General features: G+C 45.1%; 1 protein-coding gene across 2 annotated transcripts; it reads left to right on the plus strand.

The window, feature by feature from the left end:
- Positions 1–31125: 31125 nt before the first annotated feature.
- On the plus strand, positions 31126–52233 carry pcdh10b (protocadherin 10b). 2 transcript variants are annotated; one of them, XM_056439843.1, is made up of 5 exons: positions 31126–34069; positions 34689–34747; positions 34905–35011; positions 46748–47137; positions 50223–52233. In XM_056439843.1, the coding sequence occupies exons 1-5, from the start codon at positions 31556–31558 to the stop codon at positions 50240–50242; spliced, it is 3090 nt and encodes a 1029-aa protein (XP_056295818.1). In that variant the 5' UTR covers positions 31126–31555; the 3' UTR covers positions 50243–52233. The 2 variants fall into 2 exon arrangements, with proteins under 2 accessions (XP_056295818.1, XP_056295819.1); XM_056439844.1 differs by having other exon boundaries at positions 46748–46905.
- The last annotated feature ends 19856 nt before the right edge of the window (positions 52234–72089 follow it).

The following is a 72089-nucleotide window of genomic DNA, read 5'->3' on the forward strand; positions in this document are numbered from 1 at the left end:
TATATATTTGGATATAAATAATATAAAGGACTTATTTGGATAGAGCATTTGTTTCCAATTAAGACATGTGGGATATATTGTTTGGCTTTTAGAAGCATTCTTTTCACATCTACGTAGCACATTCAGAGAATACGTGTCTCGATTGTGTTATGGCAGTTAGCGATACGCGGCCTCTCGCCATTTTCTCAGTAGAGCTGCATGCCCAAGAGAACACACCTACTTTTAAACATTATGAAAGACTTGGATATCAGCAGACTTTTGGTCATGGGGCATTTCACATTGTTTGGATTGAGCACGGGTATGTTCATAAATTAATCATTGTCATTAGCCATGTAAATAGCTTTGTAGGAAAATTGTATTTTGCAGGTTTAAGGGCAGAACTACACATCTTGTGTGACTATGACACGCACAAATGAAAGCATGATTGAAGTCATTTTTCATTTTGGATTGAAATAATATGAAACCAAAGACTGCCTGGGAGCTAGGAACTAAAGCTGTGCATGAAGAATGCTGCCTGTTATATATTTGAACCAACCAACTGCATGTTCAAGGACATTGACTAGCTCTATGCTTCTTCACAAATCCATCAGCTCAGCTCTATAACAATGTCAGTTACTACAACTGAGATGTCTAAAAAGTAAAACTCCAATATCTCCTTCCATTTAAAGTGTGTTGAGCCCAGAGAGTGTTATGAAAGTTGGTGGTTCTCTACCAGTCTTAATGAAAATTCTAGGTCACTCGGTTTGATCGACAGGGATCCTTCCAGTCAAAAAATGGCTGAACCGCACACCATGAAGGTCCTAGTCAAATACCATTCAAATCAGCGGTGATGGAGCCAGGTCTGTGGCCTTTGTGTGGCTGCCATTTGGCTGGGGAATTTGCAGCTGGTGCCAGGGGACTGTCTGTGGTTTCAAACTGAGTTATGAGTTTATTTCATGTGGACCTTTACAGTCCACAGAGAAGGGAATAAAGCTCTTGCATAGAGTAGTAGCTCCGAGCCACAATGTTCCACTCAAAGAAGTGGTAAAATAGCAGTTATGCAGGTACAGGTCTTGTTATTTGTGGAAGTTTATTTCTACTAATGCACCGGAGCACATGATGAAGGGAAAGGGAGTGAGGATATGTGTTGAACCTTTAAATCATCAGTAAATGTGCAATTAGAGCAAAATCAAAGAAGGGAGATAAAAAGAAGGTGGCTTTTCTTGTAGTGTGCACTTCCTGTAGCCCTCCGTCTGAGCTCCTTGAAGCTACTAATCATTGATGCATGATAGCAATCCCCTAGCTGCTACTGACAGAATTAAATGTATGACCCGGGAAGGGCAGGGGCACAACCAAACCCATTCTTCACTCTAATATAGCCAAAGTCCTTCCTCTTTGGGTTTCACCGTAAAACTGACTCTACAGTTCCAGCACTTCCAGACTCTTTAAGACAGTTCGGGTGTAGTTTACTCAGAGCTATTGGTTGTTTCATGTCAGCAAATGAACAGTGAACGATGCTACTTGTCATGATATTCACACTACAAGTAATAGCGTCTCTTGAAACAGTAAACGTTGTCATATATAGCGTGTTAGGCGTATTCATATCGCCCAAACTCTATATAGAAGACAATACACATTGGTGTCAGGTTTACCAGACTGTTTGGATGTCACGGATGCAGCCTCCCATCACTGGCTGTACACTGTTCAACGGGTATAATATGTGACTGTACTACTGTGCGTGTCGGTTTATCCTGAGTGTAGATCGGCCCTTCGTGTTCTGATTTAGCAACAGCTGAAAAATATCCGACAGGTATAGCTCTGTCAGAGAGGTGATGTCTGGGATGTAGCCCCTACGCTGTGTACGGCATCCTGGCTGTATAGGAGCAGGACCCAACAGGATGAAGCAGGGAACGAAATCCTCAATCTCACTGAACACAGAAACTTAAAACCCTCCCAGATAATGTCGTGATCCTAAAGGTTTAACACTGTCAGAGAGTTGTGGTCTCGGACCAAACAGAGAAAAGGCAGACAGAGGGCAGCTTGGACTGGAAGCTAAAAGGTTTGGCTCAAAATCCCCTGCTGCTCCCTCCCCCACCATCCCAAAGCTCTCATTCTCCCCTGTCCCCACAGCTTCCTCCCATAACACAGCACACACCTTGCCCAGCCCGCTCTCATTCTCACCAATTACAGACGTGTTGTAGGGCTCTCGCCATTCGACGCAACGGCACAAGGCAGCGAACTCCATTGTGAACCCATCTGAGGCCATTTGAGTGGCAACTGCTCCAGAAGTCAGGTGACAAAGTCTCGACACAAGTTGTATAGCCGAAGAGGGATTATGACTAAACATCTATGGCTGACAAATTGGCAGCCAGGAACTCAATGAATTAAGGTTTTATTCCAACCAAATTGTGGAAAGAGACTCACCAAGATGGTTTTGTTGAAGCAATCACACTTCCATGACGGACGGACTCATTCAATAATGCTTGTCCATCCGTTTTTGTGTGTGCTCCTTATCAGTATGCATTTGTCTTCCTGCCAGGATTAATAAAGTACTTTAACCTTCACCCGCCATTAGCTATGAATGTGACAGAATTCTAAGTAATTGGAGGCTCCTTGCTAAGATTGCGTCTTGGAAATCTCTTTTCAGTTTTTATGTAAACATGCTTGTACCCGACTTTTTATCAAAGAAGATTATTTCTAACACGGTCGTTCATCTTGTGCAGTGATCAAATGATCAGATGATCTCGAGCTCCAACTGAGAGTCACGTCATTTCACTTATGGGAAAAAAATGGAACGGAGCTTCCACCTCCGGAAACCAAGTGGGATGGAAAACCTCAAGCCCCGTGCAGAATATTTGTCGTAGAGAAACTCGTGAGTATCATCCAAACACAAGTGACACGGCCAAGGAATGGCGGAACAGAGCAGGACTCTGGGAACAATTGATGCTGGATATAAAATCCCACCCTCCCCTGATGGAAAGCCACTGCGATCTTCAGTGGTGAACGTGCACTTTCATCCTCTCTCATGGAGCGTGTCCAGAGAAAAGGGAGAATCAATTAAGTGCCGTATTGATCAGACACTTCCGCGTCTTTTAAAGCTTCCAGATGAACGCCGTGGACTTTTGAATTGAAACGTTTGCCGTGAGTTGAACGCAGGTCCGTGTGGCAACTGCTGTATAGAGCCCGCTTTGCATTTCCTCCCTGCGTATTGACGTTGTGTCACCCCCACAGCGGCAGGTTGAATGCTAAGAGGATTAAGATGTTGCAGGAGGAGACAGAGGAGAGGAGAGGCACACTGTCTGCACTCCTCCTGTGTCACCTGGCTGTGCTTATAGGCTGCGCATCAGCTTACAGCTGTGATTAGACACGTCTACAGTAGAGGGTTGAATGAAGGGGTGCTAAGCCACCGGCTTGATCCGCATTCAAGTCCTGGAGGGAAGCTTTTATCCGTATTACCAGTCGGGCGGTTAATCGATAGGGCTGGCCGCTCGTCACAGAGATGACATACACTACCGTTCAAAAGTTTGGGGTCATCCAGACAATTTTGTGTCTTCCATGAAAACTCACTTTTATTTATCAAATGAATTGAAAATTGAATAGAAAATATAGTCAAGACATTGACAAGGTTAGAAATAATGATTAATATTTGAAGTATTAATTTTGTTCTTCAAACTTCAAGCTCAAAGGAAGGCCAGTTGTATAGCTTATATCACCAGCATAACTGTTTTCAGCTGTGCTAACATAATTGCACAAGGGTTTTCTAATCAGATATTAGTCTTCTAAGGCGATTAGCAAACACAATGTACCATTAGAACACTGGAGTGATAGTTGATGGAAATGGGCCTCTATACACATGGAGATATTTCATTAGAAACCAGACGTTTCCACCTAGAATAGTCATTTACCACATTAACAATGTATAGTGTGTATTTTTGATTAATGTTATCTCTATTGAAAAAACAGTGCTTTTCTTTGAAAAATAAAGACATTTGTAAGTGACCCCAAACTTTTGAACGGTAGTGTATTTCATACTATAGAAAAGAGCTAGCTAAAATGAGCTTGTCCATAGTTCACAATTCTGACTTTTTTTTTAAACTGGTTGAATATTATATATTTCTTTGGTCTCAAAAACCTTCCCAGATGAAAGCTAAGTGAGTCCAAGGGAAAAGCTGGAATGAACTCAAGTTACCCCCCTCCCTACACACTCACACCTGCTCACCACTCGCTGGTCAAATTGGAGACATTGGAGGGTGGGGATGGAAAGGAACGCCAGCCGATGTCTCTGTTCCTTTGATTGCACTCGTCGGGCCGGCACACCGGGTGCCGTACATCCTCTGAATGTGCATGCAAGCCCCATTAACTCATACGAGAAAAGCGTCGCTCAATCGTATTAGTTGCTAACGGATACGTTATGCGCTACTTAAGCGTGTTCATGCATAACACTGGTGCTGTGCTTGTCTTACACCATTGTAATGGACAACAATGTATCCAATGACACGATGAAAGCTCACGGCTCAAAGCGATGAACCTCCAGAGAACTCTCCGATAAATCTGCAGCTCTCCTCGGTTTCACGGAGTTTTGTAATGACTGTGCTTGTTCACTGTCTATGTCATTTACAGCAGGCAGCTGTTGAAAAAAGCTCTACAAAGCCACTGGACACACAGTTAGAGACGAGCTGGTGGATATAATGGAGCATTTAGCACCTGAAGAGACAGGTATTTGTCCCAGGAGTTGGTGGAGACCAACACACAGAGCCAAAAGAGTGAGAAATGGAACACAAACACATTGTTGGACAAGTCAACCTCAAAAAAGCTGAGACCATGACAGTGTTGTGTTCACTACTGGTTGCTGCTGCCTCCAGGGATCAACATACTATTACTTGTCAGGTTTGAGACACTAAACCAGCGGTCACTAACAGGCGGACCGTGGTCCGGACCCAGAAGTCTCTGGACCGAAAACCGATAGATAATTGCAAATTATGACATTGTCACCGCTTCTATTAAACTGGCGCAGCTTATCTAGCCTTTTACAGCTCTTGCTCAGCGGTCCAGGAAACACATCGACCAATTACACGCGCTGTAAATCCTCTCACGTGATGCTACGCGACCAATCACATATATGTATTCCGTTCAGCCCCACCCTCGACTCAAGTGCCATATTCACACACAGGGGAGCGACAGGAGAGACCCGATAGATGGAAAAAGTACGGGAGTAAGAGAATTTCACCCGATGCTCCAAAAAGAGAAATGTGTCAGCTTAACCAGAGCCTCAAATGTACAGACTGTTATATGTTTATTATTCCCACAACCAGATCCAAAGCAGTTTGTCTCACGTTCAGCGATGTTAAAAGCGGCGATGTGAAGCTCCACTACGAGAAAAAGCTCAGATCTTTTGAGCAAACGTACCGACTGACATCTGAAAGGAAGGCACTGAACAATAAACCTAAGAGCCCAATATGATCAGAACTCTGACACATGAATCACTGCTCAACAATGATGTTAACAGAGATGAGAAATGAGCTGAAAGAAATGGTGTAATAACCACAGATAAAGTCCCTGCAGACACATATATTTTTTAAGAGGACAAGTAAGATAATATCTTGGCTCTTTTGATTGATATCGTCTGAAGCCCGAATGAGCAGCAGGACAATTCAGATACATCTTTTTTTTCTAAAATGAAGTCCTTAATTTTAAGTTCCAATTTTTGAAAGCTTTCTGTTTTAAATCCAGCCTTTATTTGATTTGAAATAAGAGATGATAATGAATTCATTATTAGAGTATGTATTATTTATAATTCGTCAAGTTATTTGAAATCTGTAAAATAAATATTGTTAAGATGTTATTCAATTGAATTGTATTTATTTAATTTGACCGTCAGTTGTTGACAATACAGATATACACACGTTGATTCAACTGTTGGCTACTTCAATACATGTGGCACAAAATCATAAGGCACAACATGTTACATTATTGTGATGTTCTCGACCTTTGGATAACGAAATCCTCTCTAAGTGGACCTCGCTGAATTTTAGTTGAATACCCCAGACCTAGATGGTTTATTTCCCTTTCAAAGCTGTGGAACAGGGATTTCGATAATTTACTACAGTAAAAAGAACAACAGCACAATGTAATAACCTTGTTCCTGTTTTAAATGCTAGTGTGTCCAGGCTTTATGATGAACTTGAGCTGTGTCGTTTATTGTTAGTTAATCCAACGTTCATCCAGGTGTTGTAAACACTCACATACAAGTGTTTCCATCTGAACCTCTTAAAGACTAATAACTACATACAAAGATACATACATACATACAGACATACAAAAATACATCGATCTACACATAGATACACAAAGATAAATCTGTCCTTCTGGTCACATGACATCTATTGCACCTGTCCATCCTGGAGAGGGATCCTCCTCTGTTGCTCTCCTGAAGGTTTCTTCCTTTTTTTCCCCCTGAAGGGTTATTTGGGAGTTTTTCCTGATCCGATGTGAGGTTTTGGGGCAGGGATGTCTATGTGTACAGATTGTAAAGCACTCCGAGACAAATTTGTAATTTGTGAAATTGGGCTATACAAATAAACTGAAATGAATTGAATTGATACAGATATCCACACATACATACAGTATATAACTACATACACACCCACACCACACATACATAAAAATATCTATACATGAATACACACATGCACATATACTGTACATACACACATACATATTACACACATCTCTACATATATACATCCATGAACACATACATACATTGACACCTTCACACATATATACAAACATACAGACATACATAAATAAATGCACTGATTCATATACACACATAATCATAAATACATGCATACTTTAAATCAAGTTGTTAGGGACTTATATATTTCAGAGTTCTAAACAGATGACTTATGTATTTTTTTTTTTTATTATGGAAATGAATTCAAACCAATGGACATTAATCAATATGAAAGGAATCTTCTAAAGTGTGAAATGATGTCTCTTTTTTCGTTGAATTTTCCAACTTAGGTTTTCCCCATTCGTTTTTAGGGTTAATCGGACAGCCTGAGCCTAGATGGAAAGTATACATGTACATATTGTCCACATACTATTAAATCATTTTGCTGTGGACCTCAGGAGGCCCGAGAGCAAAGAATTCAATAATGTGTGCACTGAAAAAGCTTCATTTCTAATGCAGGTGAGGCTTCCTGGTTACAAAGTAGGTGCAGTAGAGGTGTTAGTAACTTCTGACCCTATTAAATTAATTAAGCCCCAGCTTATGATAATGGTGGGATGGAGTGAGAAAAAATGAGTCTATTGGAGTCTGGTAGTAGTCCCTGTGAAAGCCTCTCGCTGATGAGGCTGGAGTAGGCACACCGCACAAATGCATAACTTATTAAATTAGTGTCGGTCTCCACGGGATGCACAATAATTGCACTCCATGTCATTAAATTCAGCCTGCTTTTGGCTGTGCTTCACAGGCTCTTTCAGCCAGCAGTGTAGAAGGGTCCGCAGCCACTGATATCTGCATGCACTGGCCTTGTGTGTCTCTGTGTGTGTGTGTATATCTATCTATCTATATACATATATATATAAAAAATAATAATATATATATATATATACATATATATATATATTGTGGCAGCTGTGTCTGATTTGGCCTCGGCTGCTGGTGATTGGCAATCACTCAGCAGCCGAGGCCACCCTTATAAAAGCTCCCACTCGAGAGTGGAGAGGGGGAGGTGAGCAGAGGCGCATGTTTTGCGGTCTGCTCGGTGTTGTGTTTTGTGAAATAAAAGCATGTCTTTCAACCAAACCTCTTGGTGCCTGGCGGATCCTTGGTGCTGGTGGGGGAAACCCACGGGTAGCGGCAGCAGGCCTGCTACACTGGAGCCCAACGTGGGGCCCCTGAGGACCCAGTGCCTGAAAGGGAGGGAGCCAGACCAGGAGGAAGAGCTGATGAGCAGCTTGGGCCAGATACTGGCCCGGATAGAGGAGATGGGGCGGGCACAGGCGGAGGAGAGCCGCCTGTTCCTCGGAACCCTCCTAAACCCGCCGGCGCTGTGGCAGACTCCCGTTCCCCGTGACCCGTCGCCGCAGCCGACCCCCGAGGTCCGGGCCCCGTCGGAGCTGCCGACTCCAGAGCCCCAGGACCCGTCGGAGCTGCCGAACCCCGAGGTCCAGGACCCATCGGAGCTGCCGACCCCAGAGCCCCAGGACCCGTCGGAGCTGCCGAACCCCGAGTTCCAGGACCCATCGGAGCTGCCGAACCCCGAGGTCCAGGACCCATCGGAGCTGCCGACCCCAGAGCCCCAGGACCCGTCGGAGCTGCCGAACCCCGAGGTCCAGGACCCATCGGAGCTGCCGACTCCAGAGCCCCAGGACCCGTCGGAGCTGCCGAACCCCGAGGTCCAGAACTCGTCGGAGCTGCCGAACCCCAAGGTCCAGAACTCGTCGGAGCTGCCGATAACCGAGGTCCAGGAGCCGTCGGAGCTGCCGGACCCAGAGCCCCAGGACACGTCGGCGCTGCCGACCCCAGAGCCCCAGGACCCGTCGGAGCTGCCGAACCCCGAGGTCCAGAACTCGTCGGAGCTGCCGACAACCGAGGTCCAGGAGCCGTCGGAGCTGCCGACCCCAGAGCCCCAGGACCCGTCGGAGCTGCCGACCCCCGAGGTCCAGGAGCCATCGGAGCTGCCGGACCCAGAGCCCCAGGACTCGTCGGAGCTGCAGAACCCCGAGGTCCAGGACCCGTCGGAGCTGCCGACCTCCGAGCCCCAGGACCCGTCGGAGCTGCCGAACCCCGAGGTCCAGAACTCGTCGGAGCTGCCGACCGCTGAGGTCCAGGACCTGTCGGAGCTGCCGACCCCCGAGCCGACCCGTCGGTGGAGGGCCGACTCCGGATCCCCGGGCCCTGTCGGAGGTACCAGCTACCGCTGCTCCGGCTCCATCCCGGCCGGTCCCGGCTCCCCGTTCCCCGGCCCGGCGGGCGTCAGCTCCCCATCCCGAACCCCAGAGCCCCCACATCCTAAGCAGTCGACCCCAGAGCCCCCTCCTGCCGAGCCCGGTCCCGGTCCCCCAGGGCCCCTCCTCCGCCCAAGCTCTCATGGGGAGGGGGAGAGGTTAGGCCGGAGGGAGCCCCGGCCTAAATCGAGTGGTGGGGAGTGTGGCAGCTGTGTCTGATTTGGCCTCGGCTGCTGGTGCAATCACCAGCAGCCGAGGCCAAATCAGACACAGCTGCCACATATATATATTTAAAAAAACATATATACTGTATATATATATATATATACAATCCAGACACCATACTGTGGGGCAGGTCAATCTAACCAGTTCAACAATCAGAAGGAAGGCATTGTTAAGTGTTACATAGCTAGCAGTCTTTCTCTACAATAGTGAATGATAGACATGGATGTGATGGATACCCAAGAGATACAAACAATATTTATTTTACTAATGTGTAGATACATATCTGAATTGCTCTCAGCAACTACTAGCTTCTGTATCAATTGCAAATGGTGGCGGGTGGATACGTGTCATGCTGCAAATTGGTTTAAGACACAGCAAGAAGCACAGACTATTGATCCAAATTCAATTCAACAAAAATCACAAATTACTAATGTTTTGCATCAGAGGGCTTTACAATCTGTACACGTACGACATCTCTGACCCAGGACCTCACGTATTCTGAAGACGTGATTACAGAAACAAAAGGTCTCTATCAAACTTCACAACTTGAGAGAGAGGCTGGTAACAAACAGACTCCTCTCCGGGAAAAACTCCCCAAAAATTGAAAAAAAAACATTCACAGGGAAAAAAAGGGAAGAAACCTTCAGGAGAGCAACAGAGGAGGATCCCTCTCCAGGATGGACAGAAGCAATAGATGTCATGTGTACAGATGAGCAGCGTTACAGAGTTACAACACCTTGAATGAATATGACAGACATTATGAATAATTATTAGGCATGGACCACGATCCAGATTTTCTACAATCCATGAAGCAGAAGGAGGAAGAGCGGAGGAGGGGAGGGGGGCATCAGCAGGACCATGGCAGGGGGTAGGGCCACCAGGCAGGCGGCATTGCGAAAAAAGGCCAGAATGAAAGGACCCCCTCATCAATGGATTCACCATGACAACAGTTACATTGAAGGCAGAGCCTCCATTTTTAAACCAGTGGACACAGACATATCAATGCATGGAATTTTTTCACTGTGCACACTTACCGTTAAATAAAGGTCAGAGGAAAAGTTTCTATATATTTAAAGGACTAATTTGTATTCGGTTTTCCTTTAATTCATCATGTATCAGACTGTGATAAGGTGGTGGAATCTGACTGGATTAGTATATTTTAGAAATATATATTGATCATAGACTTAACAGATATGATTGTCTACTCAGTTGTTTTGTGGTTTAATGGTGAAAATGCATTGGATTTTAAATGTCAGACATCTACCTATATATTTTATTTTAGTCTGACAGCATTATGACGCTTCATTTCAGTCATCAAATGTCATAAAGTGAAATGCAATGACTTTTATACTGTAAATCACATTCACTATATTCAGTTTCTATTCAATTCAGTGTAGTTTATATAGGCCAATATCACAAATTACAAATTTGCCTCAGAGGGCTTTAAATATGCAGCCTGTTTAAAAACGGGACTTTCAAACATTCTTCAACCTAATCACGACCCTGCTCCCTCAGAACTATTGACCTGATCTCCATTATTATAGGAATTACGCTCAATCTGGAATAGCTGACATCAGATGTGTGCATAAAGTTACAGCGGTATATATATTTATATAAAATACTCTGAGCCGAGGGGGTCTTGACTCCTCAAAGAAAATGACTGACACCACATTAAAGCAATAACTTCATATTTTTCCGAGTAACAAATTCATATCCGTTACATTCTAACAGATGACAAGCCCCTGCTAATTAATGACGGTTTTGACAGGATAATCTTTAAAAACAGATTAACGCTGATTAAAATACTTTTAGTCAAAAGAAAGACACAACAGCAATGTTGTATAACTTACTGACACACAATATACTGTATATATGCTTATGTGAAAACTTGTACTTGAGTGGATACATTTAAACTATTGTATTAGCTTGTCCATTTTGAATTTGTCAGCCTTCTTGCTGCATGTCTTGTTATTACTTGGCAATCTCTAAGAGTACTCACTATTAATTGTTTGTTATTGAAAAGAATAAATATTGTACACACATTGTATGTGTAATCTTATGTGTTTAGGTTTGTTTTATGACATCTGCCTCTCGGGACTATGATATGATATATACCTTTATTCGTCCCACAGTGGGGAAATTTCAAAAATCACAGCAGCGGTGCACATCAGAGCATTAATAAAAATAATTATAAAACACAAAACTAAATCCTAAAAAAGGGACCGTGTGACTGTGTGACTACAGATGAGAAATAGCCTCTTGGCTCTACAGTAACTGGCACATTTGAAGAAATGTTGTTATTAATGTACACGCGGTCCCTTATCAAATGAACCAAAGACAAAAAAATTCACCTGGAAGACTAAAGATGTCCATAACACTTGGCTCTCCTGGCTTTCCCCCTGTTCTTCAGTCATGATCACAGGAGAGCAGAACATTTCTACCCGACTCTTACGATGGATCACCGTTTATATTTCTCACTTGTGTGTCTCCCTCTGTTAGCCATGCTAAGCAGACTCTTTTCTCGTCATCACACCATCTCCGTGTTTGCGCTCGGTGTAGATTTATCACAACCAGGCAACCGCTGGCAATGTAGAACGGCTAAATGTCAACCGAGAGAGAGAGCGAGAGAAGAGAGGAACAAGGACACGGGGAGAGAGAGAGAGACACAACACTGCGAGATAAGGGGAAAAGGGGATGACTGATGGGAGGGAACAGAGAAGGGGAGAGGAATGATGAAGAAACTGCGGCGACCTATAAATAATGAAGAAGTTGGACAAAGACGTGGGGGGTAGGGGGGGGGGGTTGCGGTTGAAGTTCCTAACTGATGAGCAGCGTAGCGACGCGCCGGTCGGATGTTTTTCCATCCCGATAAACAAACCAAGAAAGTCTGAGAGAGAGAGAGCGAGAGAGAGAGTCGTAATGAGGACTCTCTCGTAAACAATGAAACACTTCACGAATGTGACATAGGCAGAGGGGATACAGACACATTGCCGCTAATTAGCATGACTAATTATCTGCAATGCAACAATAATTAATTTTAAAAAGTGATATTTAAATTAATTATTGATTGGATTAATTAAGTCAGAGGGGGCAAGGGGGGGTGCGGGGGTAATTAAGATAAATGTTAAATGTGTTGGTAATTAGGTTAAGGATTCTGAGAGCGAGGTGGTGGTGGTGGTGATGATGATGATGATGATGATGTAAAGACAGGATGTGCCGGTTATGAGGAGCGTGTAACAGCCATCCGCACGCAGGCTGCAAGCAGAGAGGGAGAGAGAGAGAGAGAGATGGATGGATAGGCAGGGGGAGAAAGAGAAGGGAGGGAGGGAGGGTGTCGGGGGATTATCCAGAAGCATTATTCCGAGACTCCTTGCTCATCAGCGGCAGACTGTGCGCAGTGTTCTCACTAATGAGTGCCTATTGATCGGTCCCCCCCCCCCCCCCCCTCTCGCCGGCCCCTGCTCACCTGCTCCTAATCAGAGCCCCGAATCATCGGCTATCGCCGGACTCCTGTTGGACGGAGAGCGGCGGGGGCGGCTGGTAATTACAACGAGAGCAGGCACCTCTCATTCGCCTTTCTCTCTCGACATCAAGGAAGCCAGACGTCAGGCGAGTCTCGGCGCACACTTTTGGACGATTTAAAAAAAGCCAAGGCTGGCTCGTGCCCTCGAGAGTGAGATACAAGGCAGGACCCACTTCATCGTCCTTTTTTCCCCCCCAACCTTTGGTCCATCTGAAACACAAAGCACACGTAACGCCGTGAACACGGAGGGCATTAAATAAACCAACGTGATTAAAAAGTCATGAAGCTTGAGTTCAAAACACCGGCGGGCTGCGTTGAGTTGTTTCATTTGGCCCCTTTGAAGGCAACAGAAACCAGCTGTGAATATTGTCTCATCGGCAGCTTTTAAGTTGATTGCGGTTGCTCACTGAACATCCACGGCAACTGTTGAGCAACGTGATCATTCGTTTGTTGTCTCCGCCTGATAAACACAAGTTCAATGCAGAGTGCTGCGGATGTAAGTGGTCGTTTTTTTGCACTTCCCGTTTCCTCGTCTCAAAGTCAACGCTCGTTTGAATGTGTTTTCGTTTAGATGACTGGAATATTTCCTTTTAGATAAGTTTAGTTGTTTTAAAGCTTGCTGTTGCAAATCGGACCCAAATACAATCATGTGAATGCATGCGCCGTAACCCCCTGGGGTCTTTTTCTCGATTTTACATATTTTCTTAAGTTAACTTTTTAAAAGGCACTTGCATTTGATTCAATTCAGTTCAGTTTATTTTGTATAGCCCATTCTCACAAGTTACAAATTTGCCTAAGAGGGCTTTACAATCTGTACACATACGACATCCCTGTCCCAGAACCTCACATCGCATCAGGAGAAACTCCCAAATAACCTTTTCACAGGGGAAAAAAGGGAAGAAACCTTCAGGAGAGACACAGAGGAGGATCCCTCTCCACGGATGGACACGTGAAATAGATGTTGGATTTGGCTCGAGGAGCGCGATTTTTTTCTCCTCTCCCCCTCCCATGACCCTCCCTCGCTCTCTCTCTCTCGTCGTCATGTCTCTATACTCTTGTGAGACTCTCTCTCCGGCTCTGCTCTTGAACTAAAACAAAAAACAATCAACTAAACCTTCGAACAATTGACACCCTCTTCACCATCTTCGCCGAAACCGGCCTGTCCTGCTGGGGCTGTTTTGCTGGATACTGGATATGCTGATGGATGGGCGGGCGGGCGATATGCCCGTGACCACGGTGCTCTCTCCTATCCGTATTCCAGATATCTAGATTGAATACATGAACTTTGATTGCTGGATTTTGTTTTTGGCTGGCCCTGGCTTGGCTGCCTGGCTTATCGGAAAATTAAGGAACGGGGCCACCTAAGGCGCCCCCCCATGCCGACATGATTGAGTGTTTGCACAGAGTTTGTGGCACTCAGACTTTGGTATTAAACCAGTGAGAAACACATGGCTGGATCGCTGAAGATTCGAAAAAATATTTGAAATTCGGAAATCCTTGGGATTGGAGGGAGGAAGGAAAGGAATAGTGTGTGTGAAAAAAAAACAATCCCAATCTTACTCAAACAATCCCAAATCCAGCTTCTGCCCCCTCTACTTTCTCTCTACACAACTCCCGAAGATCCAATGAAGCGAGACTCATCATCCCCATTCCTACTGAGCGAGACTCTCCTCCCTCATTCCCTTCCCCCCCCACAGACACCTCCATGTGGTTTTCTCCCATCTTCCATTCATCTCCATCACATGTGACCATCTTGTGGACTGAGAACTTTGTCTATTGTGGACTGGGGACATTCACACACCACACATTCTTACTTAAAAACCACCATACTACTACCCACTACCCCCATTGGGCCTTGCCCATCCCCAGGCCCCCAGGGGGACAGGAAGCGGTCGCGCCTCCCGGCGATGGACGTGCTGGCGGCTTGTCGGGCCTTGTTACCTTCTGGCCCCCATGACCCCCTCTTTGGATTACCTCTGATTACCCTTCCCCCCTCCTTACCGTCATGTCTCTAAGATGTATGCTGTTGTGTGGTGGTGTTTTTTTTCCCGTGCTCTGCTGTTGTTTTTGTTGCTCCTCTCGGGGGCACCCTCTTTTTTTCTCGCCTCTCTTCTCTTTTCTTTTCTGCATCCTCCATCTCCCTTTCCTAGGCTTGCTTCATCCACCCTTTTCTAGATTGGCGCGCGATCTGGCGCCTCCTTCCCAAAAATTCTCTCGTGTGTTTGTGTTTTCTTTTAAGTTTGTTTGTAGTTTACAAACATTTCTGATTCATTTTCTGATGTGTACAGAAGGAATCATTACACAGTAACAACACATTCAATGAGTATGACAGAGTGTATGAATAGTTGGTAGTGGGCATGGACCATGATCCAGACCTCCACGATCCATCAGGCAGATGGAGGCAGAGAGGAGGAGTGGGCGGGGCATCAACAGGATACATACCCATGTGTTGTACATCAAACATTGCAGAACAATCCTATCTATCTATAAAATGAAGCAACCTTGTCTTTAGGCACAGTGTAAAGAGGTTATCTGATTTATTTAAATTCTTCAAATCTCTTGTGAAAAACCTTTACTCATGTGAAAGAACTGTTTTGGTGAAAGGAAACCAAAGCCTTAGGTCTGTCACTCCAGTTTCACCAAATGTTAGAGGGACTGAGATCAAATGTGACTGAGAAATGACTTCACACTATAGATTAAGCATCATGGGATGTATGAAAATAAAAAAAGAACATTACAACTATTTTTGTTTTCAAACAAAATATTTACTTGATATTTTAGTCTGTTTTACGAGAACAATTTCCAAACAAGAACAGAATATGTCCTTGTGACGGGTTTCTGGCCGTCACCCGTGGGTTTCCCCCCAAGTCCTGTATATAAAAACAAACGTTTTACTAACTGAAAACGGCAGTGTTTTTCCGAAGTGTACGGTGGGAGGTCCTTCCACAAATTACGCTGAAGGCGGAGCTCGACACAAACGTCACACGACACGTCCAAGCTCTTGGCTCGATGTGTGAATCGCGTACGATCTCGTGAGTAGAAGGACACGGAAGTAGAACGTCTACTGCTGTCCGTGGACTCCAGCGACTCCAGAGGAGGGTTGTTGAAGAGGTTTGATGTGTGGTGCTGGTAGCTGGTCTTCATTTGTACGCTGAAAACACCCTGAAGGACATGGAAAGGGTTTTCATGAGACCATGAGTTCAAGTGAAGAAATGAGGAGAGCAGAAGGCAGCTTCACCTCTAAAGTCTGTTGTCGAGCCACATGATGGAGTGAGAGGGAGATATATATATTTATACTGTATATGGAGATGGTGAAAGAGAGAGAGAGAGAGAGAGAGGGTGATCATGCCGGCTGGGAATAGGGAATAGATATGTAAGGTAACTCAATTAAGGAGGCAATTTCCACCCTCCCCTTTTGCCCTGAAAGAACTAGAGCAAGTGAAGCCACTTACAATGGTGTCAGAGGACAAATGGAGCACCGAGGCAGACAGAAGGCATGTGTGCGTTTGAAGAAAGAGGACACAGTAGCACTTCAGGACCGAAATATTATGACAAATGAAACCATCCGGTCGAATATCAGCGATCAGAAGCAAAGCTGATGTTGTCGTTGACAGAAAATCACAATGACGACATCAAAAAGGAGTTAAAGGTAGAGAAAAGTAATTATTCAGTTATTCTTGTCCTCCAATCCCAAAAAAGTCACTCCATCCCTTGTGTAGGTGCAGACATATTTGGCCCAATTGAGGTCAAGGTCAGGGGTTGACCAAAAAGAGACCAGTAGAACTATGACGCCATTGGATGTCTCATAATAAATATGGTTATGGGGGTTTGGCTTCGTGGCCACAGGCAGAAGAGCAGACAGCGTTAACACGTTAGATATTAGGAAGGATTTGGGAAACCGGCATGCATTCCAGAGCTATTGAAAGGCGGTGTGACGGCAACCAGAGGTAAAGTCAGTTCTACAGGTAATGCCTTTGGTATACCCGACGGCTGACGTGACCTCGTCGTGTCGAGGTTATCTCCTCGTGTCGTTCTGGACAGCAACTATTTGTCAACTCTAGCAGGAGAGATGGGACTGATCCTCTGGTGGCTCAGAAAATCAAAACGTGGGGCTGAGAGGGATGAACGTCGTGTATCTTAACCCTTGTGTTGCCTTCGGGTCATTTTGACCCGATTCAATATTTACCCTCCTGTCGCCTTCGGGTCAATTTGACCCGATTCAATGTTTAATGTCGGTGTTCTTTCGGGAGTCAACAAACAAACATAAAGTACCTCACACTTAAACTTGGAAAACAATATTAATTCTAATAATTTTCTGGAGATTTTAATAGCTGGGGTCATATTGACCTCAAGGGTAAAATATGTTAGTAAATATAAAGGTAACAGGAGGGTGAAACATTGAATCGGGTCATATTGACCCGAAGGCGACAGGAGGGTGAAACATTGAATCGGGTCAAATTGACCCGAAGGCAACACAAGGGTTAAGCTTCTCTGAAGCATTGGAAGACTTTTAACATTTTCTTTGCAGCCTCACACATTGGGGAAATAAACGGAGGTGATGGAGGTGACAGGTCAGAAAATTCACTTGTGGATGACTGTAGAATGTTTTTTTTTATACGAGTCATTTACAGGAGAGGAAACAGTCTAATCAAAATTGTTTTTTTTCCTGAACTGGATAATTTTCCTCAATGACATTTATTAGTTTAGATGGTGGTATATATTCTTTTGTTTGCCCTTGTAATAGTAATTGTGGCCACAGGAGGCTGAAGTGCGTCACTTTGGATGTTTTAAACGGACCAAAAGCAGTCAGGTTTTCTTCCCGGTGAGTTTTCATATACATCTTGTGTTCGGAGAACATATGGGGAAATTAAAACTCCCGAACACACGTCAGGCTCCGGTGGCCAAAATGGAGTATTGCAACTAGAGTTGTTCTGATACCAGTATCAGAAATGCCTCCGATAAAGTCTGTAATGATTGATCGGGTATCAGCCGGCGAGTCTGTGCTCTGATTTGGTATCACGTTATCATTTATCAGATCAGATCGCAGAGTGTGATATTAAAGATGGATGAAGCTGAGGAGTGAGCCGGCAGGTGCTAGCGGAGAGTGAAGCATTAGCCAGAGCGAAGAAAATGCGAGCAATTTTGGCTATATTTAACAACGAGAAATCTGATGGCTTTAACGCAGTGGCTTCTCAGTATCGGCCGATTGGCAAGTTGAGGTTGTGGAATCTGAGTCAGGAGAGAAACTATCACATTTTAGATTATCAACAAAAAGTTATATCAGATTTATGAAATGGAGCAACAGAATTATAGTTTGTTTTACTCACCAGCTGTTGAGCACCGGAGTCATCTTATGTTACAATGACCAATGTCTGAACCTTCGGCTATTGGACAACATGAGAATATTTGGTCAAGGGTTATATTTCCACTTCCTCCTTCGTACACGGCTTATTATTTACAGTCTGTTTAGCACCTCAAGCCTAAAGAGTGGAGTTGAGAGACAGCCTGAATTGTTTTACAAGTAGCCAGTTTACAAGCTCACATAAAACCAATAAAAAGTCAATAGCTAGCGTTTTCCCAGATTGCTTTTCAGCCAATAATCTCTTTGAAATCTCCAATTCAACTAAAGTCCTGCTCCAACGTGATTGGCCAATACTGAACGGGCAGAAACCAGAATACTTTGGAACCCAACATCCAGCCCTGTTCACAATCTGAGATCAGGTGTCAATCAACTATCTAGTATACCATGTTGGCATTAGAATTAAAATAATCCCAATTCTTCAAAGGAAGTTATACTTTTTTTTTAACGAGGCGCCTCCTAAAGAACAGTTGTTGTTTTAATGCGTTGTTTTATTTGAAATGTCAATAATCTGCAGATGCTAGAAACAGGTTTCCACAGATGTGCTGGTTCATTTAAAGGAGCTCAAGTACATTTTACAATCCTTAGCCGGTGCTGGGTCCATGTCTTTATCGGTCTTATTCAATTCAATTCAATTCAGTTTATTTGTATAGCCCAATTTCACAAATTACAAATTTGTCTCGGAGTGCTTTACAATCTGTACACATAGACATCCCTGCCCCAAAACCTCACATCGGACCAGGAAAAACTCCCAAATAACCCTTCAGGGGGAAAAAAAGGGAAGAAACCTGGAGGAGAGCAACAGAGGAGGATCCCTCTCCTAGGATGGACAGATGCAATAGATGTAATGTGTACAGAAGGACAGATTTAGAGTTAAAATACATTCAATGAATATGACAGAGTGTATGAATAGTTCATAGTAGGCATATTCCACGATGGAACCTCCACGATCCATCAGGCAGATGGCGGTGGGGAGGAGGAGGGCGGAGTCTCAACAGGACAGTGGCGTAGTCATGAGCAGGAATTCCACGACCCAGACGATCCATCAGGCAGATAGATCTATGCCGTCTCATAGGGTCCGATGACCCCATGAGACGTAAAGTCAAGGACTTCGGGAGAAAGCAGAGTTAGTAACGTGTGATTGAGAGATGAAAATTCATCCTTAAGGAGAGAAAAAGAGGAGATAGGTACTCAGTGCATCCTAAAACGTCCCCGGCAGCTATAAGCCTATAGCAGCATATCAAGGGGCTGGACCAGGGCAAACCTGATTCAGCCCTAACTATAAGCTCTGTCAAGAGGAAGGTCTTAAGTCTACTCTTAAACGAGGTGACTGTGTCTGCCTCCCGGACTGAAATTGGAAGCTGGTTCCATAAAGAGGAGCTTGATAACTAAAGGCTCTGGCTCCCATTCTACTTTTTAAGACTCTAGGAACTACAAGTAGTCCCGCATTTAGTGAGCGTAGCTCTCTAGTGGGGCAATATGGTACGACAAGCTCCTTAAGATATGATGGAGCATCACCAATCAAGGCTTTGTAGGTTAAGAGAAGAATTTTAAAGTGATTCTTGATTTTACTGGGAGCCAGTGCAGAGCAGCTAGTGCAGGAGTGATGTGATCTCTTTTCTTAGTTTTAGTGAGAACACGAGCTGCAGCATTCTGGATCAACTGGAGAGACCTAAGAGATTTATTAGAGCAGCCTGCTAATAAGGAGTTGCAGTAATCCAGTCTCAAGTAACGAGAAACGTGAACCAATTTTCCTGCATCTTTTTGAGACAAGATGTGCCTGATTTTTGAAATATTACGTAGATGAAAGAATGCAGTCCTTGAGATTTGCTTTACGTGGGAGTTAAAGGACAAGTCCCGATCAAAGATAACGCCAAGATTCTTTACAGTGGTGTTGGATGCCAGGGCAATGCGTCTACAGAATCCACATCACCAGATAATTGATCTCTGAGGTGCTCAGGGCCGATTAAAATTACTTGGTTTTGTCTGAGTTTAACATCAAGAAGTTGCAGGTCATCCATGTTTTATGTCTTTAAGACATGCTTGAATTTTACAGAGTTGGTTGCTCTCCTCTGGTTTTATCGATAAATATAGTTGAGTGTCATCTGCATAACAATGAAAGTTTATGGAGTGTTTCCTGATAATATTGCCCAAAGGAAGCATGTATAAGGTAAATAAAATTGGTCCAAGCACAGAACCTTGTGGAACTCCGTGATTAACGTTGGTGGTTATCGAGCGTCATCGTTTACAAATACAAACTGAGATCGATCTGATAAATAGGATTTAAACCAAATTAGTGCCGTGCCTGAAATGCCAATCGACTGCTCCAGTCTCTGTAACAGGATGTCATGGTCAATGGTGTCGAATGCAGCACTAAGGTCTAACAAGACCAGGACAGAGAGGAGTCCTTTATCTGCTGCCATTAAGAGGTCATTTGTAATTTTCACCAGTGCCGTCTCGGTGCTGTGGTGTTTTCTAAATCCTGATTGAAATTTCTCAAATAAACTATTATGATGTAGAAAGTCGCACAACTGATTTGCGACCACTTTCTCAAGGATCTTGGAGAGGAAGGGAGGTTAGAGATCGGTCTGTAGTTAGCCAATACCTCTGGATCCAGAGTGGGCTTCTTCAGGAGAGGTTTAATAACAGCCACCTTGAAGGAGTGTGGTACGTGGCCTGTTAGCAGAGACACATTGATAATATCTAATAGAGCCGCCAATTAAAGGCAAAACGTCTTTAAGCAGCCTCGTCGGGATGGGGTCCAAGAGACAGGTAGGCGTGTTGAAGTAGAAACCGTTGAAAATAATTGGTCACGGTTGATAGGAGAAAATCCTCCAAATATACACCAGGGCATACAGCGGTTTCCAAGGCCATTCCACTTGAGGACAGATTGGCACTGGTTATGGGCAAGAGATTATTAATCTTGTCCCTAATAGTTAAAATCTTTTCATTAAAGTTCATCAAGTCATTACCACTAACCCTTATACGAATGCTCGGCTCCACAGCGCTGTGACTCTCTGTCAGCCTGGCTACAGTGCTGAAGAGAAACCTGGGGTTGTTTTATTTTTCTATTATTAATGAGTAATAGGCTGCTCTGGCATTACGGAGGGCCTTCTTATATGTTTTAAGACTATCTCGCCAAACTAAGCGGGATTCTTGAGATTAGTTGAGCCATATGCGTTCAAGCTTTGTGACGTTTGCTTCAGTTTGCGGGTCTGAGGGTTATACCAGGAGCAAACCTCCTCTTCCTCACTGTCTTCTTCTTCAGAGGGCTATCGAGTCCAGTGTCATTCTCAGAGAGCCTATGGCACTGTCAACAAGATGATCAATCTGGGACGGACTAAAGTTAGACCAGGAGTCCTCTGTTATATTGAGTCGTGGTATCGAATCAAATACAGAAGGAATCGCTTCTTTAAATTTAGCTACAGCACTATCAGTTAGACATCTAGTGTAGAAACTTTTGACTAACGGAGTACACTCCGCTAGTATAAATTCAAAAGTTATGAGGTTGTGGTCTGACAGAAGAGGATTCTGTGGGAAGGCGTTCAAATGCTCAATGTCAACGCCATAAGTAAGAACAAGATCAAGCGTGTGGCCAAAGCTGTGAGTGGGTTTCTGTACTCTCTGACAGAAGCCAATCGAGTCCAACAAGGAGATGAATGCAGCACTAAGGCAATCATTATCAACATCCACATGGATATTAAAATCTCCAACAATAATAACTTTATCGGTTTTAAGAACCAAACTTGATATAAATTCTGAGAATTCAGATATAAACTCTGAATATGGACCTGGTGGCGGTACAGAATCACAAATCGAATTGGCTGTAGTGTTTTCCAGGTTGGATGTGAAAGACTAAGAACAAGGCTTTCAAATGAGGTGTAGTGTAATTTTGGTTGAGGATTAATTAATAGGCTCGATTCAAAGATGGCTGCTACTCCACCTCCTCGACCTGTGCCTCGAGGAATGTGAGTATTAATATGACTTGGAGAGTCGATTCATTCAGGCAGACATATTCTTCATGGCTCAGCCAGGTTTCAGTTAGGCAACATAAATCAATGTGATTATCTGATATTAAATCATTCAGTAACACAGCTTTAGATGACAGAGATCGAATATTTAGGAGACCACATTTAATAGACCTATTTTGTTGCACTGCTGAAATAATGGTGTTAACTTGTATAAGGTTATTGTGTACGATTCCTCTTCTGCTTACTTTTGATTTATTTAATTGAAGTGGCCGTGGGACAGACACAGTCTCTACTCTAAAGTCAAGGGTGGGTAACTGCTCGAATGGAAGAGCAGAGAAGGGTGTTAAACTACAACTCTGCTCCCGGTTCCTGATCTGAACCCTGGGTTGTCATAGATTAAGTCCGGTGATCAACTTGGTCATATTCGCAGAAATGAGGCGCTCCGTCCAACGTGGGATGAATGCCGTCTCTCCTCATCAGATCAGGTTTTCCCCAGAAAGTCTTCCAGTTGTCTACGTAGCCCACATTATTCGCTGGGCACCACCTCGACAGCCAGCGGTTGAAAGACGACATTCGGCTATACAATTCGTCTGTCTGCAAATTTGGGAGAGGGCCAGAGAAAATTACGGTGTCCGACAACGTCTTGGCATAAGCACACACCGATTCCACATTAATTTTAGTGAGTTCGGCGGCATGGCTCGGCGTCATTACCACCGCGGTATTACAATCTGACTGTATCTCCGCTTATCCTTAGCCAGCAGCTTCAAACAAGACTCCGTCGCCCGCTCTGGCCCCGGAGGCACACGACTCTGGTCCGTGGCCGCTATTTTCACGTTCCTGACTATAGAGCTCCCGATAACCAGGGTGTGTTCCTCAGCGGGTGTGTCGCTGAGCAGGAAAACTGGTTCGAAACGTGAAGTGGTTGGTGCACAGCGGGCTTCTGTGTAGACTTCGACTCCTGCGAACAGTTACCCAACCATCCGGCTGCACGGTTACCGCGGGCACAGCTAACAGCTGACTGTAGCTCCGCGCCGACTACGGGAGAGGGCGGGCTAACTAGCATAGCTGTCTGAGCTTCGATAGCGCGGAGCCGTGCATCTAACCCACTTAGACCTGCCTCCAACCTAGCAAATAAACTACACTTGTTGCATGTATCGTTATCATTAAGGGAGGCAGGGGGATAACTATACATGAGACACACTGAGCAAGAGGGAGCGGGAGGGAGAGAAGAAGAAGTCATGCTCGCTGTTGAGCTGGCAACCAAAGCTTACCGGAAGAGTGAGATGATGCGTTCAGGATGATGCGTTCAGGAGCAGCTTATTACCCCTTTGTCTCTCTCTCACTCACACACACACACACACTCACACCTCACACACGCTGTCTTGTTTTCTCCTCTGAATAATGAAGCGGCACACCTAAATCTCAACCTGCGAATAAGAATGAGATTCTGCCTCTCAGATGGAGCCTTTCAGCAGGTCACTCTATTTATGGTCCAATCCAGCCACCATTACTTACTGCCCGTCTGCTGGAGTTTCAAATCGAATGTTCTAACGATCTGAATGTGCCTCCATGCTGTGCAGACGTCACTGCAATCACATGCTCTTATAAAGAGTAGATATAACAGCCTGAGTAGACTGTGATGCACAGCAGTGAGCTGTCTGTCTCTTCTGTCCGTCCACAGGCAGTCACACACACACACACACATATGTTCCACATTAAAGCCCCGTCTGCCTTCATACGCTGTGTGTTTATGGATATTCAACCATTCTCGATGAATACATACACATGAACAATTCACTGCATCTAGCCGAAAGGTACAAAGTGCGTTTGTTAATGTTCAATAAACAGACACAGCAGGTTGTAAACAAACCAACCCGTTTATCCACTAATCAGTAAAAATCCCTGGCGGGGGGCGTGGTTGGGCTCAGCTGCAGAGGGGTGGGTGTGGCGGGTTGAGCTCAGGGAACGGTACCAGTTGGAGGCCTAATTGGCCTCAGCTGGGGGTAATCTGTTTGGGCACCCCAATATAAACGGCTGCAGGGTTGAAGGGGATGGATTCGGACCGGACCTACGCCCGCCGTCATCCAGGCAGGCCAGCGGACGCTCGGGGGGGTCCGAGGCCGAGAGCGCACGACCACGATCACGACCACGACCGCACAGACCGAGATAATAAAGCTTGGTGAACCAGTTCCTGTTCTACAGCATCTTACATAATGCCGGGGACATGCCCGACACAGAGTAAGCACCACACACACTGGTTTCAGCTCGGACCGCGATGGAAACCTAAACCCAACCACGGAACTTTTGTTTGACCCCTCAGTCGATACGGTGGGGCTGAGGAGAGCCGGCGTTCAGTCGGATGCAGGATGGTGTCTCCAGGACTAGGTGCTGGGAGCCGGGGGTGGTGGTGGGGGAGGGGGGAGGGTGGGGTGGGGGGGGGGTCTTGTCGTGGGAGGGAAGCCTAAGCACCACTGCTTGACCTTCCTGAAGGATGTGGAGGGAAAACGTTTCATTCCATGTGGGCTCCGGTTCTGCTTTTCGGCGTCAGTAATCGCTCCTTCTCCACCCCTCTACGCTTCTTCTTCTTCTTCTTCTTCTCTCCATCTGTCCACTCTTCCGGCTCGCGTTGGCCTCACGCCGTCTGTCTCTCGTCAGCTGGCTGACTGACTGAAGCTCCCGCTGCTTGAGTGATGCCACCAAGACAGCACCATTCTGGACACTGTATGAGTGAGTGTGTGTAGGGGTGTGTGTCTGTGTGAGCGTGAAGGTATGGTTGTTGTTGTTGTTATTTTTGCAGAGTCGGCACATACGGTGGCTGTAGCTTTGGCCTCAGTGTTGGTCTTAAAATGAGATGCGGCAGGAGGCGTAGGAGGAGCCGTCAGCAGCTCGGTGTGTGGCTCCGGGGGCTCAGCATCGGTCGGATGAAGGCCGCATTCCACGAGCAGGGTTGTGCCTCTGCACGCGTTCATGAGGCGCCAACGCGACGCCCCGGGAAGATGTTCAATCTGTCAGACTTTCAGAACGGGCAACTGGTTTAAGTGTAAATGACTTTGGCCCTCATTTCTTTTTAAATGCGATTACTCTTCCATTGCGTGCCTTCAACGGTGAGAAGAGAATCAAGGTTAACAAACAAGCAGTTTGTACTCAAAGAGTTCTCAAAGCCTCGCTTTAAGTTAACCGGTTCAACGAATGGAGGTCATCCACCCACACACACACACACACACACACCCACATACACCCACACACACACACACACACACACACACACACACCCTCGCACACACACTAACCCACCCACACACACCCTCGCACACACACACTCACCCACCCACATACACACACACACTCTTACGCACACACCCTTGTACACACACACTCGTACGCACGCACGCATTCACACACACATACACACACACACCTCTACCCACCCGCCCACCGACACACTCACACAAACTCGAACACACACTCACACACACACACACGCACACTCTTACGCACACACCCTTGTACACACACACTCGTACGCACGCACACACATACACACACACCCCTACCCACCCGCCCACCGACACACACACACACACTCGACCATGCACACACACACTCACGTACATTCACACACACACCCCCCTACCCATCCACCAAACCCACGCACACACACCCTCTCACACACACACACACTCGTACGCACACACGCACACACACTCATACACACACACTCGGACGCACGCACGTACATTCACACACACTGGCACACAGACAAAGAGAAACACTCGTACAGACACACACCCCCACACACACACCGTCGCACACACTGGCACAGACACATACACTGGTACGCACACACACACACCCTCACATACAGACATACACACACACACACACACACACAAAGGGGGAGTTTCCTGTTTATCCTCTCTGCTCTGTGTGATGAAGATTTTTGACAGTACATCAATTAAAACTGGGAAACTATCACCGCCTTATCACCACCGTAAGAGCGTGAGCCTAATAGCCTACGGGTCCATCAAACTATTAAACTTTGTATAAAATGCGCATCTGTCCGTCACATCTGTAGCCGTACCGTCAAGCTCGCATTCAAACATCAAACAAATGTGCGATTCCGTTTTAATCTTTCAAAATAAAAGTCTGATTGGTCTATTAGGAGAGGAAGCGGATTAAAACCTCTATAAATTATTCAAACGACACAATATTAAAAGACATACATCAAAATAAATAAGGCAAATACAAAACAGGCAATCAACAGGAAACAATAAAACTTCAATTAACCTTGCTAACCACCAATACACATCAATGTGTCTTTGGGCAAAACCCCCCCCAGGCGGTCCCTGATGGTTTGAATGCTAGTTAGTCCTGATGGGCACCGGACCCGGCAGCCCCTCGTCATTGTATGAATAGGTGAAGGACATGTAGTCAGGAAAGGAACAATACAAGTCCATTTACCATGTCAAGTCAAGAGCAAGCCCAAATCAGAACCAGCAGGGCTCCAGTCAAGAACTAGTTGCTGCTGTACTCTGCAGCACTGCAGGCCAATTTAGCAAATGTATGCAACTGAAAGGATTATATTGTTTTGCAGGTCACACTCCCCCGCCCTGCATATCTCTCTCTCTCTTTCTTTCTCTCTCATACACACACACACACACACACACTCCACATGCCTTCAAACTCACCAGAGTAGAGGGAAATGTACTTCCTCGTCCCGGTACATCTCTGTGTATGCACAGAATACATCAAAAGCAATATAGTTACTATTCAAATCTCAGAAGATGTACAAATGCTAAATAATAACCAGAACCCAAAATAACCAGACCTCTGTATACGTGCGAGTTGTTTTCCCTTGAAGAGCATTGTGGCATCCTCTAGAAAACTGGCACTTAAAGGGTTAAATTAATCCATTTTATGATCAGGACTTTTGGCTATGCTCTGTAGAAGTGTAAAGTTTAGACAGCAGTTTCAGAAGGGGACTTCTTTTTTTATAAAAGATGGAGCTTCTTTTCAAATTTGTCTTAAATCCTCGCCCAGCTTTATTTGCCATAAATAATGATCTCATAAACAATAAGTGCAAATCATTCCAACACAACAGCCTTAAGGATTGGCGTGTTGCCAATCAGGTGTGAACATTAATGTCACGTCTGTCCAGCTTGCTTGTTGTATGTGTGCATTGTCTCGTTCCGTATTGATGTACAGTGTGGTATATGCCTCGGTGTTTTAGATGTGCTGGTACACATTTTGCTTATATTTGAATTGATTGTGTCATTACTGTCTATTGATGAATCTGAGTTGCGTAATGTTATTGGACATTTTGTAAATTCAGCATGCCTTTAAAGAAAAAATATGCAGGAGATGAAAATTAGCCTCTCGTGCTAACTGTGGCTCACTGGTGATTGGCGTGCATTGCCCCCGTTAAAATAAACAAATAAAATTACAAAATTATAAAAAAGGAACAACTTGTATATACTGTCTCACACGTCTGAGGTCTGTCCAGCATCGGTTTGCCGGTCTGCGTTGATGAACACCCTTTTCCCCGTCATGCTAGTGAACCGGGATTGGCTGATTGGAGGGCGGGGGACGGGGGGGGGGGGGGGGGTCAAGGTCCACGACTCCACGAACTCCACGAGTCCGGGGAGCCGGTCCGATGTCAGGGCTTGACGAGCACCTCCCCGTGTGCAGCAGCCTCTCTCTCTCTCTCTCTCTCTCTCTCTCTCTCGTCCCTTTTACGTGGCCAAATGTGTTTGTCCTCCACAGCGCCTCAACGTGACCCCTACCCCCCCCCCCCCCCCAGCCTGGTAATTGATATCACGCTTGTTAAAGCCAACAGGAGGAGAGGCGGCGCTCGCCTTCCTCCGATTCGACGCTGCTCTCCTGGTCCCCGTAGCTCTGTAACACTTGATGACTACACGCTGTTTTCTCCTGCTCTAATTATCTCTCCTATATGAAACGGTTTTAGGGGCACCCTTTTTTATTTGATTTGATGTCATGAGGCGGGAATCATTTTTAACTGCCCCAAAAGCCATCACTTACTTGTCGCTCTGCGCTGTATTATTAGCCCTTAAAATGAGTAGAGAAGGACATGTCAGGACCATGTCATCTAGGATGAGTGGGGAAGAGCACTGTAACCATATGTATGCAGTCAAATCAGTGCTTGTTCATGTCTCTCTCTCTCACTCTCTGGCTATCTGAGTGGACAGTGATGCGTGTCTGACTGCACCGCTGACTTGATGGAGCTTGATTTAGGAAAATCTCTTCTCGGAGCCAATTCATGTTTCTCCTCCAGTGGCCTGTTGTACGTAGCATCTGACAGTCTGCAGAACATGCACTTATGCTGCCGCGTGTGTGTGTGTGCGTAGGTGTGTGCGTGTATGTGTGTGTGTGTGTCTTTGTGTGTGTGTGGGTACAGCTTGTGGATAGGAATCCGTGGGCATTGTGGGCTACAGGGTGCAGCAGTGCAGCGGTTCACTAGGGGGAGCACTTGCTCTACTGCTCCCCTCCTCTCACTCCTCTCACTCCTCTCACTCTCGCATCATGCCGGCCTCTCACACTGACGGCAGGTGAGTCTGCCTTGTGCATGGTCAAGTTTAGTTGGCAGAAATGAGACGAGCAAACAATTACAAATATATAAATAATATATAAAGCTCCTTTGCCTGCACTCCGGCCGTTACCAATTTAGATAAGGCGCTGACAGACACACACATACACACACATTCACACACACACACACCTGCCATCGGCAGCTTTCAAAATTAAATGTCTGTGCTGCATTAAACTGTTGAAAGAAAAAAGACGCGAAGGGAACGAGGGCATGAATCGGCAACATTCATCACAGATGGGAGTCTTAGTTCTCCAACAACATTCAAAGTATCCTCAGTATTATGAGTCAGGATTCATTTTGAGGTTTGCAGTCATAGTTAGTTACATAACTTGAGCAACTGTTGCCCATTTCTCCATTTCTGATGAACTAATTATACATAAGCAGGGTAACATGACTCTGCCTTTGATGTCATGTGCATCTCCTTCCTTTGTGCGATGCAAATGATCTAACGCGCGGACGGAGATGGGGGGGAATCAGGCCTTGATGTTTCCCGCTCCAGCCGCGTGGAACAGTCTGCTAAAGGAATTCAAGTGAGTCTCTGACTAGAGAGCCTTCAGTGAGCTGACTCCTTTTTGTAATCCCGTCCGCTGCCGGCCTACTTTCAGTGTCGCCGAATGCTTTTTCGTTTGACTTTAATGCGATTGTGCGTTGTTTTCTCTGCCGCAGCGCTCTCTTTGCAAAACAGCTTTTGTTTTCAGGAGGAATAATCATGCATGCAGATGCATAACTCTCATAAATCTTTTGTTTTCCTTCTGTAGAATGCTCTCCTTTACTGTACCCTCTACTGTGGTTGGCGTCCAGTCTGACCCCAGTGTTACTCAAAAGACCAATGAAGATCTCTGTGGCTCCTCCCCCACGTTTATCAGATAAGACACACACACATGTGTGTATCAGATAAGACACACACATGTGTATCAGATAACCCACACACACACACACACACACACACGTCTCCATCAAGACATACACAAAAAACGAAAAACATATTTTATTGCTATATTACATATAGTTACATATATATATATATATATATATATATATATATACACTACCGTTCAACAGTTTGGGGTCACTTAGAAATGTCTTTATTTTTCAAAGAAAAGCACTGTTTTTTCAATAAAGATAACATTAATCAAAAATACACACTATACATTGTTAATGTGGTAAATGACTATTCTAGGTGGAAATGTCTGGTTTCTAATGAAATATCTCCATAGGTGTATAGAGGCCCATTTCCATCAACTATCACTCCAGTGTTCTAATGGTACATTGTGTTTGCTAATCGCCTTAGAACACTAATATCTGATTAGAAAACCCTTGTGCAATTATGTTAGCACAGCTGAAAACAGTTATGCTGGTGATATAAGCTATACAACTGGCCTTCCTTTGAGCTTGAAGTTTGAAGAACAAAATTAATACTTCAAATATTAATCATTATTTGTCAATGTCTTGACTATATTTTCTATTCAATTTTCAATTCATTTGATAAATAAAAGTGAGTTTTCATGGAAGACACGAAATTGTCTGGATGACCCCAAACTTTTGAACGGTAGTGTATATATCTATTTATTTATATATATGAAATGTGTTCTCTGCATTTAACCCATCCTTAAATATATTAGTTGACATAACACATACATATTTAGTCTTATGAGTGAGCTGCGTCTCCACACGGAAGGAATAGACTCATCCTCAGAGTCCCAGCTCACGTCCACAGGACGGTGCTGAGCTCCATTGTAACTCCGCTAGGGGTCGTATGAGGTCCGCGGATGAGAGCCGCTCTCCCTGCCTGCCTGTCCCGCTGCTTGTGTGTGTGTGTGTGTGTGTGTGCGGCTGGCTGGAGGAGAGTTAATATCGTTTCAACTACCGGCTGTGATTATAATGCGCAGCCTTGAGAAACAGCGCGCGAACGAATTCCCTGCATACATATCACGGCATTTGCATGCATTAACCCGGTCCATCCTCGGGCTCAGACGTGCCGGGCCAACAGAGTCAACAAGTTATCTCCACTGATCGCGCCGATCACACGGCGGTTCATTCGGGGCACGCACTTTACGCACGTTACGGACAAGGGTGTGTATGTGTGTTTTATGTGTGTTTATATGTATGTGTACGTGTTAATGTGTGTGTAGGGTGGGGGTGGTCGGGAGGTTCATCCTCTGTCCCTCTTCTATTCCGCGACAAGGATTCTAAAAAAGAAGCAGCTCCGAGGATGGTCGAGCGAGTTAGAGCCGCAGTGAGAGAGACCAAAGAGGGCCGAGCGGGGCGTTGACAGGCAACCCTGCCATCCAATCAGGAGAGAGCTCTCAGCGTGACTTAGAGCCGCGGGGGCTGAGATGGGGGCGGCGCGATGCAAGGGGGGGGGGGGGGGAGAAAAAAGAGAAGAAGGCAAAAAAAAAGAAGCAAAGAGTTGAGTGAACAGCGTCAGTAGAGAGTGGAGTGGAAGGGACCGCAGTGAGGGAGCAGAGTGCCAAGAGGAGAGACACCAAGCCCGAAAGCGAGAGGACAAGTCGGACATGTACCGTCTGATTAGAGGGACAACCACAGAACGCGAACCTGATCTCTTATTGTTTTTATGTGGATATTGATTTTCTCGTTTCCTGACTGCGCTCCCCGGACTGCTTCCATCACACTGCGCTTCATTGGAATGCGCGCGGCCGCTTCTCCGGACACTGAGAAGAGAGACAGCGGTGAAGGGGACAGGAAAAGAAGAGGCTCTGCGGTCTTTCAAACTCATTTCAGAAACACGAAAATGCCTCTCTTTTAACAGGACCGTTTTTTTCTTGGAGGTCTTTACAGTTCTGGAGACTTTTACGCATTTTGGAGACTTTGTCTGCCGCAGGAAATGGGTGATGGAACTAGATATTGTGTTCAATAACAGAGGATAATACGGTTTATAATATTCTCGACCCAAGTGCACTTGTTTCCCTGCGATGATTGTGCTTTTGATTGTCCTGTGCATCGCGGATGGAGTGCTCTCTCAGATAAGCTACTCTGTGTCTGAGGAGGCAGACCATGGCACCTTGGTGGGGAATATCGCCGAGGACCTGGGACTGGACCTTACTAAACTGGCCTCACGCCGGTTCCAAGTGGTGCCCAGCTCTCGCACGCCGTACCTGGAGGTGAACCTGGAGAACGGCGTCCTGTTCGTGGGCGAAAAAATCGACCGGGAGCATATCTGCAGGCAGAGCGCCAGCTGCCAGCTCAACATGGAGGTGTTCCTGGAGAACCCGCTGGAGCTGTTTCGGGTCGAGATCGAGGTGGTGGACATTAACGACAACCCGCCCAGCTTCCCGGAGACGGACATCACGGTGGAGATCTCGGAGAGCGCCACTCCGGGCACCCGTTTCCCCCTAGAGAGCGCGTTCGACCCGGACGTGGGCTCTAACGCTCTGCGCACTTACGATATCACCACCAACAACTACTTTTACCTGGATGTGCAGACCCAAACGGACGGAAGCAAGTTCGCAGAGCTGGTCCTGGAAAAGTCGCTGGACCGGGAGCAGCAGGCGGCGCACAGGTACGTGCTGACAGCGGTGGACGGGGGTCAGCCTCCCCGGACTGGCACTGCGCTGCTCGTCGTCAAAGTGATGGACTCTAATGATAACGTGCCGGTGTTTGACCAGCCCGTCTACACGGTGAGCCTCTCGGAGAACGCACCGGTGGGCATGCTGGTCATACAGCTGAACGCCACCGACCTGGACGAGGGACAGAATGGGGATGTCGTGTATTCCTTCAGTAACCACATATCCAGCCGCGTAAAGGACCTGTTCAGCATCGACCCGCGCACCGGGCGCATCGAGGTGCGCGCAGAGGTGGATTTCGAGGAGAGCAGCCTCTATCAGATCTTCGTCCAGGCCAAGGATATGGGGCCGAACGCCGTGCCCGCGCACTGCAAAGTGCTGGTCAAAGTCAGCGACCTGAACGACAACGCACCGGAGATCACCTTCAGCACAGTCACCGAGTCCGTGAGCGAAAAGGCTGCTCCCGGCACCGTCATCGCGCTGCTGAGCGTGACCGACCGGGACGCGGAGGAGAACGGCCAGATGCACGTGGAGATCCTCGGCGACGTGCCGTTTAAATTGAAAACGTCCTTTCGGAATTATTTCACCATAGTGACCGACGGCCCGCTGAACCGGGAGCAGGCGGACTCCTACTCCGTCACCGTGGTCGCGCGGGATAAAGGGACGCCGTCGCTCGCTGCCAGCAAGTCCATCCGAGTACAGGTGTCGGACGAGAACGACAACGCGCCCACGTTTGCGCAGGCCATCTATGATGTGTATGTGACCGAGAACAACGTGCCGGGCGCGTACATACACGCCGTGACGGCTGTGGACCCGGACGTCGGGCAGAACGCGCTCATCAGCTACTCCATATTAGAGTGTGACATCCAGGGCATGTCGGTCAAAACCTACGTGTCCATCAACGAGGAGACCGGCTACCTTTACGCGCTCCGGTCCTTTGATTATGAGCAGTTGAAGGATTTCACTTTTATGGTCCAGGCCAAAGACGCGGGCACCCCGGAGCTCTCCTCCAACGCCACGCTGAAAGTCATCATCGTGGACCAGAACGACAACGCACCCGTTGTGCTGGCCCCACTGGGGAAAAACGGCACCGCCAAGGAGCCCCTGCCGCGCTCCGCCGAGCCGGGCTACCTGGTGACGCGCATCGTGGCCATGGACGAGGACGACGGCGAGAACGCGCGGCTGTCCTACAGCATCCAGAGGGGGAACGAGAACGGCATGTTCCGGATGGACTGGAGGACGGGCGAGCTGCGCACGGCGCGGCGCGTGTCGGTCAAGCGCGACCCGCACCAGCTGTACGACCTGCTGATCGAGGTGAGGGACCACGGCCAGCCGCCGCTGTCCTCCAGCGCCAGCGTGCTGGTGGTGCTGGTAGACAGCGTGGTCGAGGGCCGAGGCGCCAGGGACCGGGGGAGCACTGCCAAGACCAAAGACGGGACCCTGGACCTCACGCTCATCCTCATCATCGCCCTGGGCTCTGTCTCCTTCATCTTCCTCCTGGTCATGATCGTGCTGGCCGTGCGCTGCCAGAAGGACAAAAAGCTCAACTTGTACTCCTGCCTGACCAGCGAGTGCTGCCTGGGCTGCAGCTCGTGCTGCTCGCGACAGGGCCGCGCGCGCAAGAAAAAGCTCAACAAGTCGGATATCATGCTGGTGCAGAGCGCCGGTAGCGTCGGCGGGGCCGGCACGGCTCAGGTCCCCGTGGAGGAGTCGGGGAGCTTCGGCTCTCACCACCAAAACCAGAACTATTGCTACCAGGTATGTCTGACTCCGGAGTCCGCCAAAACCGACCTCATGTTCCTAAAGCCGCGTAGTCCGTCTAGGAGCACAGACACCGATCACAACCCGTGCGGGGCCATAGTGACAGGGTACACAGACCAGCAGCCCGACATCATATCAAACGGCAGCATTTTGTCAAACGAGGTAAGAGTCCCTCTCATACATACCTACAACTGTTCACCACACACACACACCTACACACACACCTTAAGCATGTCTGAAGCCCACTCAGATCCCTTCCAGATATTTCCAGATGTGTTTTCATGCACACACACACACACACACACACACACACACACACACGCGGTTTGCCACATCATCCACTGCATTGACTTCTTTAAGCATCCCCTTCCCCCCTGCTGACATGTTGCCTTCCAGCAGGCCTCAGGGGAGGTCGGCTCAGAAACAGCAATTACTGCATGATTGTTGTTCATATAAAGACAGCAATAATATATATAAAGAAATCATTCTATACATCTGTATGGTGGCTCACAGGCTGCTGGTTGCTGTGAGTGTGTGTATGTGTGTGTGTGTGTGTGTGAGGTTGTATGTGTGTTTGAGGGTGAGTGTGTGTGTGCGTGAGTGTCTTTGAGAGTGAGTGTGTGTGTGTTTAGGTGTGTGTGTGTGTGTCCGACTGTGTGTGTGTGTGCCCGCCCTCCTCCTCAATAGAAGTGTGCTTGTTGCATCATGTCCGTGGTGTGACGGTGATCATGTAACACGATGGCGCTCGCAACACTAACAGCGGACCCCCCTTCTCTTTCAGACCAAACACCAGCGAGCTGAACTCAGCTACCTGGTGGACAGGCCGAGACGTGTCAACAGGTAAATATGTGAAGCGCCCCCGCCGCTCCCCTGCGTAATAAACCTCTCACGCCTCCATCCGTTGATAACTCTCGGGGATGAGGATGAGGATGAGAACACCCACAGAGCGCCATAAGCAGAGCTTGGATCTCACGCCCCCCTCTCTTGTCCCTTTCAGCTCGGCGTTCCAGGAGGCGGACATGGTGAGCTCCAAAGACAGCGGCCACGGAGACAGCGAGCAGGGAGACAGCGACCACGACGCCACCAACCGAGGCCATTCCTCTGGTAAGAGGTCCTTGTGACTCGCCTCTTTCTCTGCCGGGCAGGTTTTACTGGTGCTGGTGGTGCTAGTGCTGGTGTTGGTGCTGGTGCTGGTGGTCCAGGAGCAGGGTGCGGCCTCTCTCCCCAGTTGCTGAATGCTGGACTCTTCCTTTTGGGTTTCATACTTTTCACATTGAAAGCATGCAACAAATCAATGTGCTATATATATATATATATATTTATATATAAATTATTATATTATTCCAGGGTTTAAACATTATTAACTCTTAAGATATTTTCCCAGGGATCCCACTAATTTTGGTGACTTATTTCAGCGTCAATAAGACTTGCAACATGTAGTTTCCTTAAATTAAGACATTTAAAATGTAATTAAAAAGAATGAACAGACATAACCATGCAGCCAACGTAGCTGATGGTCCATAATATTTCTTGACAATGCACGACAGACAACACATTTTGAAAAGAGAAGCGCCTTGTCAGAATGTCTCAAAGAGAGAGGACGTCCCGTGACGCCGGTCACGTGGCATCAACTAATTAATGAACTGAGATATGTCTTTCATTTGAAAATGAAAAGTTCAAACTAATTGTATATGTCTCAAGAATTTTGGGATAAAAAAAAATAATTACACGTGAATAACACCGTTAGTTTGAGGACAAGACCCACTCAGTTCAAACGAAAGCTCAATTCATTAAAGTCTCTGCCGGTAAAACATCTCCTTTTAAAATAGGCTTTCCCTTCATCTTTATTTTTCAAGTATGATATTTTTGAAGAACAATTTAAGGAGTTAAAGAAATCCCACCATCATCATCCTCATCAGTGGACACGCAGCGTACCCCCCCACGCAGCGAGCGCAAGCTCATTTGAATGAAGGCAAAACAAGCGGACGCCGCTGTGCGTCCGAGACGCTCTGATTTCCCTCCGGCTGAACACAAAGAAAAGCAGCTCAGCCGGCCGGTGACAGAACCCCGGACCTGGTCCCCCCCCCCCCCCACACACACACACACACACATCCTCCGCCCCCGCGGGCCTGCTCTTCATATTCATGCGCTGCCGTTTTTGTAAATACGCGGCGGCAGGGTTAATGAGGAGCCCGCTCCCCGTGAGCTCGGCCACTCGGTTTGCCGGAGACCACTCGACGAGACGTGACGGGCGTTTTAATGAGACGCCCGGGAAGCCAAGCAGAAAAACAAAACAGACGATTCAGTCGTTCATTCGAGTATTAAAACGTGACCGCCTCTCTTCTTCTTCTTCTTCTTCTTCAAATGCCACCCTTTCTAAAGCAACCTATATTCTTCTTCTTCTTCTACTTCTTCTTCTTGTTGTTTTTCTTCTTCTCTTTTTCAAATGCCTCCCTTTCTAAAGCAATTTATATTCTTCTTCTTCTTCTCTTTTTCAAATGCCTCCCTTTCTAAAGCAACCTATATTCTTCTTCTTTTCTTCTTCTTCTTCTTCTTCTTCTTCTTCTAATGCCACCCTTTCTAAAGCAACCTATATTCTTCTTCTTTTTCTTCTTCTTCTTCTTCTTCTAATGCCACCCTTTCTAAAGCAACCTATATTCTTCTTCTTCCTCTCTTTTTCAAATGCCTCCCTTTCTAAAGCAACCTATATTCTTCTTCTTCTTCTTCTTCTAATGCCACCCTTTCTAAAGCAACCTATATTCTTCTTCTTCTACTTCTTCTTCTTGTTTTTCTTCTTCTCTTTTTCAAATGCCTCAATTTATATTCTTCTTCTTCTTCTCTTTTTCAAATGCCTCCCTTTCTAAAGCAAACTATCTTCTTCTTCTCTTTTTCAAATGCCCCCCTTTCTAAAGCAACCTATATTCTTCTTCTTCTTCCTCTCTTTTTCAAATGCCTCCCTTTCTAAAGCAAACTATCTTCTTCTTCTCTTTTTCAAATGCCTCCCTTTCTAAAGCAAACTATCTTCTTCTTCTCTTTTTCAAATGCCTCCCTTTCTAAAGCAACCTATATTCTTCTTCTTCTTCTTCTTCTTCTTCTTCTTCTTCTTCTTCTTCTTCTTGTTCTTCTCTTTTTGAATGCCTCCCTTTCTAAATCTGAGCTCTTGGTACTGACTTCTCAGTGGAAACCCTCACATTGGGTTTACACTGACCCCAGTAAGGTAGAACTCGCCCCCCCTAGATGGTCAGTGCCGATGTGGACCTTGTCTGGTTCTGGTGTCAGTTTGAGGAATAGGAACCTTATTTAAGGGAAACATACTGATCCATTCGAAGGTTTTGCGCTGTTCTGTTTCCATTTCTTGTTTCAGACTAGTCAAAATAATAAAATCTGTCCGTTTGAGCTGCAGAGTTCTCCTAAATTCACCATAAATTACCAATAGATAGTGCCTTATTTGCATATTTAAAACGTAACGTTCATTAACCCAAATGTAAATCATATCTGTGAAGGCTTTGTCCCTCTCTATATTCTGAAGGTTTTCACAGAGGGACTTGTTCATTCATCATTCAGAGTTATTACTAAAAACATGGAAGACATATTCGTTTTCTGATTCATGGAGCAATACTAAGACATACATTTCCGCTCTGTAAAAACCGTTGACGTTGATGCGTCAACAGGATGAAAGAAGATTTCTAAACCTCGGCTTCATCCAATGTGCAGACTTATGTTCTGGAAACATTATGCAAATGAGTCCATATTTAACAAGATAATGCCTCATTTGCATTTTCAAACATAACATTCCTGACAACATGTCGGACAACAACAATGTTAATCTCAGTGTCGGTAATCAGCTGAGGAGGCCTCATGGAGATATGTAGCCGGGTCTCTCACGGAAACAAAAGGTTGGATGTTGTCCGATCACATGCAGCCGTGCAGTCAGCAGACCCGCGGGCCTGTATTCAGTCCCTCGTGGTCTGCTGCTCAGTTGAGTTAACAAGTGAGGCGATGTCAGAGCCCGGCGCCATGTGAGCACCAAAAGGGTTCAGACTGGATCCAGACCTCTACGGGAGAGCCTGGCGATATCCCCCCTGCACGAGGGAGTTGCCTGAAGTCCTTTTTCTCTTATCGGGATGTATATCCATCAATTAGTCACATGACCACATACTCTGTGGCCCCTGAGGAAGTGCAGCTCTGAAACAACATTCATACCCTGACAACATCGGGGTCCCACTCAGCAGTCTGTGATATACATCTCGACCACAGAAACCCCCCGCGGGCCAGAACCAGGACCTCCACCTTCAGAGGTCCTCCCCAGTCCGGAACTAAAAGACAGCGCCATGAAAGCTCTCCGGTTGATGACTGACAGTTGTTTTTCTGTACTACAAGATGTCAGGAACGTTATGTGTGGATATGCAAATGAGGGCATTATCTTGTTAACTATGGACTCATTTGCATATGTTTGCAGAATATGAATCTGAACAGTGGATTTAGAATTCTTCTTTCATCGTGTTGACACATCAGAGGGAATATGTATATATATACAAATATGATTTCTTAAATGAAATACATTTAGCTGAATAGGGGGGGAAATTAATGTTGTGTTTAAATAAACAAATGAGACAATATCTAATGCTAACTTCTGGGGAAGTTAGCAGAACTCCACAGATCAAAGAGGCAGAAATGAAATAAATCTGAAATCGGACATAGATGCACACTCCAGCATGTAAACAACGTGTTTACCTAAACTCTATGATGTAAACAACATGGTTTGCCTGAACTCCAGCATGTAAACAACGTGTTTTACCTAAACTCCAGCATGTAAACAACATGTTTTACCTAAATTCCAGCATGTAAACAATGTGTTAACCTAAACTCCAGCATGTAAACAACGTGTTTTGCCTAAACCCCATCATGTAATACATGTATTTTGCCTAATCTCTATGATGTAAACAACATGGTTTGCCTGAACTCCAGCATGTAAACAACGTGTTTACTTAAACGGTAGCATGTAAACAATATGTTTTGCTTGAACTCCAGCATGTAAACAACATGTTTTACCTAAACTCCAGCATGTAAACAACATGTTTTACCCAAACTCCAGCATGTAAACAACATGTTTTACCTAAACTCCAGCATGTAAACAACATGTTTTAACCAAACTCCAGCATGTAAACAATGTGGTTTACCTAAACTCCAGCATGTAAACAACGTGTTTTAACCAAACTCCAGCATGTATACAATGTGTTTTACCTAAACTCCAGCATGTAAACAATGTGTTTTAACCAAACTCCAGCGTGTAAACAACGTGTTTTACCTAAACTCCAGCATGTAAACAACGTGTTTTACCTAAACTCCAGCATGTAAACAACATGTTTTACCTAACCTCCAGCATGTATACAACGTGTTTTACCTAAACTCCAGCATGTAAACAATGTGTTTTAACCAAACTCCAGCATGTATACAACGTGTTTTACCTAAACTCCAGCATGTAAACAATGTGTTTTAACCAAACTCCAGCATGTAAACAACATGTTTTACCTAACCTCCAGCATGTAAACAATGTGTTTTAACCAAACTCCAGCGTGTAAACAACATGTTTTACCTAAACTCCAGCATGTAAACAACATGTTTTACCTAAACTCCAGCATGTAAACAACATGTTTTACCTAACCTCCAGCATGTAAACAACGTGTTTTACCTAAACTCCAGCATGTAAACAACGTGTTTTACCTAAACTCCAGCATGTAAACAACATGTTTTAACCAAACTCCAGCATGTAAACAACGTGTTTTTACCAAACTCCAGCATGTAAACAACGTGTTTTACCAAACTCAAGCATGTAAACAACATGTTTTTACCAAACTCCAGCATGTAAACAACGTGTTTTTACCAAACTCCAGCATGTAAACAACATGTTTTACCTAAACTCCAGCATGTAAACAACATGTTTTAACCAAACTCCAGCATGTAAACAACGTGTTTTTACCAAACTCCAGCATGTAAACAATGTATTTTTACTAAACTCCAGCATGTAAACAACATGTTTTAATCAAACTCCAGCATGTAAACAACGTGTTTTTACCAAACTCCAGCATGTAAACAACCGTACACGTTAACGAGCTCTTACGGGGAAGTGTCTGACCGAAGGTGATGAAAGAATCAAAACGTGAAGCCAGCTGCTCCGTGTCATTCGGCATTCCTCTCCACCGTGTGCCGTGTCCAGGCCCGGCAGCACTTCGCCGCTGACTTTGAGTGCCCTTGGCGTGGCGATGGGAAACAGTTACTTTGTTTGGCGACTTATCAGCCGGGCTCAGTGCCTTTTAAACAGATTATTTGCTGTGCATTAAGTCTTTGTTTGATTAGGATAATTGATAGTGCGGCTTAGCGTCCCACGGTGCTGACGGAGAGAACGTAGCCTCTTCATGCACGCGGTCCACTCCGGCCTGTTTGATAGATGCTAATGTTCAGTAAACACGAGGTCCGTGTCCTCTCTCTCGGCCTCTAGCGGGTCGACGTCAGGGAGGCAAACGCAATCTCTGTTATTTTTTCTGCTGAGGCGTTGGTTTCTGTGTCCATTTAATCCGATTTAGAGGAGTGTATTGTGTTATTTTTTTCTCCATCTTGGGCTGTACATTGAATTAAAGCACGAGCGTTACTCACTGACGGGACCGGTGTGTGCTGGAACCATTGGGTGCAGTTTGCCCTCGTGGCCCTCGCTGTTCCTTCGGGGTGGTGGCACGCCGGTTATGTCAGGACTGTCGACGCAGCCCTTTGTCTTCAGGTTCCCGCCGCTGGCTGCATTGTGGTGCCAACAGCTTTTATTGTCCTCCAATGACGCATTTCGTCCGAAAACATTGTCTGTTAAGACCGGGAGGAAAAACACATATACACTCATTCAAATATACTCGGAACACGGACTAAACAAAGATGCTAAGATTATTAACCGGGCTTTTCACTGTGTGCTGGAGAGTGACAGGGAGAAAGAGATGGGGAGAGAGAGAGAGTGACAGAGAGGGGGAGAGAGAGAGAGTGACAGAGAGGGGGAGAGAGAGAGAGAGAGACAGAGAGGGGGAGAGAAAGAGAGTGAAAGAGAGGGAGAGAGAGAGAGACAGAGAGGGGGAGAGAGAGAGAGTGACAGAGTGACAGAGAGAGAGAGAGTGAAAGATAGGGGGAAAGAGAGAGTGACAGAGTGAAAGATAGGGAGAGAGAGAGTGAAAGATAGGGGGAGAGAGAGAGAGACAGAGAGGGGGAAAGAGAGAGAGTGAAAGATAGGGGGAGAGAGAGAGAGAGTGAAAGATAGGGAGAGAGAGAGAGTGACATATAGGGGGAGAGAGAGAGTGACAGAGAGGGAGAGAGAGAGTGACAGAGAGGGGGAGAGAGAGAGAGACAGAGAGGGGGAGAGAGAGAGTGAAAGATAGGGGGAGAGAGAGACAGAGTGACAGAGAGAAAGAGAGTGAAAGAGAGGGAGAGAGAGAGAGTGACAGAGTGACAGAGAGAGAGAGAGTGAAAGATAGGGGGAAAGAGAGAGAGACAGAGAGGGGGAGAGAGAGAGAGTGAAAGATAGGGGGAGAGAGAGAGGGGGAGAGAAAGAGGGAATAATGGGAGAGAGAGAGAGGTAGAGAGAGGGAAAGAGTGGGAAACGGAGAGGGGGAGAGAGATGGGGAGAGAGAGGGGAAGAGTGGGAGAAAGAACGAGAGAACTAGAGAGACATAGGGAGAGAGGGAGAGAGGATGGGAAAGAGAGTGGGGGATAGATATGGGGAGCGAGAGGGAAAGAGTGGGAGAGAGAGAGAGATAAGGGAGGATGTGTAGTAAAGGTCAAAAGCAGGACTCAGCTGAACAATGACTGCACATTAAGTGTGCAGGTATGTGTGCGGTGGCAGCCACAACGACGACGATGATGATGATGATGTGTTTTAGGTGTGAGGAGTACACTGTGGTCCTGTAGCTGTGCACAGTGTGTTCTTCCTTCCGAACACTAAGTGAGCACAGACATTGTGTTTACAGTTCGGTTTGGTTGCAACGGCTCAAACACATTATCGGGAGTCTTTGGCATCTTCCTTCGTGAATACAGAACGTTCTGCTATTCTTATCTCAACCTTTTTCTTTCTTTTTCTATTGTATGGTGGGCTCTATTCAGCAAAACGCTCCTGGCTTCTGGATGTCCAGCGCTGTTCATGAGAACTGAGCATTTGCATAATGAATGCTCCAATAGCACCATATAAGGCATCTGGGCCCGCCCCTTGTGTCCTGGGTTCACAGATCCATGAAGTTCATAGTTACAGCGCAGCAGCTGAGTTGAGGGACCTGCGAGGGACAAATAAGGAGGGAACAGACTCAAAGTAATGAAATATACGGTCCATTAGTAACAAAAAAAGTGGGTTTGGATAACAGCAGACTAATGTCACATGACTGCCACAACCAACCAGACGCTGTGAGACAATTCAAAGTACAGGGAAATAGGTGGCTGGTGCAAGTCTTCCTAAATAACTCGTATAAATCACTGAAGAGGGACTCTATTGGTTTGACTGCTTCTCTCTGGAGGGCCACTGACGTTCATCTGGAGACAATATGAACATAATATATCACTGTATTATACTGTAAACATAAGACAGGACTTTGTAATTACATTGGCATAGTTGGCCTCCATCGTTGTTCACATTCCAACTCATAGTGTCCAGGCTGCGCTTTCTAAGCCATCCGATTGGTGACAGGCATTTTCACAGGTGAATTCTGGGTGCAGACCATTGATTATGGAGTTATTAGTTTGGGTAATTGTGCCACAAGTAGTTGTGTTTTAATAATTGCAACACAGATAAATAAAATCCTGTGTAATGAATGACGTTGATTGTTGAAGTAATTAAATTATATTGTATAAATGTAAATGATCTGCATTCAAAATGCTACCCATTGGGCAGAACTATTAGTTCCGGCGGTCCTGTTCATACATCTCTTCTCACTTATTCAGGGGCTCTTACGTACATATATGCATACATATTTCATCACTTACATATATTTTGACTCTCGTGTCCTTGCATGTTCACTTTCAGACACACTGCTTTCATAGCCTAAAGAATGCATGGATCTAAGATGGGAATGTATGCATGCATGAATTATGTGATACGTATGCCAAAGAAAGTATTATGAATACATCTATCCTTTCATGCAATTATTTTTTCTCTTGCATACATTTTCCTCTTATGTGCACATATTTGCACTCCAACTATGGTCCATCTCACATCTAGCGGATATCTTTTAATACACGTATCTATATGCACTGTGTGAAGTCCTTGACTGTGCTAAGAAGCAGGGCGAGGTTATGTAGATACATCATATCGGATGGTCTTTGACAAATATCAACATGTCAAACCGATATAATATTTAGCGACACGGTATTCTCAAATTAACTCTTGATTGTTCATAGTTTTCATGCAAAGACTTGTGTCACTCGGGTTTATTTCGTGTTGTATTTGAACCCCCACAACTGAAAGATAACACTTATTATAGTCCCCGCAATGTAAACAAAGACAGGAAGTCGCATAATGGTTACAACATATTCATTTGAATTCATATGTTTATGCATATGGTGGTTTGTGTTGCGTACTTTGACAGTTTTCCTAAAATTAGATTTAAAAACCAACCTCATCTCGCGGAACGTTTCCTCGTGGACCGTGACCCCTGTGACCTCCACCCCGCCCCCCCCCCCCCTGTCATTGCCGGGGTGCACTTTGTGAGTTCTCTGTCGCGCAACTCTTGAGTTCAAGGCCGTTCTTTGAATTCTGCGATGGGCGCATTTGCTTCTGGAATTAATAAAGTGGACCCCCCCATTTGCTGCCCGATCATCAAGGACCACTTCTACGGGGCCCTCGGGGGGGGGGGGGCATTTCCAGCTCCCGCTCCATGTGTAAAGTAAATATTATCAATAAAGCCAATGTCACGCACTCGGGAGAAGATTGAGTCGAGGCGCTTATCCACTTTTCTATCCCCCCCCCCTGCCCCCACCCCCACGCTGCCATGATGAATTTCTCCTTAGGCCTCGTCGTTCATGTTATCGCCGTGGTAACAGCTCGCTGATCAGTAATTCATTTCTCAGACCTCTGCATACCAATTACCAAAATGAAGGTTATTATGGAGAATTTGCGTTAGCCCTGCGCAAGCGCCGTGCCGAATGCTAAGAGGAGATGAGGCCGCAGGAAGTAACGGGGGTGGGGGGGGGGGGGGGTCAGCGCGCTCCATGAAGGCGGCGCCCTGCCTCTGTCTCTACGACCCCTCTGCTTGTTTTTGGGCTCAGCGCGGGGCGTCGGCCACGCCCATCTTGTCTCGCCACGCAGGGGGACGCGGCCAGAACCCACGGCGACCGTTTGCTCTGTTGGAGAGATAAGGGGCCTAACCCGCCGCACCTGGATTCACATGTCAAGCACGGCTCAGGCTGTGTGTGTGTGTGTGTGTGTGTGTCTGGTGAGGGGTTTGATTTCACAGCTGGAATGTTTTTATCGTCCTGATTCAATAGTCTAATGTACCAGGGGAACATGTAATTTTTCCAAAATGCCAAGAAATATCAAGATGTCTTAATCTCTCTCTCTCTCTGTGTGTGTTTGTGTGTGTGTATGAGCGAGCGAGAGAGAGTCTCCGACAGCCTAAATGCCACATTTGCCGTTCCCATTTTGAGAATCCACACAGCATCCATTTTGTAATAGAAGCGGCGCTCTGTGTCCTCCTTCCACTCGCTGCCCACAATGAGGGAGCCACTGATAAAGCTCTGGAGCCCCGGCTCCGACACCTGGTGGGCTCCGATCGCATTCCCATACCAGGGATTCCAATAATACGCTGAATATCGGCTGTTTTACATTGGTCCACGGAGCAATTCATGCACCAAACATCACAATTGTTTTTACAGCATTATATTCAGTCATTGTGTCTTAAAAACAAAGATTTATAATAGATATTCGATAATATATAATAATAGTCTGTTTGGGACACACATTAATTTAATCACCGTACGTCACAGGTTACTCCAAACGATGTAAATAATATACAGAAATATAAATACAAAATGTGAATGCTGTCCATGATTGAAACATGGTACAGCAGCAACATGGTGAAAGATCTTTAGAAGTAACCTTTATTTAAATGTTTTATCTAATGCCGTGACGAACAGCTTCCAGTTCATAGTTCAAACGTCGGATTCAATAGATCGGCATCTTTGTATCGGTACCCACAATGCAGCGCTCCCCCTGCATGTGCAGGTGCAGCGAGGCAGGCCCTCTCCTCCCATTCCAGAGGACGTATTAAAACGTAATGTCCCGGTGTTATTTATGGCATGTCGGTTAATATTTAATAAGAAACCCCGTCGTTAGGAGACTGGGCACTTTTCCAAGCTGTTAGTGACGGCAAGCCAAATTAATCCGCTTACTAACAAAGCAAATTCCCCCTTTGCTGACCACAGACACACACACACTCAAGCCCACAGACAGACAGACACACACACACTCACACACACACACACACACACTCCCTGCTCACTGGGCCAGCAGCAGACCTCGGTCTAATCGGCCTGTTTTCAGAGGGATTAGTAGCAGATCTCCGAGCTGGACAGTTCAGATTGGAACACCAAACAGTGACTCAGACACACAAACACACACACACACACACACACACACACACACACACAAACAAGCGGATTTGGGTTTCAAAATACATGCAAACACAAGATCTGAGGCCGCCGGCAAAACGAAAAACATATGGGGCAATGAACCACAGTTTGGCTGAAGGCTTACACTCGGCCTAAATAGCTGTTCTCTCTCTCCCCCCGCCCCCCCCCCACCCCAACACACCCCGATTTGCTCTCTGACAATCGGGGATATTCTCACGGAGAATTACGGCGAAAACTGAAAAGAAAAAAGCCTCGCCGACAATTGCTCCACATGAAAGTGAACACGCTCAAACTAGTTTGCAGCAGAGTACCTGCAGTCCGGCCTTTCATGGAGGACAATGGGGTTTGTGAAGGGGGCGCGGCTCAGGGCCCGGGACAGGGGGCAGGCCGGGTAACCCAATGCTATTGAGTTTGCGGTTGGGCCAATCTAATGTCCAGGCTTTGAAGGTTGCACATGCACACACGCACACACACACACACGGCTTTACAAAGTGACGCAGCGGATGCTAAAACGGACCGGAGTGAATCATGGGATCAGAACGAGAGGGACAAAAAGGAGCAAATTGATCCTTTAGAGATCACGTTACTTTGCTGCAGAAACTAATGGGGGGTAATTGATGATCCATATTAACAGATACAGATCCCTTTTGTTCTTGGATTATAGCAGCTGGTCTACAGGGATTCCAAAATCATCCCAAATATCATCGCAACTGCTCTGAAGTCAGAAAACCATCAAACATTCTGAATGTTGATTAGGAGCACTGCTCGTCGCGTGTGCTCTGGGGGAGGGGGGGGGTAACGCATTCTTGCAGGTTATGCAAATGCACCTTCTTCTTTTTTTTAAAACCTATGATTAGGTGAACGATTCCCACCGCGTCGTGTTGTTATTTCCGTCTCGGACGTAAACCCCGGGAGAAGAATCTCTCCTCTCACTCTGCTCTCCCCGAGGTCTTTGATCCTAACGACGGCGACACCGGAATATGACATGAGGAATATGCATAAATACATATTGTGGAAGAAAAATACGCCGGATGCCATCTGTGGGCGTGTGTATGTGTGAATGTGTGTGTGCGTCCACATGTCTCACGTTTGCCGTTTTTTTTTTCTTGCTTGTTGAAGAAACGCTTTAACACCTCTCCCGCTCCTTTTTCTTTTTCTCCTCCTTCCCTCCTCCTCCCTCCTCCCTCCTCTCAGGCGCCGATCTCTTCTCCAACTGCACGGAGGAGTGCAAGGCTCTGGGCCACTCCGACCGCTGCTGGATGCCCAGCTTCGTGGCCTCCGACGGGCGCCAGGGCCCGGACTACCGCAGCAACCTGCACGTGCCGGGCATGGACTCGGTCCCGGACACAGAGGTATTTGAACCCCCCGAGCAAACGGCCGATAGGTCATTCTCCACCTTTGGCAAGGAGACGCCTGTCAGTCAACAACACCTCCACCTCCACCTCCACCAAAACCACCACCACCAGCAGCACCACCAACTCCTCAAAAACCATCACCTCAGCCACCAGCAGAGCTCCCTAGAGAGGGAAGAGTCGGATGTATTTCCGCCCATTTCCCGAGCGCCTTATAAGCCGGCTTATTTGAGTGAGTATTGTTGCTTTGCTGCGGCCTCAGCGCCCGCCCGCCCGCCCGCCCTCTCGCTTCTCTGAACCGCTGATTGAGTTAGGTGAAGTGAAAAAAAAAGAAGAAAAAAAATCAAAATGTAATTTTCCTCCCTCTGGATTGGCTGGAGGAAGGAAGCAAGGATTAATTTCAGGCCTGACTCCTGTTCTCCGAGCCATCCTGACAGACTAACTCTTCTTCTAAGGCATCTCCATCTCCCATCTCTCTTATCTCTCTTATCTCTTTGACCTCACCTACCGTTTCCAATTTACACACACACACACACTCGCAACACCTCCAGCGCTGATTGGCCTGTGGGTCGTCCTAAATGAGACATGCCAAAAGCAATTATGATCTATAAGGTAGCTTTGATGTGGGTGGAGATGTTAACATTAAGGGAGCTCGTTACGGGAGATAAAAGAAAGAGAAGAAGGTCTGCTGTGCGCACAACTTTCCCACAAAGCTCCCACAATGCAACGTGGATGTTTCGCTCGACGTCTCCTCTCGTTTTTTTTTTGGCAGACGGTTTTTGTGTCGGAGCCGCGGATCAAAAAGCCACTTTGAGATATTCAAGGAGGAGAAATCAAGAAAGAAAAAAGAAAACCAAAAACGTTCCTTTCACAAGGAATTACAGTTTCTAAACTCCCATTCAAAGGCCACAAAGAGATACATCCTCAATCACTGCAATTTAGTGATAATGCTTAATTATAATTGTGTCAAGCAGTGCCTGAAGAGGCCCCTCTCTCTCTCTCACCCTCCGACACAGCGAGCTGGAATTATCAGACTGTCGGAGCTCCGCTGCTTGCCTCGCGCCATCATTGAAAACCACAGCGTGATGTTAGGAAACAGCAAGAAAAATGCCACCCCCCTTTAATTCATGTTTTATTCATTAGCTATGCTTTAAAAAAAAAAAAACATTTGTTTAATCCTGGATCAAACCGTTATGTTGAGCAAGCATCCGATTGCTCCCATTACAAGTCCTCCTGGGAACCAACGGCTGTGTTGTGGCTCGCCGTCTGCCGACGGCCCGGAACAACCGGGCCCGTAACCCGACGACTGGACCGCTGAGGCAGTTCAGCAGGGGAGACATGAGGAGCCAGAGAAGGAAGAAGCCGGTCGATGTCGCCCCAATGTGTGAAGTACAACAGGTTTAACTAACCAGTCCATTACGCACCATGGCCCATTGTTATTTAATTACATGGAAATTAATTAGAACTATTGAAAAACATCAGTTATATAACTATATACACTACCGTTCAATAGTTTGGGGTCATCCAGACAATTTTGTGTCTTCCATGAAAACTCGTTTTTATTTATCAAATGAATTGAAAATTGAATAGAAAATATAGTCAAGACATTGACAAGGTTAGAAATAATGATTAATATTTGAAGTATTAATTTTGTACTTCAAGCTCAAAGGAAGGCCAGTTGTATAGCTTCTATCACCAGCATAACTGTTTTCAGCTGCGCTAACATAATTGCACAAGGGTTTTCTAATCAGACATTAGTCTTCTAAGGCGATTAGCAAACACAATGTACCATTAGAACACTGGAGTGATAGTTGATGGAAATGGGCCTCTATACACCTCTGGAGATATTTCATTAGAAACCAGACGTTTCCACCTAGAATAGTCATTTACCACATTAACAATGTATAGTGTGTATTTTTGATTAATGTTATCTTTATTGAAAAAACAGTGCTTTTCTTTGAAAAATAAAGATATTTCTAATTGACCCCAAACTTTTGAACGGTAGTTTATGTATATATATATATATATATATATATATATTGTTTTCACAAAGAACTTAAATATCACCTGTATAAGAAATACTGTAAAAAACTTTAAAAAACGTAATAAAGTAAAGTACAACCAAAGCGATAAAAAGCAACCTGGAGCAATAACAATAACTGGAATGTAAAAATAACAGAACACGTGAAATGCACCAATCATTTAGCGCCGATGCCCATTTGATCTAAAAAGGAAAGAGAACCCTGCAAACTGCTTCACACCTCAGTGGAGAGCATTACGGCTCTAATGTGGCTATTTGCATTTCCAGTGAAAGAAAACGATCTCAACAAAGTAAAAAGAAGACCCACAAAACTTCTCCTGCGCCCCGACATCAAGCGACCGACGTACACGTTTCAAACGGTGATCACTTCTGAGCTGGTGTGATGCTCCTTGTTCCCGTGGTTACGTGGATGTGCTTATTATGCGCCAGGGATGCTGCACTCGAAGGTGAAGGGCTCCCCGAGCTTCCCATCAACGCCGCCGCTCACTCCTCTCAAAGTGGATCACTGTGGCCCGTATGCTAATGAGCGCGGGGGTGGCAATGGCGGTGGTGGGGGGTGAGGGGGGGGGGGATAATAGCAAAGAGGGAACAACAGTCAGAGAGAGAAGGAGGGAAAGGGGGAGGGATGGGATTATCATGCCAAGAGGCTGAAGCTCCCTAATCTGATCAAGTCAGCCAGTCATCCACAGAGACTCTTTTGTCCTGGAGGTGCACGCCTGGGCCCAGGGGTCGGGTCAGGGAGGGGCGCAGGGGAGAAGGGACAGTGGGGGGGGGGGGGGGGGGGTTGATAGTCATCATGGAAGGATAGGGTGAAGAGGAGGCGGCGTAGATAGGAGGCTGGGAATGAGCATCCCACTTGTTTTGGTTGCCCCCCCCCCCGTCCCACACACACACACACACACATCCACTTCACACACATAGTCACACACACATTACCCATGAGCCATTTCACAGGGCTGAAGAGAGAATGGGCTCAGCTGAGGGATAGTCGGGTAGTGACCGTGTGTGAATGGGGGGCCATTTAAAGGCCGCCGCTCTGTCCCTTCCTCTCAGACTAACACCCCCCCCCCTTCCTCCCCCCCCTGCTCACCCCCCCCCCACCCTCCTCCTCCCTGGGACCTCTGTTTATGGTCATTTCAACAACATAGCAGATAGAAACATGTCCCGTTTCCTCCCCCCCGTCAGAATGTCGCCGCAAGTGTTTCACATTGCCCATTGTGTTTGAAAATGCAGCTAATCAGTCTTCTTCTTCTTCTTCTTCTTCTTCTTCTTCTAGCGGGGAAAAGGGTTTGCTAGCTCCTTCCGCGTGGACATACCGGAGACGGCGTGACTTTGCACAATCGCTCCCCCGACGACCGAGGCTACATATATATAAATATCTCTCTCTATATATATGTGTGTAAGAAAGAGCATCACGTTTCCAACCCATACGCCCTCCCCGCCCTCATCCCTCCTCACCCAGCGAGAATCTACAGAAGACACACACGACACCACGAGGAACCGAACCCCCAACCCTCCTCTCTGGAATTTCCTTGGAGCTTTGGAGGGCCCCCCCTACCCTCTCTACTCTCAGGATTAGGAGACGTTTGGGAGGGGTGATGGACGGGTGCAGGCAGGTAGACGAATAAGCCTTACCGGGAGGACCCCGTTGTCTCAGCGGGACTGAGAAAACTAACAGAGGCGGCCGGAGGAGGGACGGCAGGCGGCGACGGACGGGACGCCGACCTCTCCGACCCCTTTGCCAATCTGCGAGTGCCTGTTTACAGTACTGACGGGTACTTCTTTGAGGAGAGAGACCACATGTGTGTACTGAGAGACAAATCAGAACCAGAGCCACCCAGAGAAATAAAAAAATAATAAAACAAGAAAAAGAAAACCCGCCACTGAGCCCTTTAGGCGTTTTTCCTCGCAGAGAGACGCCAACATTGTACAGGAGAATCTTTTGTGCATTTCAAAATGCAACACCACTGTTTTAGATTTTTCTATTCTGTTCGTGCGGTCAGGTGTCTCTCTACCCGATCTACTTTGGACATTTGTATGAAAAGATTGTGGGCAGGATATGTATTTTTTTTTGACGAGTTCTGTTCACGGTTCTGTTTCCTTTTTTTTTCCGATTGGGAGGGAGGGAGGGAGGGGGGGGGGGTCCATCACACATCGCAGGCTCGGGGGCTTTGTTTACCTGCACCATCTTTCTGATTCTGAGACGTCGAGTAGTTTTCTATCATGTGTGAGAAGTGTTTACTGTACTCTTTTTAAGTTTGGAGCTGAATATAAAACTCTCTCTCTCTCTATATATATATATATATGTATAAATATAAATCTATATCTACTTGTTCTGAAGGTGTGCTATCCGTTTGCTGGGTTCCACGTTTTTGATAAAGTGGTCTGACTTTAAATGCCCCTGAAGAAGGCTTTTAGGGTCTCCCCCCCCCCCCCCCCCAGCGAGACACACAAAGAGACAGAACAGCCTTAGCCGATGTTAAACTCAAGTTCTCATTGTTTGACATCACTTCATGATTTCTTTTATTCCTCTCTCTCCACTTTTGGATATTGATAAAGACCATGTCTATGAAAAAAAAAAGTTAATAATTTAGATTGCAATCCATGTTAATTCTGTGTCATTGTAACCAACTTTAAGGGTCCATTTATAAAGAAAGGGAACTAAAGACGTGGTTTGCGGTGTTGTACGCGACGCAGTCGAATGGTGGAGGAGACTCACATTTCTTTCTCACACATTACGAACACAAACACACCGATATGCCGATGATAAACTGAAAAGAGGTGGTCAAAAAGGTGGGGGTCTTATGTGCTTTTGTTTTTTGACACCTGTCCTGGTCGTACTGCAGAAAGTACGGCTGCGGTCAAATAGTCTCTTTTTTGGGGGGATTTTTTTTTTTTTGCTCAGGAAGCTTCATCACTGAGTGAAATGACCCGGATGAATTGAAGTGTCAGACGTGATAAGAGCTGAAGGAATCCTCCAAATGCTGAGGAAGGGCGCTTCCTAGCTCCCCGCCTTATCTCCTTCAGCATAGGATACACTGGACCATCCTTTGTGGAAGGGAAAAGGAGATAATGGCGTCCCACAATCCCTTGCAGCGGGCAAAATTCAAGGCGACGACCCAACCGCTCGGCCAGTCGGTAACATCCCGGCCCCGTCACATCGAACACTGGACACACTGAAAAGAGCCTTCTATGTGGAGGTGGGACTCCATTTTGGACACAATGAGTCAGGAAGGAGTTTGTTGTTTTCTAAGTGTTATAAATAAAGTTGCTTTGAAAAAAAAATCCACCATTTTATCGTGTCGGTGCAATCGGGTTATTTTCGTCTTTTTCCCGTGTCTATTCACATCTTTTCTTTTCAGTTGCTCGAGTATTTGATAATTTGTCAGGGAAATTGAAGCATAATCCCAAAGATCTGGCATTATTACCGAATTGTGTGATCCTGTGGAAGGAACCGGTTTAAGATGCAAATATATCTGTGTTTGAACAGATTACCAACCAGCTCAGGCCCAGGCTGCTTGTTGCAGGACATAGAAGAACTGCTGGGTCCTGGACCGAGCATGGACTGACACATGAGGCACGTAGTCCATATACTCTACATATTAGAGAGAATTGGACACTATCTCAAGTTGTGAACTGTTTTTAACTTAAATACAATATTCATGTTTCAGGCTCCATTGTGAGTACATTTTTATGTTAAAGATATATATATATAAAAGAAATATCTATATTAAAAAAATATATAAAAAGTATATATACTGAATATTTCTTTTAAAGCAGATATATATATATGTATTGAATATATATATATACATATATTTTAATGTTATATATACATATATAAATGTATATATATATATATATACTATTTATACATATATATGTATATTTAAGGGGACATTCTGAAAAATATGACTTGCAGCAGTGGAAATGATGTGTTTACTTAAATTGTACTTTACTTGTGTATTTTGATTTGATCCTAATCCAAATTCTACAGACAAAGCACCGCCGCCCGATGAAACAAATTGCAATAATAAAAACTAGTCACGGTGAAAGATAAATGCAGACGTAAAGTGTAAATGAAAAAAAAAATGTAAAAGTGAAAGAGATAGCATGAACGTGGCAGCGGCCTTTTAAAACCGTGGCGGCTCAAGGGCGACACGTTTACATTTGAAATAATTTCTCATTAACGTGATGAAGATGAAGTTGTCAGGTATTTAAACACGTGTCCACTCCGCCGCCTCGTCTCTTTCTTTACTGTCCCTTCTCGTCACCGGAGCTTCTCTGACCTCTAGACGTAATGAAAACCTCCTCAGCGTCTCGGCATAATGAGAAACGTTGTTTTTCTTAAACCACGAGGTCATGCCTCTCTTCTTTTTTTTTCATCAATTCAATTCAATTTAATTCATATTGTCTAATAACCCAATTAACACATTATGCATGGAGGGATTTCCATTCCGCGGTGCATTCGACATCCTCCGTCCTCTGTCCTTGGAATCCTCTCCTCCGGAAAAACAATGAAAAAAAAGTCATATGGAAAAAGATATTGTGGTGCGTTCACAGTCCCTCAGGACCGGAGGATTGTGTGCAGCTTGGTCAATATCGATAAATTCCCGTGGGCAACTCCAGCCGAGTGTCAGGGTGAGGCTGAGGACCCCCCCCCCCTCTCCTTATTTCCTGTCCCTAATTCTATACACCATGGATCAGTTTGGGGAGATGTGCAGTTACCACAGAGACAAAAGAATGGCCGACCTTTATTCACGCCCCGGCCTTGTCAGAAGGCCTTAAACGTTTTTTGAGAATCACGATTTCATTTCGATCCTTCTTGTGCGGCAGCAGGTTCCGAGGAGACGTCGGAAGAAAAGCCCCACTTCCTGTACCGGCGCACTAATCCGGCCATGAAATGAACAGGTGTGATTAGCATCCCCTAAAAAATACTGCGATCACGGGGCAAACATGACCTCGAAATGTTTCGCGCGTTGAAATTACCAATAGAGATAAACATGATTATCTTCGCCGTCTCCTCCGGCACACATTCTGTAATCCGCTCTTTACAACGGCCAATGTCGGTTGAGGAGCTCTTGTTTTGTGTTTTCTTTTTTGTTGTTGATCCGTCTGGATTCCCGTGTTTTCTCGGCCGTAATCCGAGGCGGATTATGGTATTTACACATGCTGATGAACCAATAATGCCGTAGAGTTCAGATAAAGCATCTGTAGTCGCGCATAAGCTCAAAGCACACGCCAGATCCTCGTCTGATTCGTCCATCTGATGCCGACAACAGCACACCATCGCACACGAAAACAAACTTTCTGTGTTTGTCTTCAGAATCCCACGCGAAATGTCAGATGACAGCGAGCGGCGCGGCCTCTTTTTTGCGCCGCGCGTCAAGGGGCGGACCGATCGGAGCGGCGGCGCTCAGATCCAGGACAAAAAGTCGAGCGGAGAGCGAGAGCGCCGAATAATCACATCGGGTTTTCTCGTTAAATGGAAGCCGTTACGTTTGACCTCCACTCTAACGCTCATCTCTGTCACAAACCCCAAACGTTTTAATTTCCAATGCACGTTTATGCAGATGAGGAAAAAAGAAGACAGAAAAAAAAGCAACAGAGTATAATGAAAAGATAATTTAAGAACAAAGAAGAAGAAAAAAAAAAGAAAGGGGGAGACTCGCAAATTCCCCAAACAAACGGGAGGATTTGCGGAAGAGACGGACGGAGAGCGGGGGTCTTTTGTTCTGTCAGCAGGCCGGGGGGAGCGGGGGCGGTAAGGGGGGGGCTGACCGCAATGGTGAGTTTCAATGTCACTCGCTTCAAAAAGGCGGAGCGGATTACGGGAGGCCGAACTCCTTCTTCATGTCAGAGTTCTTCTCTTGTTTTGCCGACACACAAAAAGAGCCCCCCCCCCCTCCCTCCAGCCCATGAAGGTCGATCATGGGCTCCTCAGATGAGGGAGCGACGGGATTGGAGCAGATCTCAAGGAGGAAGAAAGCACGACAGGACAGGAAACATATTCTCACTCTGATCGACGGCGGTCCACGTGGAGGTTTTTTGCTCATCGCAACAACAAATATGTTCTTTTGAACCCGGCGGGTCGGGGGCTCGGTTTAGGAAGCGCTGGCGAGTCATTTTGACGTTTCTTTTAAAATGACTTGCAGATTGAAACTTTCTTCACTGCCACAGAGGAAAGGCAGAGAAATAAAAAATGATATTGTGGTGACACAGACCAGACTTAGCAAACGGATCCCCAGATTTGAGTTCTCTCACACTTGACTCTCGGGGCTTCCGTAGATTGCTTTTTTTAAATTTAGACGTGAAGCTCTCCAACAATCTGAGGACCAGCAGCCGGTTCATGGTGGCACCGTCTATATCCTCCTCAGCAATACAATGCGGCTTATAAAAAATTCAAACAGCAGACAAATGGAAGAGTCGGACCATTGTGATGTTTTTCCACATGCTGCCCCCCCTGCCCCCCACACACACACACACACCTCGCCTTTTACTCCTGCTGTCTCCTGGGCTCTTATCACCTGGGTCTGGATTCACTCTGCTCCTCAGTGTGTGTTTGTGTAGGTATGTGTGTTGGTGTGTGTGTGTGTGGGAGGGAGATTTGATAAACCGATGCTTTCAAATGAAAGCCGAATGTTAACAGAGATATTACACGGTGGAGCCAGAGAGGAACACGTGTTCCGAGTCCCTCGTCTTCAAAGTATCACAGATTTGTGATGGTTCTTTCAGTCAAGTCATGATCTGACAAATAAACATCTTGTTATGAAGTTCTGTGTTATTTTCTGGCTCAGAACGAACAGCTCCTAAAGAGTCCATTTCAGATATGGACTGTGTGACACGGCTTCCTTGTTGGCGATCTGAATTTAAAGGAAGAACCGTGATAACACTGTGACATCGGGCACCTGATGCAGCATATAAATATATATATATATATATATATCAATTCCTCAACTGCCATGTGAAAATGTAACTTTCAAAGGAAGGGCTGTGAAACTGCCATATATAATCTCACTCACACACACAAACACACACACACACACACAATCAGTAACAGATGACCACAGCAGTTGTAGCCCACGGCATTGATGATATCTGTGCATCATTCCCACCCCTCCCCACTCCCCACCTAAAAACACTCACACTGACGCACACACACAATCACACACACACACACACACACACACACACACAAACACAGTCCCGCTGACCCCCGCGTTGACCCTGCTGCCTTGACATGCCTGGCCTGCACTGGCTCCAGTTGAATTGCCCTCAGGGGGGGAGCGGCGGGTCTGGGGAGCGGAGCCACCCAGCATGGCGGCTGCTCAGCGTCAACGACAGCACACACACAGATCAGCGATAAGGACGACTTGATCCCCTAATTTGCTTTTAATTGAGTTGCTCTCCTCTGGGCTTCAGCAGGGTCCATTTTTATATATTGGAAAGATTGTGGATTCTTCTGTTCCCGTTTTTCATGACTTAATCCTTATTTACAGGCTCACATTTTTCAGCACCTCTTAAAGATTTCTATAGATTTTTTTCTTCTTTTATCAATCTATCTGTTATTGCTAAAACACAATATGGGACTGTGAGGTTGGTGTGTTGGTGTTTATCAGATTAGAACAATATGCTTGCTTGGATCTTCACATGTTTTTATTGTGCTGAATTACTAATTTAGTCTCTTTTTAGGTCCATTGTTCACATTCAATTCAGTTCATTTGGTATAGCCCAAAATTACAAATGTGCCTCACAGGGCAGACACTTCACATTCACGTTCACATTCCCGATTTGAACAAACCGGTTTTAATTTCCTAGAAAGAAGAATGAACAGCGTTAAGTAAGACAACGTTCTACTGGACGTCGTTCCATGTGGCGTCATTCCTTGCGACATCGTTCCACTGGACGTCGTTCCACTGGACGTCGTTCCACGTGGCGTCATTCCTTGCGACATCGTTCCACTGGATGTCGTTCCACTGGACGTCGTTCCTTGTGACATCGTTCCACTGGACGTCGTTCCATGCGACGTCGTTCCACTTGACGTCGTTCTACTTAACATTGTTCCATTCATTGTTGTTTTTGTTACACCTGGATTGGTTCATAAGTAGCCAGTTTTAAACCAATACAAGTGAATTATTTGATGTTAGGTTCCAAGAAGCATTCCAGCCAACGTGTTCAGCCTGCTTTCCTCTCCACACAGACTGTTTCAAGAAACACCTGATTGGACTTCATTGATCAATACTACACACATACATGAATACGCATACCAATGCAGAAACTGATTGAGACGATGTTTCTCCGATTCTTAACCGAGTAGTTCTGTTGCCTAAATCTCACCAATAGTTTCACAACGTTGTTGTTTGCACACAAGCCAACACAAACATATAAATAGCCTGTGTTTGACCCGACTGCTCAGGTTCCAGCTGCTGTTTACACACTGTGCAGCTGGACTGCAGAGAGACCCTTACTACTATACAAAGGAGAAGAGAAGAACTATAGAGCACATTATATCATTATACATTATAGTTGAACTCACGTGAAGATTAAACGCCATGCAATTATGTTGTAATTCGTATTTAACTTCCATTTGCGAACATTCATACTGCAACGATATTCAACATTTACATGATTGGAGTGTTTTTCTGAGCAGTTCTGAGGGAATAAAATGGATGAAAACACATTTCACTACAGATTGATCTGAAACTTCGAATTGGCTCGTCAACAGTTTCTCATGATTTATTCAACTGTATTCATTTTGAGTGGTCGGAAAAAAAGACCTAATTTAAGGTCTCATAAATAAATGAAATACATAGCAGTTTTGTAAAAAATTGCTTTTTTTGCAATTTACACAGGTTTTGCACAAATTGTTCAAATATACACTACCGTTCAAAAGTTTGGGGTCAGACAATTTTGTGTCTTCCATGAAAACTCACTTTTATTTATCAAATGAATTGAAAATTGAATAGAAAATATAGTCAAGACATTGACAAGGTTAGAAATAATGATTAGTATTTGAAGTATTAATTTTGTTCTTCAAACTTCAAGCTCAAAGGAAGGCCAGTTGTATAGCTTATATCACCAGCATAACTGTTTTCAGCTGTGCTAACATAATTGCACAAGCGTTTTCTAATCAGATATTAGTCTTCTAAGGCGATTAGCAAACACAATGTACCATTAGAACACTGGAGTGATAGTCGATGGAAATGGGTCTCTATACACCTATGGAGATATTTCATTAGAAACCAGACGTTTCCACCTAGAATAGTCATTTACCACATTAACATTGTATAGTGTGTATTTTTGATTGTTATCTTTATTGAAAAAACAGTGCTTTTCTTAGAAAAATAAAGACATTTCTATGTGACCCCAAACTTTTGAACGGTAGCGTACAATTGTATGTCATCTAACAGTAGTACATTAAGAACAGACATGTTACAGGAATGTTACATGTCTGACCATCTCGACTTTTACAAAACAACGACCAGGGTGCTTATTGCAACATGTGACCAACATGTAAAGTTGCCTGCACATTAACATTACAAGGCGTGCGTCTGAAAGCAGAACTGGGTCGTAGAATAATGGAGATGTTTGCGTTCAGCAGAGGGTTTTTAAAGCACACCGTCGCAATGGAAACTAAATTACTGAAGCTCTTAGCAACCAATCACAGCTCAGCTCAGGAGACGCTGTCCCCTCCATCAGCTGGTAGTCCCTCCTGTTCTTTTCTCTGATAAGGAAAGTCGAGGGACGTGTGTTCATATCGCACATTTCATCTGCAAAGGCAACCTAAGTGCTCAACAGATTACACAAGAAACCAATGATGAAATAAATAAAAGCAAACAGACAAAATCACATGGAATAAATACACATAAAAGCACACATATTCAAAAACAACAGCCAAAAAAAACGAATATCAAAGAAGGTCATTTCAAAGCAATGGGGAACAGGAATGCTCTTTGGCTTAGATTTGAAAGCATAATTATCTCAAGTCTTCTTCTTTTGGCAACGTGTTCCAACATTTGAGCAGCCTGAATGCCTCACTGTGTTTAGCTTTAACTTGGGGAACAGCCAGCAAGGCAGAACCAGCCTACCGGAGAGGTCTGCACGGTTTATACTGGGTCAGGAGTTCTGATACATAGCCTGGGTCTAAACCGTTAAGTGTCCTTTGCATAAATAATGGCATTTTAAAGATGATTGCATGAGGCACTGGGAGCCAATGTAGTGATGTGAGAACTGAAGATGTATGCAGAGCCTTTGTGGTCCGTGTTTCAGTGGTCCAGCCTGCTTGAAGCATGCTCAATTCTTTTTGACATCAAGTCTCTCATCTTTACAATATCTTAAGGTGGTAGAACGATGATTGCATTATTGATGTATGTTGCCTCTGCAATTGAGATGTGAATCCAGTTTCACACAGAGGTTTATTTTCCTGCTTAAACATTTTTATTTGTGTGTGTCTTTATGGCCTTTCTTGGCCAGATGCATGGTTAATTTTTTTTAATACATTCTTACTTTTGAAGGTTTTATTTCTTGTAAAACTGTAAAAATACTGAAGTATACAAAAATAAAATAACACAGAGCTTTGTAGCTCGATTTGTACTCTTCATGGACAGATAAGAACGGATATTATTATTATTATATTATTATTAATATTTGTCCTCTTTCACCAACATGTGTGTCGAATGTTCTTCCTTTAATCACGTAAACGTACCGTCAAATTCACAGCGACATTTTGTTCTATACCCTCCGCTTGTTTGTTAGTGAATCAGAATCCTTAATAAATGTACATGCTATTTATGCTATTTGCAATTAAGCAAACTCCACGCCTCTATTTAGCTATTTCAGGAAATACGTTCGCAGATAGGTTTATCATCCAGAAAGAGGTAAAATTGTTATAAAATAAAGAAATATTGTCCCTAAATTAAAATGGAATAAAATTAATGACTACATTGAGATAATACTGTCTATAGAAGTGAAAGGCAGAACCTCTGATTTGTTTACATGGAAGTAAAAATGATGTCATACATGTCAGTGTGCTCTGAGATATGGACTGTGGCTCAGAAAGAAAAAAAGGACCTTTCAGCACCAGATGAGAGACGAGCCGCAATTATTGTACAAGAAGTGTGAGAAATGAGGGCGAAAATGAGAACATCCAGCAAAGACTTTCAGCATGAGGGTCATTCATTTCATAATTGTATTAAGGCTGTGCCGAATAGTTTGACGCTTCATTCATAACCATGACATTTTAATTCTAACTCAACAGCATAATTCTTTATATCTGTAATATAACTGATAAAGGTCAGGCTGGTACGCGAATATTATTTAGGAGTGGGCGGTCTCGGGGGTCCAGATTCTTTCCTTTTCTTTCTTGTGATAATAGTGTCATAAAATGTGACGACAGACATTCAAAGCTTCATTTGAATTCTGACAATAATTGATGAAGATTAATGTCAATACATTAGTAAACTAACAGTTTGATACAAGTGAGGCCTTTTCATTCAGTGAATCTGGTTTTACTATGAGATGCATGTATATGAAAGGTGTGTGTTTACATTAACAGCAGGCCGGGCATTCAGCTAAATGTTTTCACAGAGTAAAAAACTAATTCTAGAATGAATATATATTGATAAATCAACCGGTTTTGATCGTAACCGTCTTACGCACATTTAAATAACAGATTGGTCCAAACCCCCTCTCTTTGAACAAGGCCCAATGACTTCAGTTTTGTCCTCATTGGACTGTTGAAATGTTGGACCATCCCGGTACCAGTTTGTTTCATGCCCTGTCGTCTATGGAGCTATAATCATTTGGTAACACAGCTATATATAGATTATTTCAACTCAATTCAGTTTATTTTGTATAGCCTAACATCACACATTAAAATTTTCCTCAGAGTGCTTTACAATCTTTACACATACGACATCCCTCTCCCAGGACCTCACATCAGATCAGGAAAAACTTCCAAGAAATAGAAAAAAACCTTTCACGTGGAACAAAGGGAAGAAATCTTCAGGAGATCAATAACGGAGGAAAGAAGCATAAGATGTCATGTGCAAAGTAGGAATGATTACAGAGTTACAACACATTCAATGAGTATGACAGTGTATGAATAGTTTGTCGTAGGCATGGACCACGATCCAGACCTCCATGATGCATGAGGCAGATGGAGGTAGAGAGACCTCCACAATCCTCCTACTACTAGAAAGGAACAATGCAAGTAGATTTACCGTGTAGTTATTTTACAACAATCTGATTGTGATAAATACCTTTGACTCGAAAAAAAAAAGGAGCTGCTGATGGACTCCAGGTGCCCACTAAGCAGGATGCTCCGCTTATAAAATGGGTCCATGGTATTGAAGTGAGTTAGGCGATGAATCAACATCATTTGGACTTTGAGGTCTGGAGGTCGGCATTTATGCTGATCAACCATACGTATTCATCTTTGACCCCGGCTATTGACTTGGCCTCTTTTTTGTATCGATACATCTATAAACGCTTTTGTGAATTTGGCAGCTTCCCTTTGGGGTCGAGGAGCGAGCGTGATGTTACAGAAGACTCCCCATGAAAGGCACCGACTTCCACAGATACTGCAGACTTTATTTAAAACGTGTTAGCCCCGCTACACACATGCAGACATGCACGCAAGCATAATTTTTTGCATTTTTTAAAACGAAAACATGGTATTGTGGATGTATTGTAGCGAGTAACAAAGTGATTGTCTTTAGACACAATGAGTAGGATATTCCTAAAATATTTCATTAAAAAATAGTCCCTCTCAGTCCAGAAGGTGTAGCAAGAGTGACTCTGGGAGAGGAGGGGCCAACTTTGAATGATGTGTTTACGAACTGCAACCGACAAATCGTACTCGCTGTGTCTCTTTCTTTAACGAGATCCGTTCGCCGTGACTACAAATTCGGCTCAACCTGTTGCTCGGTCCAGGTTTAATCATGAATAACGTAATTCTCAGCAATATTTACAGTTTTCCTGGACATGTATTAAAAGGGGGAAACAAAGTTCCTTTCATGGACAAAAACCCCCAAATGCCCGGTTATACTTTCAGGTTCTCAATTGCGCGGCTTGGTTTTGGTTCCCGAGGCAACGGACGAAACAGCCCCGCTGATCGGAGACGAGGAGGGAGAGCAGCCCAGGACGTCTTTGATGTTGGTCCTCTGATGATTTCTGAACTCCTCTCACTCGTACAAATCAAAGCCCTAATCTGTATTAATGATTCATATCTCTACACAACTCACATCCAGCACGATAAGAGCCGCCATAATCAGGGAGGATGACTAAGGTTAAAAACTGTGGAATAGTAAGCGTGTGTGTTATCACGGGAGTTACAGTATGGGGGGGGGGGGGGGGTCCTCTCCTCCTACACAAGCCTCTGGCCTCCAGAGCGGCGTCCTCCTTCTTCCTCGACAAATATTTGCTCACGGTTTCTTCCATCAACATTCTGGCCAACAAATATGCTCTGTAACTGGCTTGCATTTAAGTTATGCAAGACAAATTAATTACAATTTTGAGGAAATGATTTAAATGTGATAACGTGTCATCTTTAAACATGATATCACATTTCAACTCTTTCTTTCTCATTAACTCAATGTTGTTCCAACGGCTCATCCATTTGAAGTCAGTTTAAATGAAATCGTCTCTTTTTAACCACTCGACTTTTATTTGAATTCAAATTTGTACTGCGTTATTTGTATTCAATTTTTTGTATAGATCTTACACTGTGTTTTTATTGTTTTGCTCTTGTAACATTCTTTTATTTCATAATCATTTATCTTTTCTCAATTTTGTTTTTTGAGTCTTTTGTCATCCTGTCTTTATTTTAGACCGTTTGCCTTTGTGTTATTAATATTATATATACATAATTACTATACTGCTTTGGCTTTGCTTTGTCCTACAACACACCTTGTAAACTGGTTTTAAAGGTGCGACACAAATCAAGTTATTAATATGACCTATTCCAAATATTTGGTTCTGTTTAACTTAACGTAGTTGACTAAATGTATTTGTCCTCCAGCCTACTTTGAGTTATTCATAAACATTGTTAGTTTATTAGTACATTTCCCAGCATGCATTGTATTTAGGTCATTTAATCAAGAACGCCAGCTCATTTCCTTCGGCCCCAGTCTACAACTTTAAACAATTGCTATTTATAGTTATGTACGACATATCTCTAGAAATCTAAAATGCTAGTGATCCTTTTCAAGTTAGGATCAGAAAAGCCGGTACAGTCAACTTATCTGTCAGACAACAACAAACCAACTAAACAAACAACACCACAATCTGGGCAACTCCCCGATGAAGCCTCATATGGATCCATAAATCAATAACATATCAAGAAAAACAATCTTGTTCCGTTGGCAAAGTTCCAGACGATCCAATCCAGGAGAGGATTTAGTCAATACAAATGATTACTTCCATAAATATTCATCGCTGCTGTTGCATCATTTCAAATCAGCCCGCAAATATGCCTCATTACTTATGTATTTCCGATCATAAATCCTGTTCGCATTGGAAAATTTGCCTCCAACATGTCCGGTGCACTCTAACTTTTCGATTGACCCCTCACTTGAGCCAATAGGAGCGGCGCGTTCTCCTCACAGCCTACAATAGCCAACGAGAGTCTGCGTTCTTTCTTTCATGTGTAGACCGAGCCCACTGCGGCCGACTGTTCGGCTGACGGGCGTTTCGTATAGCCAATGAAATGACGGGAAAAAACCCGAAATGCTGCTTCAGGGGGTTCTTTGGAGGTGGAGAGCCCAAAGGGCCCTCACTGCATAACGGCAAACAGCTGGTGCCAGATCAGCTGTGTGTCAGTGCGGAAGCACTGTCATGCGTTTATGCTTCACTTACTCTGTGTCAGCAATACTGATCGTACATCTGGATCGTACCTCTTGAAGTGTGCAAGACCAGAAGCCCTTTTAAGATAGGTATAGAGGTACAGTATATACATCATGGATACTAAGGGTCTCCAAATGGCCTTGTTGGGAAAACGCCTCGACATACCCTTCAAAAAACATGTGTAAAATATTTATTTTCTTTGGTGTTGTTATCTACTTTTTGCTTGTGGACTATATGGCTTCATGCTGTGGTCCCATTGTGTGTTCCAGCTCATAAGTCACAGCGATACTCATCTGCAGGCATCTGTTTGCCAACACATATTAAGGCAGAAATAAAAACCTTCTACTTCAGTGAGTTCAAACTTATCTGACTCAATGTCAGCATCACTTTAAGTGATTTCCATTGACTTTGGGTATAACTTGTAAGGAGGTTTTAGAGGGTCTTCCTCCTGCTATCTCCTCTCAGTTCTCCCGATACACATTATAGCGTGTACACATGGAGCTGCTCACAAAAGGACCTCATATTTTAATAAAATAAGGAAGCATTATGGGTTTTCCCACATTTCTAAACAAAAAACAACTAAAACAAAGCTATCCTCTATACAAGCCATCTTACTTTTAATGCCCCTGTTGGAAAGGAACGATATGATTTGTGTTGTTAAAACCTGTGCATCCATTGTGAGAATAATAACATACTATTGTGTGGCATTATGGGAAATGTCGGAATGTACAGGTACACATGCTCAATGTACACTTGTACTCTTTTTTGTTAGTTTAGCATATTTTGACCATGATTTTAGATGATGTCTCATATGTTTGCACTGTGTTTATTGTCACACACCAATCACAGAGCCATATATATCGTTGCTGATTCTGATTCTAGCTCGCTCTGAACCTCGCCCAAGGTTGTACTTAACCATAAGGACCAGGTTCCTGGTAGCCTACTGTCCACAACTCCTCCAAATGGAAAACCAGAACAAGGAGCGAACCAAACATCGCCGTGGAAATGCGGCAAACGTGTCAGAATGCAAGATCTCAGGATTATGGGACGTGATTGTTTTCCTAAATATGTCTCGTGTGTAAGTCTCCATACTTCATACTTCACGGAAGTTGGCTGCCGTGTTCCTTCTTCAAACGTCCCAGTTTCGATGAAACCGACTGCCCGACACACTGCACTTATAATTCAGTAAAAACAATTTACCGATGCGTAATGGTCTGGAAATGTCCGGGGCCGGACGACTGACAGATACAGATGACACCTGCTGTCTTTATTACTTATTAAGTGTACTATCAGCTGGATATCGGGCCACTGCTTCCCCGTACTTAGGCGCTCTCACACTCGGGTCTCCTCGCTCCCAACTTAGATTGATTCACTTGAAGGAAACTATTATGGAAAGAACAATTGACGTGTCAGTCCCTCGGAATGCGTCGTCCATCACCGTCCGATGGCCTTATTAGTACTCCACTTTAAAGGAAATCCTAAATTCAGCCCCGGGGGGTAAAGAGGCTGCCGCTAACTGCTTTGTCTCATATGGAAACTTCTATCCATACTTTCCTCATTCACTCGCTCGAGCACAGGAAGTGCTCTTGCACACACACACACACACACACACACACACATAAACAGATGCCCACACACACCTGAGAGGAGACAACCACAAGCCATCTGCAAGCGTTCGGCAAACCGGTGGAAAAAAGCTAATCAACAGCTTGTCCGACTGCTCATTACTTCTTCATTATGGAGCGGAAACAAATGCTCAACACCTGAGCTCAGAAGCACACACACACATACACTGTCTGTCGTCTCTCTCGCTGTCGTACAAAGGAAGGGGGGCTGATGGACGGCTATGACGGCTCAATCCCTCTCTGGTTAAATGAAAGGCAGCAAACAACCCGTTACCCGTTAAGTGCGGCAGTCTTTGCCCACCTGGTGGCACAGGAAGTCAGCTCGACACGCCGTGGAAACAAAAGGAATGATCCTGCTTCGCACATCCCAGAGGGGCCTCGAGATAAAAGTTACATCCACCAAAACAATAAGGAGATGGGCCACTGGAACATCTGCACTTCTTTTTGTGATTTATGATACTCTAAAAAGGAGCGGTGTGTGAGCAGGTTGTGTCTAAATAAAAAGACTTGATCCAAGTAAATCTAATACACGCTTCCTAAATACTCTCATTTCCAGTGGGATGAATGAAGAGATTTTATTTTCGTGTTTGGTGTTATTTGTCGTCTTCTTCATATTTCTTGTTTTTTCTCTTCACATCTTTAACGTCTAATAGTAAGTCAAAGACTCACAGGATTGTGTCTGAATTTTAATCCTATTAAATTCAATCTCCTGCCATTTATAATTTGATAACACCTCAAAACGCTAAGCTGACCAGGGAGTGACTGAATTGATGATGTTTCTAATTGATTAGATTAGAGATGTAATTATTCATCCCGCAGGGCGAAATTTGTTTGTGGCAGCAGCAAGCACATTTACAACATAAACAATACAATACAAAATTATAGCAGGGCAAGACATATTTTATTTCAGAATCTAAATAATACAAAATAGAAAAAGTTGATTGATGTTGTTGAATTTGAGGAGGATCTGGCCTGAGGTGATTAGACTATAGAGTCTTATAGCAATTGGCATACTTGTTACTTTCACGATTAATTCATCTTTTTTTTCATACGCATTTCCTAAAGTTCTGTCATTCCAAACTGTATCATTATTGCAGAGGTACTGCATTTGCTGACAAGAAACAGGAAGTTCTCAGAAGATGACATGCGTCTCAACGTGTCCCAATAAAAGTTCTGTTCTTCTACGAACCAGCGTATTACAGCGCTCTGTGTTCGTCCCAACTCGTCCCTTACGGACTCCTGGTCCGGACAACTGATGTTGTTCAGTTATTATTTCTGAACAGCGATCTGACAGCTCCATGTCAACGAAAGTCCACTTTTCTGCTCTCGTTCTCGAAGCACTCCCATGTGTTGTTCTAGTTGGAGCATCTGATGCGCAGGACAAGATGCCTTTTTAAAAGCCTCGTGTAAATAGCATTTCCCGTGAGCCCTCGGTCCTCGTGTATTTTACATTTATCATAATAGCTCATATTCTCTTGAGCAGCCCTCAGTAACCGTACATCTGAGGACGCCGTGCTCTTACCAGATCGGTGCACCACTTACGTGCTCCCATGTTCAGTGAGAAGCGCTTGAGAAGCAGAAGGCCCCTCCCACTCCGGCAGGGCTTTAGTGCTGTTGGCCGCCCGGCATGAGGCTCAGACCTCTTCCCGGGAGCGCGCGCTGTCTCGGCTACTTAATGGCAGCTGGGGAAATGCGAGTCAAAGGATCGGATGTCTCCTCTGTTTAACCCGGGGTTTACTGAACCACATTAGGGATCAATAGGGAGCACGAGCATAACCCACTGGCCTGTATTTGTTTACCTCCTTCACTCCAGTCTCAGTAATGATGGGGTCATTTCTGAAATGCGGAGCACAAATCAAAATTAATTTCTCTCTTCCTTTCAGCGCTTTCCACTGGAAATCTATTTGTGTGTGTGTGTGTGTGTGTGTGTGTCTGAACACTGCTACTAAAGGCCGAGGACATCTTCCTCCATGTTGTTGAAAATACCCCAGTAAGGTTCACTATTACTCCTCATGAAAGATTAATTGTGCCGATCATTAATTCAACCTCAAGGCTATTGCTCTCTGCTGAGAGCCCCGTGATGTTACTTCACTCTCTCCCTCCCTCCCTCACTCCCTCCCTCCCTCTCTCTCTCCCTCTCTCTCTGGGTTCATGAAATAGAGCTGCACCAATGACTGAGAGACTGAGAGTGAGTCGGTGAGTGAGTTAGATAGTGAGGGAGTGAGATAATGAGGGACATAGTGAGATAGTGACTGAGAGGGAGATGCTGGGGACATTATGTAGTGAGTGACAAAGTGAGAAAGTGAGATAGTGAGTTCTATATTAAGTGAGCGAATAAGTGAGAGAGTGAGATAGTGAGTGAGTCAGTGAGTGACATACGTAAGCACGCACACACACACACACCTGAGAGTGAGTGAGTAAGAGATACTGAGTGAGTGATTGATAGATAGTGGGTGATATAGTAAGTGAGTGAATGAATGAGAGTGAGAAAGTAAGTGAGAGTGAGAAAGTGAGTGAGGGAGTGAAATAGTGAGCTTATGATATAGTGAGATAGTCAGAGAGTGAGATACTAAGTGGGAGTGAAATAGTGATAAACACTCCTGTCTCCCCGCCTGAAGGAGGATGAAGAGCTCCTCCTCCTCCACATGTTTCATGACCTCCTCTCTGAAGTCGTCTTCAGTCATCTCCTCTCTCGATCAGGAGCACAATGCCGTTTCTCCGTTCCCGCGCCTGTAAGCGTCAACAAGTTGATGAATGTTTAATTAGAAAAGTTTCTCGGGCTCTGCACTCGCGGATTTAATGTCAGACAATTTTCTCCTCCTTTTTTTGGGGATTCCTCTGCAAAGTGCAATTATTCCCTCTCTGAAAAAACCCACGATCCATCTGTGAAGAATGATTCGGGGTCTGGGAGCTGGCTTTTGTGCAGATCAGTGGCACTGGGACTGATTTTATTCCAATAGCGGGAAACACATTTGTGTTGTCTAAGCGAACCCCAGAGAGGAGTCCACCCCCCCCCCCCCCACACACACACACACACACACAAAACAAAGACAGCACATCCAGCACGGCTTGTCTCTCTGCTTTTCGGTTCTGAAGCCAAGAAACGAACCGACGGCCTTCGCTAACCGTCTCATGATGATGTCTATTGATTGTCATTTGCAAATCATAAATAGTATTCAACCAGCTGGTGTGAGTAGAGGAGCAGAGACTGAAGGAGAAGGATATTAAAGATACAATGAAAGAACAAGAGGGCGATAATAGAGGAGGAAGAGGGGGGGGGACTCAAGCCCAATGTCCCCCTAAAGCCTTGAACACTGAACTTTCAGGGTGATCTGAGGTCATCCGGAGTGTGAGAGGCTGGGGGGGGGGGGGGGGGGCTTGAAATGGTGCTAACACTTTGCTGCCACATGACATGTTACCGTGACAACGTCATGCCACGTTATGTACAATCGGGGGTATATATGTTATTTGTTTTACTCGCTGATTTGAACGTCTTTCGTTTGCCTCCCGAGATCGGGGGTTATTTGTCAAATGTTTTTTGCAGTCGTTAATATCGAAACCCAAAATTTAATGGAACGTTTGAATAATATAGTCTTTGATTTCATGTGTTTTCATGTTCCATCTTTATTCCTTCCAGTTTCTGTGTCAATGTAATACACGCTTCCACTGGTGAACCCGTGTTGAACATCCCGCTGCTATGAATTGTGGGTAATTCCCTGGAGAAAAGTGTGCAGAAATGCTAACAGAACCAAACCCTCAACCTACTCACTCAAAGGTGAGTTCAAAAATAACCCAGGAAAAACTGAACGGGAATGAAAACCATGATCCACAGACCAAAAATAATCAAATAAATCCCCTGGATCGAGGCAGAGGGCCGAGACCATGACAGAGAAAGCACATTCTTTATATTGATAAAGCAGATCTTCAGACCTTTACAGGGGCCCAGCTCAGTGTTCTTCCTTTATGCTTCATCACGTCTCAATGACATCATCTTTTATCTACAAGCTCGTTATTTGTGACAGACTTCAACATGGACAGCCGAGTCACCGCTTACGTTTTATTATCATACAATTATAATAATTCCTTTTAAATGAAGGTCCCAACCAAACGTTAACAAAAACATGAAAACATGGAAGACATTCATGGTAAACACACATGGAAAGTACAAGAGAAAAAGCCCTGGGAGCAGGAGGGGCCTGGGCTGGACGTCTGGGCGGAGTCTGCATGTTCCCCTCATGTCATCGAGGCCTTGTGTTGCCTTAGGGTCATTTTGACCCGAATCAATATTACACCCTCCCCCCGCCTTTGGGTCATTTTGACCCGATTCAATGTTTCACCCTCCTGTTACCTTTATATTTACTAACATATTTTACCCTTTGGGTTCAATTTGACGCCAGCAATTAAAACCTCCAGAAAATTATTAGAATTAATATTGTTTTCCAAGTTTAAGTGTGAGGCACTTTATGTTTGTTTGTTGACTACCGAAAGAACACCGACATTAAACATTGAATGGGGTCAAATTAATCCTAAGGCGAGGGGAGGGTGTAATATTGATTCGGGACAAAATGACCCTAAGGCAACACAAGGGTTAAATGCAGCTTCAGTTAAAGGAATGTCTGTCTGTCTCTGCGAGTCCGTCCTGTGATAATTGAGTCATTGTTTATTCTTCAGAAGAACAAAAGAGGTGGAGGGGGGGATGCATCCCCCTCTTCCCCCTCCCCCCCCCCCCCCCGGGTCCTGTCTGCTGTGGATGATAAAGTATCCAGGCGGGGGGGGTGGGATGGGGTGCATGCAGGGAGACCCGGCTGGAGGTCCGATGACGGAGGAGAAGTAAAGGAGCCGTTCCATCTACCGTGCCCCCCACCTCCCTCCGACAGTCCGCCTCCCTCTGAGCTCACCTCCTCCTGCGACCTCCATCACACTCGGCGACGCCTTCACTCGGCGCTCCTCGTGTCTCCGCATGCATCCTCCACTTCCGCCACATCCGTCTTCCTGTTTTGTTTCTCTCCACATTTTTCAATTTCCTACACCCCCCACACACACACACACACACCACCCTCTCCCCCTCAGTTCTCCTTCATGATGCCCCCCCATGTAGTCCTGAAAACACCACGCGCCATTAGCTCGCTGAAAAAAAAGAAGAAAAGGCGCTGCCAGCCTCGCCTCTCTGCCATCGATCTGTTCGCACTCTTCAGATGAATCCGGCGCGTTATTCCTCTTCTTCCCTCCACGTCCTCCGCCTCCCGGTGGCTGTCTGAGAGGTCGAGGGTCATCGCTCCAGGAGGGGGGAGGGGAGGTGTACCGGCAGGGTGCTGATGGGTCTCCTCCGTTTGTATCCCATAAACTGCTGCCCTGAGGACGGGGCACATCTGGGGCAGGAAGGCGGGGAGGCGGACGCTTTGGGAAAAGTTGTTTAATTTCTTTCCCACTTCTTTGTCCTCGTTCACAGCTGACAGGCGGGTGTAGCGGCGGGCGGGTGTAGTGGCGGGCGGGTGTAGCGGCGGCGTGGCACGGAAACCTTGATTCTCCGTTTTCCTTTCCTAAATCTATTGGCCTCCCGTTACCTGCGTCTGTCGGTGTTACACGAGTCGAATCAATGGAAATGTGTTGGAGAAGAGCTTCTTACTACATCTCCTAACTCCATCGGCTACCCACCGAACCTCCTGTCACCACTTTCGGTCTCCACCTCCCGCCTCCACCTATCGTCTCCACCTCCCGCCTCCACCTCCCGTCTCCACCTCCCGCCTCCACCTATCGTCTCCACCTTACGTCTCCATCTCCAGACTCCACCTCCCGTCTCCACCTCCCGCCTCCACCTATCGTCTCCACCTCACGTCTCCATCTCCGGACTCCACCTCCCGTCTCCATCTCTGCCCTCCACCTCACGTCTCCACCTCACGTCTCCACCTCTCGTCTCCACCTCAACCTTTCAACTTTTTAATTTATTTCAAATGTGTTATGATCATGGTAACACTAAAAGTGTGATGAATATTTTATTTGTCCACCATGTACACCGTTGACTCCGTGTGACCTCCAAATCACGAGCAACACGGATACAAATGAAAATAAAGTCAACCTGTTCTTCCTGAATAAATCTCTTACATTAAAACATACACTGCTGACATTATACATGATCATGTATCTAGTTTTTTTTTTATTGCACACTTTAACAGACATCTGTTACTGTCAATATTAATCATACTTATACATGTACTGTTCATAGTCATCCAGTCTTTTTATAACATTATAGCATTATTTGTATTGCTTGACACTTGACTTGTATTGAGACGTTTTATTTATTCATTCATTATTGCTTTTATATGTATTTATTTAGAATTTATGGTAATATATCACATCTATTCTTCCACGACTTGTGTACATACCAGCCCTGTATATTCCAGCTCTGTAGATCTTGTTATTTTTATTTCTGTGGCGAAATTGCCGTTTAAATCAATGATGGAACAAATGTGCTGGTCAAAAGCATTTAAATCTACATTTGAGGTAGATTTTGGAAAAACATAAATACTTTAGGACACACACACACACAAGTATCTGACAATGTGTAAAGCTACAGTCCCAACTTTAACCACGCAGTTTTCAATTATTTAAAGAAAACTTCATATCCTGAAAACTAACGGCTTCCGACGGCGACTCTATTTCCAATTTGTTGGTTT

This window comes from Pseudoliparis swirei, chromosome 19, assembly GCF_029220125.1.
Source record: "Pseudoliparis swirei isolate HS2019 ecotype Mariana Trench chromosome 19, NWPU_hadal_v1, whole genome shotgun sequence".
Lineage (NCBI taxonomy): Eukaryota > Metazoa > Chordata > Actinopteri > Perciformes > Liparidae > Pseudoliparis > Pseudoliparis swirei.

Bases quoted from the DNA above. Each gene is read 5' to 3' on its own strand.
- pcdh10b (XM_056439843.1), top strand. From the start codon at position 31,556: ATGATTGTGCTTTTGATTGTCCTGTGCATCGCGGATGGAGTGCTCTCT. The intron at 34,748-34,904 runs GTAAATATGTGA...TGTCCCTTTCAG, and splicing joins AGGCCGAGACGTGTCAACAG to CTCGGCGTTCCAGGAGGCGG. The intron at 47,138-50,222 runs GTGAGTATTGTT...TTCTTCTTCTAG, and splicing joins TTATAAGCCGGCTTATTTGA to CGGGGAAAAGGGTTTGCTAG.